Source organism: Argiope bruennichi, chromosome 5 (genome assembly GCF_947563725.1).
Source record: "Argiope bruennichi chromosome 5, qqArgBrue1.1, whole genome shotgun sequence".
NCBI lineage: Eukaryota > Metazoa > Arthropoda > Arachnida > Araneae > Araneidae > Argiope > Argiope bruennichi.
This window is the reverse complement of record NC_079155.1, coordinates 98,359,307-98,431,395: the sequence shown is the minus strand read 5'-3', so window position 1 is coordinate 98,431,395 and position 72,089 is coordinate 98,359,307. Positions and strand designations below refer to the sequence as shown.

Here is a 72,089-nt window from a genome sequence, read left to right as displayed (position 1 = left end):
TATTTTTCGAACATGGAGATTCGTCAAAATCACGAGTTCGAATTTTCTGTCGATTACTATACTTTCTCTATATTACGTATACAATAAAGCAAAAAGAGGAAAGAAAAAGGAAAACGCACATTTCCCTGGGCTTTGGATTCGTACTTGATTTGTAGAAGCTTTAGAATGTTATAAAGAAATTATTTGCAAAATGAAATCATTGCTCTATGGAGGACTTTGCAACCGTCTGCATGGTTCAAGGCTCATATAGGGATTAAAAATATGAGTTGGTTGATTCTCTGGCTAAACAAGCATCAACGAAAAACACCATTATTTATCTTGGGCCATCACCTGCATCTAGGGTCAATTTGAAGAGACTGATAAATAATTACACAGTTGATAGAACAATACATCACTTGAAGTAAGAATGATATTTTTAAGTTTTTATTGACCGCCAGTTTGTCGATTTCTTGCTGAATCAAATAATCATGGAGATTTCCTGTTCCACGAAGACAATTGCTTCGAAAAATCAAATCAAAATTCCCTATGAGGTATTAATCAGGGTATTGCATCTTACCAAGGTATTACAAGGTACTGAAACTTGAACTTATCAAATTTAATGCATTCATAAGCATTGCCAATTAATACTGACAATTCTTACAGATTCGACAAATTCTGAAATCTGCTTTTCTTTTAAAAAGTAATAAAATATATTTTCTTAAAGTTCAGCATAGGTTCAATGAATCATCATAGTTTTATTATAATTATTTAGTTCATGAAGGTAAACTTTTTCTTTTTTTTGTGGGAAATAAAGCAATTAGAACTATTTTTCAACGCTATACAACTTTTACAACTCTCTCTGGTGTATATTTAACACTATATACATTTTTGTGACATATTTAATATTATAATTCTTAGCCTCAATTGAATTTCATAACTTTTAAAATCTAACGGCACACTTCTTTAAAATTCAAACCAACCACCAAATAATTTAATATTTAAAGAACCTGCTCCAGAAAAATAACTTGACTCTTCTATAATCGTGTAATTGTGTCAGGATATAAACTGCTTATAAGCGAATTTAATGCAATAAAAGAAACTAAAAGCCATTTTGGAAAAAAGTATTAAATGAACAAGCACAAGATTAAAATTGAGTAAAAAAAGAGATAGAAATAATAAATCGGCTTATAGAATTGAGTGTACCAATAGAAATAAGCCCTTTCCTATTTCCGAATCTAGCTACCCGTTCATCCCCCAGAACATATTGGGAATGGCCCTTCGTATATGCTTTCGTAAGATAGGTTTTATCCCAACAGTGTACGCTTAAGTAAATCCCCTGTACCAATAAGTCGGCCAAGTGGTAATTTTCCGCTTTGTAGCCCCCTGCAATAACTGTGTTCCACTCAACGAAAACATTCTTCAGAGAGTCCAAATCGCATCAGAGAGGAAGTTGAAGCATTTGAACGTCGGAGAAATATTTTCTGTTCTATTTTCACCAATGGATGATCGTACAATATTTGGAATCGGCTTTGCACTGTTTCTTTTTTTGGGATACATTTTAGGGAATTTTCCTTATGCCATATGGATATCTCACAGTAGTTTAGAGGAGCTCTATAGTATACAAAAAATATTCAGTTTCTTTCTTTCTCGAATTTAGATACAAACTATGACTTTTATTCAGATAATGGCATTGAGGTTTATTGGAAGATAAATGTGATTTAAGTGATATAAAATGCTAGCTGCTTTTGGCAACCGACATTTTGACACTGTTATTGACTTTTAGGATGTTAAGTTATTAACCCTTAACTGGGGACGTGCGGTCTGTGAGACCACTGGCGATGGATTTTCTGTCACCCCTATTCTATTTTTAGCTCAATTGAATGGATTGACCCTGTAGCTTCCTGTTTTGTGACCTTCAATACACGTGCACTTTTTCAACCGATTTCAGCAGATGTTTTTTTTAAAAATAATTCAGTTATTTTTTCGAGCGCGGTCTCTCAGACCGCATCCCTCTGTTAGTGTCCCAGTGATAGACAAGGCTTAGCAGATGGCGCTAAAACTTGGGCCCCGAAATATCATTCAGTTTACTGATCCTATTATGAAGCAGTGCTCCAGACACTTTTAAATGAAGCAGAAAGTGATTTTAGTGATAAGGATAATCGTACAGAAGAGTTTTTCGATGAAAGTTCGCATTCAACTGATTTTGATATGCATGTTCAAACATAATTAATTTTTCTAGTGATAATGTATTTTGAAAAATTTATAAAATATATTAATATACCAAGGGATATATATATACAGAATTTATAGATTGATTTTTATACTAGTTCTTTATATGTTTAAAATGCCCTAGAAAACCGATACTAGCCGATAAAAAAAGGGCCAATTTTACCTATTGTCTTTTTTTTTTATTTTTCATATAATTGTTGAATTTTACATTATATTGTCTTCTATATACCCTCATATACTGTAAAAATAAATATGATTTAAAAAGTAAAAAGTAATATGCTTTTTCAAGAATATTATTTATTGTAACATGTAATTTGAGAAGAGAATGTATGTTCCAAAGCATTTACTTTTTTCAATGATAATATATTTTGAAAAATTTCTAAAACTTATCTATATACCAAGAAAAATATCTGCAAAATATATTGGCAGTTTTTCATACTAATACATTTATTAGAAAAGTTAATTTGAATGTAAATAAAATGCGGTCTCGTAGACCGCACCTCCGCAGTGAAGTCCTAAAATTTCACCTCTCCAGTTAAGGGTTAAACTCTAGTACCACATAAATACTGTACAATATTGTATGACATTGAACAATATTCCTTATATTGTGCAATATTGTGAAATAATGATTAATATCATTTAATGTTACTCGATATTCTACAATATTGTACAGCTGGCAGTGCTATCTGGGATATGGAATTCATTATTTTTTAAATTTTACTTTTTATAAGACTGAGAGATATGACTTTAATTAAATTAATCTGCTATAAATTACTGTGGATGCAAATTAAAAAGTGTATATGCTACGAAGTAAAAGCGGAAGTGAAATTCCTACTTCGGAGATAATGCCCAAACAAAGCAATTATTTTAAATACTAATTTTAACATTGGTAAAAGCATGCAATTTAGTGTACTGATGGATGAATTTGGATTAATAACTATATTAATTAAAATTGCATTCATCATAACTTTAAAAGAAAACCGTGTTCCAAATTATATTTTAAAAATAAAGAAAGCATTTTACAGAAAGGAAACTATCATTAAAAAGGTAAAATTGTAATTTTAAGATAATGCAAAAAACATTTTTTGAGATAATAATTTTGGAAAGTATCAGCATCAGTTTCCATAAGCAAGTGATAGCGATTATTCATCTCGTAATGGTTATTTCATGCTGTCTGACGCATATTTATATAATCTTAAATTCGTTTAGATATATTTCTCTCTGGCTGAATAAAGTTTTTGTTGACAGGGCGAGTCCTCTCTTGAGACTTTCTATTAATATTTTGTAGCTTTATTTATTACTAAGCAAAGCTCGAATGAAATAAAACAGCTATAAAATTGCTCAAAGAATACTCTGAAGAGTTCGTATGAGGATTTGTTTACATTTGACTGTTACCTTTTCGACAATAAGTAATAAGAGCGGTTTCTTTGCCGCGTACATTAGCGTTTTATATATATAAATATTTTTAAATTGCTATATTATCATTTTTCTTAAAATAATCCTAAATCTGGACTTCAAAAATTCCATGTGATGTAATGCGTTTTCAGGAATCCAAAAAATAATTTTCTCGTTGGAATGTTGATCGCAGAGTGAGCTCTCTAGTCACTTAAACTAAGCGTTATTACAGTTTTCTGTTCGGCGATTTGTTGTATACTTGCATTATTAATGTCTATAAGTGCTGATCTCTATGTACTACATCTCAACAATTTTGTTATTTATGAACCATGTTTACTGGTATATTCGTGGAGTAAAGCATCATTTTTATTATACAGCTTATTGAAACTTTTACAGTATTCTATATTTTAAATAAAGATTTATTTTTAACTTTAACACCTTTATTATTGGATTTGGAGGGAAATGATACCCACCCTGCACCACAAATCTTAAATGCTCTACATCAAGAAGAAGATCGCCAATCATTTATCTATATTAAATCATCAACATCTCTTGCATTTTCTTTAAAACGTATACTAAACAAAGCATGTTATATTATTATTTATATTTTATAAAAATTAAATGAGGCAAATCTTAATTTTCCTGAAACAAAATGCTTTAAAACAGTAATTTAAAACTCTTTTTCTTCTCTTTTACAATTCACCAAAACAAGGATTTTTGGCTTAATAGTCGACTTACAGATATTCTGGAAATCTTATAAGTTTCGAAAATTTATTTTCAAAAAGGAAACGAATGAAATTTTTATGTACGAAAAGATATATCTAGAAAGTTACAGCACAAGTATTCTAGAATAGAATATGGTCTTCAAAATTCAATCGAGAAACATGGAACGACACACACGCTAAGAAAAAAAATCAATTCATTTCCGGTCCGTCAAAAAAGTCAAATACATTGAAAAAAAAGAATTTAAAAACATGACCAAAGCGGTAGTTTCTTTAAGAAAACATTGATGAAAATACAAAGAAGTGTAAACTGGTTGCAGGAAATCCGCGTCGTGTCAGTTACTTAAGTTTTAGGAAATCACTGTAACCGCTTCCATTTCCCCCTCAGTGGATCGGGAAATCCGGACACCAGGCTTTATTGTATTTTTTTCCTCCTGAATTTCAAACTTACGCACTTTCTTTACTTTTTTATGATCTTTTTAAATTTTTCTTTCCCCATTTCGAATGTAAAGAATTTAGTTTTTTTTTTTTTTTTTAGTGGCATCAAGTTTTCAGTTTGCTTTGACGTGGAAATTTGCATTAAGACTAAAACTAAAGACATAATTGAGTAAGTTTCTACTCAGATCGTTTTAAATTATTGAGGTATGTGTCTTTTGCAGCGGAAATTACTTATTTTTATTGCGATATCTTCCTTTTTTTTTCCCTTACTTAATTATATAAGTCAAGTTTTGACATAAAATGTGAAATGTATACTTAAGGATACAATAAAAAAATTCCATTATTCTTTTCTGAAAAGAAGGGTATATTTTGCAAGTTAACCGTTTTTCTTAACTGTAAGAGCACTTTAATTTCCATAAAGATGTTGGTTATTAACCACATTAAAGTTTTTTTAAAACGTTGGAAAATCAATATACATTTTGAAATACCAAATTTGTAGATTCCCATGTAATTTTAAACTAACAACCTTTCATAGGAAAGAAATTTTTTTCTGTGCTCGATTGTAAGTGGACGCCATAACTACAAAATATTAAAAACTTTGATGGACAATACTTGGTTCATAGTTTTAACATCTAAATCTTATATCCGTATAAAAAGTAGACCACATCCGTAACGGGCTACCTTTTAGTCTGTAGGTACATATACATGTAAACACCATTACTAAAAATTATGACGATAGATTCAATTAAATGAAATTAGGTATGGGAATTTGTTATTCAAATTGCAATTCTGTGTCAATTTTCAGTTGATTAAAGAGTAGTAATCCAAAATACACAATTGGTTTCCTTCTCTGTAATGTGGATCATGAAACGTTCATATATTGGATTCGAAAAACAAATATTTGAGTATTCGCGGCATTAATGACTTTGGGAAAATGTCTGACTTTTTTTATGCAAATTTTTGGATGCTTTCTAGAAAACTACCCGTTTTCTTAAACTTTAAAATATAGCTTGCAGAGCTTCTTAAATTCTTAAAACTAAAATAATACTCCAAGCAATTTAGAATTCCATCGGCTTGTTTATTCTTTCAACATAACAGAGTATCTTACAAACATTGCCAGATTCCAGAAGGTTTACAACTGATCATCAGCTATTATACAAAAAATAAACGAAATAATATTAACAAAATATGTTTATCAAAGAAAAAATCGTTTGTTTTTACTTTTTAATAATATTTTAACAAAATAAAAATAGTAGCAGTTATAAAATGCCTGAAAAGGAATCGTCTGCTAAATGTCCATTCACAGATTTAGATTATAATATTTACCGAACAACGATAAATTCAATTAAAGGAAATTTGGTATGGGATTTGGTTATTCAAATTGCAATTCTGTGTCAAATTTTCAGTTTATTAAAAAATAGTAATGTAAAATACGCAATTGGTTTCCTTCTCCGTAATGTGAATCCTGAAACACTCATATAGTGGATTCTAAAAACAAAAATTTCAGCATTCGCGGCATTAATGACTTTGGAAAATTTTCTGACTTTTTTTATGCAAATAAAGAGTGGTTAACACTTTATTAAGGAACATAAGAAAAGTCACGTAAAAAAATAAAAACATAAATTTCACCTGCTCATTTAAATAGAATTTAATGAATAAATCTTTACATAATCAATATCTGTGTAAATAATTATTCAGGATCCACCGTACAAACTGGTGGGGGAAATAAGAAATACAAAAATAGGCCAAATTCATGTAGGAAATCATATCCGGTAACGCCAACCGGATTAGCTAGGCCCCGCTGTAGTTCTGACTGATTGCGCGGAAATTTCAGCAATTCATGAATACTGAGTTGTTAAAATACCTATTTCATGACTAGATATACTTAAAAGATTTTTTCCAAACCATTCATCAGCATTGTGTAGTTCATTTAACAGAGAATAGTGAAAATTTCGAACAACTGTTGTGGAACTATCTGCCCACGAACTATCTACTTATAAAGTTCCGCCAAATGAATATCTTCCTCTTTTATTTATTAGCCATTTATACTTGTTTGTCTATCCAAAAGCTGGCTGCCGTTTTTAAATTTTACGTACTGAAGTGATTCTGGTACATTTTGTACATTTTTGGCCCGTTTAATAGTTAGTGCACTAAATTTTGAATGACCTTTTTGATAATTTTTTAAGGAATTCTGTAGATATTAAAATAAATTCGCATTTGAAAAATCTTTTTAATGAATCTTAAAATTTTCTTTTTCATTTACCGAAATTCGATAAATAATTTATATATTTTAAGTATGTATAAAGAAAATTCCTAAAATTTAGTATTCCATTTCTAAAAATTTTAATAAGATTTCTAAGAAAAAGAATGATTTATGCTTTGAATGGAAAATGGGTATCTATTGTAAACAAGAGGAAATATTTATGAATCATTCATTAACTACCAGAATTTGATATTAGATCATACGGATTCTTCTTTTTTAACATTTTTCCCATATGAAATGTGAAAAAACGAGTTTTCTTTTTTTCAGTCTCTTTCATTCTTGCCACAAAGTTTCCATTTACCTAAGAATTGAAATTTAATATTAAATATGAAACTAAAAATATGATTTAAAGAGTTTGCTCTAAGACCGTTCTAAGCTTTTTAATTTCTCGTTTATGAAGCACGAAAAGAAAAAGTATTGCAATCGTTAAAAAATTCGAACTCGAGATTTTGATGAATCTTCATGTTTCAGGTTTCCCTGAATTGGAAAAACACATTTTTGAAATTATGTCTGTCTGTCTTTGAACATGATAATCCAAAAACGCTTCGAGTTGAACGGTCGAAATTTGATATGTGAACTTTATTCTGAATTTGTAGATATTTATCAAAATTTGAAGGAAATCAATTAAAGTAAAGGCTGTTTGTCAGCCTGTTTGTTTATGAGAGAACGCAGTAACTACAAAATGTAAATAACTAGATAAATAAAATTTGGTGTACAGATTTATGATCTATAAATGTAAATTCCTAGCAAAATCGCCAAAGTGGCGAAATTTTTTCTTGACGTTCTTTGGTCGCCGCTAAAACTGACAAGTACCCAGATTTTAAGACAATCTAAGTGATTTAAACCTTGAACAGGAACTACTTTCATAAAATCATCTCATATTAAACCGTATTTTATTATATCCTTTTAATCTAGAATTAGAACATTTTAAAGGTAATTCGGCCACCTAGCATTTTTTTTTTTTTTTTTTTTTTTTTACAAATAATTGGTTTATTTTTTTATTTAACTATCTCCACCGGTCTTTTCGCGAGCTTTCTAATAATCAGCTAGCTGGAATGATTTGAAAATTTCCTTCGTACTCCCTTTCTTATACACCATCTCTCAGTTTAAAAATTCTGTTGCAAGAACGGTATGAGAACTCAGATTTTTATTTTTAGAAACTCCCACAAAACAGCACACGCATTTTGGACATATTTTTTGCTAACCAACCGAAATCAACATTTGACATTGAATTAAAACAACAATAATAAGATTGCGTACTACACTTATTGAAGTCATTGCGTTTTTTGAATTAACATATTTACATACATACAAACCGAGAAACAATCAACTCATTGGTGGATTTTTTATGAAATATGATGCGGTTCTACAATTAAGATATCAAAACATGTTTCATTAATCTATTTATTTACATTTTGTAACCATCCTGTTAACTTACTGTAAGATAAATATACTTCCATAAAATGAATTTAGGGCCGCGGAGGCCTGGTAGTAAGGTCTTGGCTTCGGAACCGGATTGTTTCAGGTTCGTGACCCGATTCCACAGAACAGTCGTGTAAGGGGGTCTGTTGCACGTTAAATCCGTCCAGACCAAACGTCCTCCGGCTATGGTGGTGTGGTGTGGAGAGGGGGATGCCAGCTCTGGTGTCATCCTCGTCATCTAACCGCGGTTCAGAATTATGAGGTCCGTCCCAAAATAGACCTAGTGTTGCTTAAAACGGGACGTTAATATAACCAAACCAATCAGAATGAATTTATTGCAAAATTTGAGAGAAACCTATAAACTTGCTGTAAAGAATTATACACCATACTAAATTTTGTTTTCATAACTCAAAGCAATTTTGAGTTCGTAAACAAAAAGATTTAATTCCATAAAATGTTTTACAGACGCAGATGAATCTGAAATAGGGAGATGTATCAAAGTCTTCTCAATTACATCACTTTTTCTTTGTAAACTTCTTAAATAATGAGAAAACAAAAAAGTGTTCGCATATGGGACATCATAATATTGCAGTTTTAAATAAAACTTATTTCAAACTTACATTGTGTCATCTCTAACCACATTTCCTTTTAAATCGTCATAAATTCCACCTAACTAAATTTTTTTCCTTTGTAAATCAGCTTCTGTATAAGATTTCGAAGTCAATTCTGTTTCGATGATAAATGAGGCGAAGAAGTTCTTGTCAAGATTTCTCCGGAATGTATTGAAAGTTGTGGACTTGGTTTTCTTATTGCAAGTGATAAATGCCAGGAACATCTGCTTTTTCAATAAGGCTCCGCGAATGAGTTCTCAGGCGGTGTCCCTTTAAAAGAGCCGATGAATCATCCGCTAATATTTCTCTCTCTATGCTTATTTTGGATGATTCATTGTGGCTGTCGAAAAAAGATGTTGACTTTTTATAAACATTAGCAAAACATCTGAATTAAATGATTGGAGAAATATACATTGACTTATTTTTGAGGTGTTTTGTTTTTTAATAAGGATTTGGAAGTTAAGCTTTTATGTTACATGTTAGCTAATACCTTAACTAATTTTACTGTACGCCGCATTTTTACACTTTTAAACAACAATGAAGTCATTCATAAGTATTATGATTCAGCACAAAAATAGTGTGGGCTACCAAATGTTTCAAGTATACCATGGATTTTCATCTGAATTAAAACGAAGGTATCTAATTAGAAGTATCTAATTAGTTGAAGGTATATGATTAGAAACAGATAAAATAAAACAATTAAAACCTCAAAGCATTCCTTTAAAACAAAGATTCTACCGCAGAAGTGAAAAATGGCTTCTCCATTTATTTATTTTTTCAACTTTTTCCTGTATCATCTTCATTTTCCATCGGAAGATAACAAATGTTGGGCCGGCGTCCTGGCATAGGGGTAGCGCGTCTTCCCCCTGATCTGGGCGTCCCGGGTTCGAGTCCCGGTTTGGGCATGGTTGTTCTTCTGTTGTTCTATCTGTGAGATGTGTGAATGTGCCCTCCTGTAAAAAGGGGTTGTGCAAGCGAATGAGTGATGCGTGAGTGGCAAAGTCGTACTCTTGGCCCTAGTTGGCGCTGCTATAAAAAATAAGAGACGTTCCCCCTCAGGCTTAAATCGCTGTCTTCGTAACAGCGGGCTTGTCAGTGGCAAGTGCCATAAGAAACAAACAAACAAATGTTGGAACCTCTCATGGGGCTCTTAATTTTTTTCTCTTTCACTATAAGAATTAAAATGTTAAATCAAAAATAAGGTGACGCAATAACAAAGGGCGTAAAAACTATTTGAAAATGTTTAGCAAATGTATTCATACTATGCATGGGGCTTAGCTTTGTTATATTATATCAATATTTGAAGCAACACGAGAACTTTTTCGCTGTGGATTTCCCAAGTTTGAACCTTAGCCAAATATTAAGGATGATACTTGAACAGTCATACTCACATAGACTTTCCTAAACGTTCAAACCTACCGTGCGGTGAACAATTGATCTTCCATATCAGTTATAAACTGGACTTCGTTGTGATAGACTACTGACATGATGGAAATGAGCTTCAAACCAGGAACCTAAAACCCCAAATCCAGTAACTTAACTCAATCTGCAGGCACATTATAAACTGAATGGCTCAACAGCACAATATCTGAAACATTCCTTATACAGAAGGAAAATATTAGAATATAATGTGTTTTAGGCTGCCTTCAGAAGTCTCGTTAGTATAAACAGATTACATACATAAATATAATATAGATTTTTACTTTCAGGACTACCACAAGTTAATATATTTTATTTTATAATTAATTTCATTAGTATATTTTACAACAATGTAAACAAGTTACATATATAATTATAATGTAGATTTTTAATTTCAGAACAATCGCATATGAGAACCTTTATTCTCTTTCCTCATAAAATAATGAAAGGCTTGCCAATAGATAATTAATTTTTAGTTTCTTGTATTCGAAAGGAAAAAGAAAACTGAAAATATATTTCGGACGCTCTTACATTTAACCAAAAACCAAAACCAAAATTAAATTAAATTAACCAAATTAAAACCAAAATTTTGCATTCTGTAGGTATAAAGCATTTTGGTTCTACCGAGCATTCGAATATAATAATCGCTTTGGCTTGGATCCAAAGTGATCAACAAGAGGTGCCTACTCTAATTGAATTTTTGAATCATCGTATTCGCATACGAAAGAATTTAACGAAATACTAAACATTTCATGCAAAATTTTATTTTTAAAAAAATCTACAATTTTTGTGTAAATATCGAGTAAGAAATTCCATTTCATCTGTTCCACTGTTTATTATTGTGTTTAAACTGGCAGAGAGTATTTCATAAATAATTTTGCTGGTCTAGGGGAAATCTAAAACAAAGAAATTTTCCAAAAATTTAGGAGTTTGAATACTCCGATTATAAGAAACTAAAAATTAATAATCTTCTGACAAGCTTTTCATTATTTTGAGAGGGAAATTTGCTTAAATTTGAAATAAGAATTAAAATTGCTAAAAATAATGCTTCAGGTTTCTATTGTTATTGATTTTAAGATGAGTAATAATTTTAAAGCTTTGAAAGAGCGTAGCGTATTTTTTATAAATTTTGAATTATATTTATTGATTAAAAAAAACTCGTTCAAACGCCTTATTATGAATCTTACATGGAATAATATGGCTTATATATGTTCTTCATTCTGCTTTCGTTTTGATAACAGAGAACAAATATTTACATCGTGTTGATATTAGGATATTTTAATAAAGTCAGTTCAAGCTGTTTTCGAAAATATTTTTATAATACTACTATAGAATATATTTGAATAGTACTGCAGAAAATGTTTGCATAGCGCTGCTGTGATGAACAATTTTTACTTCATATAAGAAAACAGATACGTATATTCATGCATTTATTCTGTTAATAGTTTCCAACAAACGATAAAAAAATTTCTTTCAAAAGAGTGTAATTTAAATCGTCTGCTTTATGGCTCAATTTCATAATTTTTATATTTACTTACATAAACTTAAAAGGTGTTATGAAAATCCTTATTTCGGCTTGAAAAATTCTCCTCTTCTTCATATAAACAGTATAACAATGAAAAAGCAACCTCTGTCATTCCTTTAAAATGCCTATGATTTAAAATTTTAGTGGAAAACGATTTAAGAGTTCAGTGTCTAAATTAAAATTTTCTGTGTAAATTTAAATATTTAGAAACATTTTTAAGCTTTAATTTTTGAAAAATCTAGGAAAGTTTAATATTTATCTATTATATTTAACCACTAACATGTCAATCATTATTTATACAAATTAAGAAAACGGATCGGTAATTGGCAAATCATTTGTCAACAAATATAAAATGTTCACATTAAATAACTTCTTAATGTTCTTAGTTTATAAATTGACAGATAAACAATGAAATTATATAACAATATGATTAGATTTGGCTTTGCTGTGGCAAATGTGCAGTAATTATTGTGTGCATGAAATTTGTTTGAATTGTTAAATGTGCATGAAATTTGTTTGAATTGTTAAATGTGCATGAAATTTGTTACTATTCTCAGGTTATGTGTAGTAAAAGAAGTTTTGAATTGGATATAAAGATAAATAATTCAACAAAAATAAATTCAAATATATCTTTCCTGAACGGTTTTAAAAACTGAAATTTACTAGAGAAAATTTCGGACAGCAATGTGCCGACTATGTATTTTATGACACACAGTTGTATTGCTGAATTGGTTGCAATAGCATATTCATTTATCTAGTAATTCGGAATATTCACCATAAAATAAAATCTCCAATCAAGTAATGAAGACCTAAACCATCGAAAAGAAATTATTTTGTTTATCTTGCAGATGTTTTATTTCTATTTGGTCTAGTATAAATAGACGTAGATTGTTTCCCTGGTTAAATCCCAATGGTAAATGACTCATGTTTCGTTAGGAGGAAAAATTAAGAAATTCACCATCAACAAACCCATCAGCTGCTACCTACTCATTCTTCAAATGCTCATTAGTTTACTAGTATTTAAATAATACTGGATGAGAACATATAGAGAGTATCAAAACATTAACCTTCATCCTGCGATCCATGTTCTTTAAGTCGTTTAATGTTGTTTAGAGGAAAAAATTTCAAAATCCGTGAACAAGATACCCATCAGCTGTGTCATACTCATTATTCAAATGCTCATTACTCTACTAGTATTTAAATAGTACTGGAGCCGGCGTCCTGGCATAGGAGTAGCGCGTCTTCCCCGTGATCTGGGCGTCCCGGTTTCGAGTCCCGGTTTGGGCATGGTTGTTCTATGTGTGAATGTACTCTCCTGTAAAAAGCAGTTGTGTAAGCTAATGAGTTATGCGTGAGTAGCAAAGTCGTATTCTTGGCCCTAGTTGGCGCTACTATAAAAACAAGAGACGCTCCCCCTCCGGCTTAAATCGTTGTCTTCGTAACATCGGGCTTGTCCGTGGCAAGTGCCATAAGAAGCAACAACAACAACAAATAGTACTGTTGTACTCTCTATATGTATGGATCATAACATATAGAGAGTGTCAAATCATTAACCTTCATCCTGCGATCCATGTTTCTTAAGTCATTTAATGTCGTTTAGAGGAAAAAATTTGAAATCCATTAGCAACAAGTCCAACAGCTGCAACCTACTCATTGCCCAAATGCGCATTAGTTTACTAATATTTAAACAATCCTGGATGGGAGAATATAGACCGTACTGAGCCATTGGCCTTCATCCTCTAATCCAGATTCCTATGTTTTCTATGCTTTAATCAGCTCAGACTTACCATAAAAATGGGTATTTGGTTTATTTATCTACCCTTATCTAAACATTTTCAATTTTATCAGTCTGTATCTAAATGCCATTGCAAAACTTCTTTTTGTTAATTTCTGTTCCCAATATTTCCAAGTCTCTCTAAAGTAAGCTGAATAATTTTATCACCTAAATTTTCTTTCTTTAAAGCTTTAAAAGTGCATGTGCATTAACACTGCACATTTAATTCCATTACGGAATTCCATTACTTATGTTTCGTTTAGAGAAAAAAAAATTAAAAATCCGCCAGCAACAAACCCATCAGCTGCGATCTACTGATTGCTCAAATGCTCGTGATCCCAGCACAATACACCTCTTGGCGTCTTTTTGAATTCTCGCCAAACGAGTGGTGATAACGTCGCCAATGTGGCAACCTAAACGGATTTTTTTTTATTATTATATTTATTTTATTTTATTTATTATTATTTCTGGCCTTCAAGTATCGTTTTTTAATTGAAAAATAATAATAACAAATATTCAATTAGTAGTCAACTTGGCGAGATTTCAAATAAGTCGCCAAGAGGTGGGCCCATCTAGGATTTTACCCAAATGCTCATTAATTTACTAGTATTTAAATAGTATTGGATGAGAACATATAGAGTACATCGGACCATTATCCTTCATCTTCTGATTCATGTTCCTAATCAGTGCTCTAATCTACTCAGACTACCAGCGTTTTATATATATTTATTTACCCTTATTTAAAATTTTTCAATTTTATCAGTCTTTATCTAAATGTCATCGCAAAACATATTTTTGTTCGTTTGTGATCTCAATATTTCCAAGGCGTTCTAAATTAATCTGAATAAATTTATTGCTTAAATTTTCTTACCATAAAGCTTAAAGAGTTCAAGCGCGTTAACTTTGTCCATTTAATTCCATTACGGAAGATAGCAAAATGTTATCTTGAATCCCCTTATCTTCACATTAATTTGATAAGACAGAATTTCTTAAGTAGATTAAGTCTCTCTAATTTTGCTAACGGCATGAATTCTTGAGAGAAAATCATCTGTGATGAAGCAATTTGATGATTGGGGTTTGAGCAAAGAACCAAGTTGGGCCGTTGCATCATCATAAAATCCCTATCGAACATACAGTAGTGACACTGTAGCTCAATAAATCAAACATTTATGGGATTTTTTCTCCTTCGTAATATTTTATGAAGAGAAAGCAGACATTATTTTTCCTCGCAGGCACTCTTTAACGTAACTCTGAACAAAATAATAATAAAAAAGTATGCAACTCTCATAAAGGATTAAAGCTCCGTCTATTCCATTCTAAAATATATTTCGATTCATTTAAAAAAAAAGCTACATTTCTGAATCTATAAAATAGAAATGGATTGATTTATTATGATTTATTTCTTATGCGTTCTCTAGTACATTCTGAATTATGCCAGTTCTGCAAGATACAAATAAATAGTTGAATTAAAATTTAGATTAATATTAATGACGAAATTTTATTTCCTTGTGTTGCTGTTTTCTCGAATTTGCATTGAATGAAACTTTGACATTTAATTAACTAATGGCATTTAATTGATATTGCATGAAGAAAATATAAAACATCTACATGCAATTTTTGTCTCCATTTCCCTTCAATAATTGCATAAAAATTTATATCTCATTGATAAATTAATTAGAATTTATTAATAATATTATAAATAATTTTGGCTTTTGAGATAAATTTATTATATTATATTATATTAAAAAGAGTTCTTCAGAATGATTTAACAAATTTAAAATATTTATTTCTAAATAGCGGGATTGGTCTCCCGAAAACTTTCTTGCACACTCTATTAAAGACGTTATCTCAGAGAATACCTTGCATGGCATTGACGTACAATAATTACGAAATATTTACTTTTGGCGTGAAGTTAGCATTTTTATTGAATACATCATGTCATCTTGGCGAGTTTTTTTTTTTTTTTTTTTAGTCTGTTAATCCCTGCCTTGCGGTTAATAGCATCCAGAAATTTGCATTTTAATCACGTTTCCCCAAATGAATAGAACAAAAATTCGACAAAAAATTATACTTGTAATCACAAAAATTGTCAACTGTGATATATATATTTCGTCTTTGAACTATCGCGCTTCCATGTTTTTAAAAGTAAAGACCGACAGACGGTCAACCTCTAGTTGAATTTAACTGAAAATTTGATAGATGTCCACACTATAGATGCTAAATCTGTGTACCGAATTTAGTCTATCTAAATCTTTTGGTTTTATAGTTATGATCTTAAATTATACTCAAATAGAAGGACAGACAGATCTCCTCAGAACGGATTTCGCCCAGAATTTCATAGAAATCTACAAATTTAGTATTATAACCGTATACCGAATTTCACCCGTCTAGCTGAAAGCGTTTTTGAGTTATTTTTATCATAGACAGATAGACATTTTCTAAAAATGTGTTTTTCGAACTCAGGGAGGCCTAATATATTGAGATTCTTCAAAATCTCGAGTTCGAATTTTTTTGGCGATTACTATATCTTCTTTATGCCACGGATACGACAAAATAAAAAACGATGATAGATAGAAAGAATATAATAATTCACTGGATAGAGAAAATTTTAATTTTTAATTTTTATTTTTTACAGTCGGATGGCTCCAGTAAAAGCAGTGATGCTCTTTTTATAACGAGAATATGGCAACATGTAATGTATGTTACAATATGCAAAGATTGAATCGATTGTTGCATTGCAGCAAACATTTAGGTACCAGTTCAACGAAGACCCTCTTCGTAAAAAGTAAATTTTAAAAAATTCTAAGAAATTCATAAAAGATTGTTGCTTATGCGAAGTGAAAAGCACTAGTTGTCCCCCACGTCAGAGAGAACTGTAAAGAGTGACTCAACTTTTTAGAACATAATCATAAAAATCTACTAGCAGATGATACAAAAAATTTCCAATGGTATTTCGTAACCAACTTTATGGAAAGTGTTCAAAACATATACAAATCACTCTTCAATATTGAATTGTAACTGTGGCAGTGAATTGAATGAATAAAATCGCAAAAATCGGACTTCTGATTCAGCGTTTATCACATATTTATTTAATGGAGCTCATGATGAAAGATAAAATAAAACTTTAAACATTTCTTCATCCAGAAATGTATGGTATGTGCCACTATATATTGTTGTTCATTATAAATAAATATTTTTAAAATATCCCTTCTTTTTAAATAGTTCAGTATATATATATATATATATATATATATATATATATATATATATATATATATATATATATATATATATAGAGAGAGAGAGAGAGAGAGAGAGAGAGAGAGAGAGAGATAAATTCATTCATAATGGCATAATGGTTTGATTGTCATGATATTAAATATTTAAAAATTCATATATATATATATATATATATATATATATATATATATATAAATTCTAATTTCAATTTAATTAATTTTCAATATTTAATCTTAATTTAGCCCATAGTAACTTCATTCTAAAAATATTCTCTTATTTCGTGATCCAATTCCACTTTTGGTTTAATTAATTCCTCTGTAAAACTAATGCGCCATCAATACTAAGTGTCAAATGAAAGTGAGACTTCCATTGCCTTTGTCAAAGGTCAACATGTGTATCCCATCGGTACGTGGCCGGAAATCCTATGTTATATAAGACTAGTGATCATTTGTTTCGCGCTTTTTCTTACTTATGCTTTTGTGTCGCGCTGTGGCGGACATGCCTTGTCAGTGTCTCTGCTTGTAAATAATTATGCTTTCCCGAGATAAAGAGAAATTAAAAATGCAACTTGTCGTCTATGAATCGAACACAGTCTCATAAACCCGTTCCGTACCCATTTGATCACCGAAAGGTTTGATGGGTATGTTACGGGAATTTTATTAAATACCAGAATACTTGCAGAGTAAAAAAACAAAATATACAAGTACAGAATTTGCAGACATACAAGAAATGATAATAATATGAAACCGTTTCCAACGACTTTCTACTTTAAAATATTACAGAAAAATTATCTGGAGTAATAACGGCAGGAAGATATTATGTATAAAAAAACACATGAATTATGTGATTATTGCACTTGTTATCATAACACAGTAGATGAGAATACAATTGTTTAAAAAATCTAATATAAAATAATTCGGTTGATGTTTACAAAGAAATTATGTATTTGAAAGACATTTATGAATCCATATGAACTTGAAGACAGTGGTGCAAAACATTTTTTTTTTTAATTAAAGAATATTAGTATATATAAAATATTCTCTCGTTTTTCCAGATCAGAAACAAAATGCGTATAAAGTTTTCAAATTAATCGAAGAAAATAAAGTATTTTTTTTATCTTCTGTCTTAATTAAGAGCCTAAAGTTTTTTTAAAATATTTTTCCTGTAAATTTTCTTAAATTTTGAATAGCTACTAGAAAAAAACTTACTTTTATTGGAAAAGAGGTAAAAAGAAATAATGGATTATAAGATTAGTATTCACACTTTCAAATTCATTGCACAAAAAATATATATAAATATTTTTTATTCTAAAGTGTTAGAAAAATTCTTCTCGCAAAACAGTATTTTTTTATGCTTTCGTTACTATTACATCTAATTTACAAAATTCTATTATATCTTATTTGAAAAAAAGGCGAGAATACTTTTATTCTATTCCATTTATTTGCAGATGATATGGGGAGAGTTGGATATTTTTGTTTGTTTTTCTTGCATTACAGGATTAAAACTCAAATCTTTCGAATCTATTGGAAAAATTTTACATTTGTAATAAACATTGTAAAAAGTTTCTAGAAAAATTGTACCTTCTGGTTATAGATTAGTTACTGCTATATCTAATTTACAAAATTCTACCATAGTGCATCTAATAAAAAGAAGAGAAACGAGGAGAATTTTTGTAGTTTACATATTTCCCGGAAAAGTAACACAGAAAATGGAAAAGCTCTCATAAAGGTAAAAAAAAAAGCTTCATTTTAAAAGAAAAAGGAAGGGAAGATTTAGAAGCGAATACCTAATATGCATTTTTTTTTTCTATCAGCGAGTGAAAGGTATGATTTCTTCCGCCATTCTGTGAAAATTCTCAGCTGTTGGAATGGAAGAAACCAAACTAAGTGCTCTTAGCGGAACATTTCACCTTTGCTAATGAAAGGCGATTTATTTTTATCGTTTGGCCTTCCGACGGCGGGAAAAAGTGCAAGGAGGAATATTGTCGGCTGATAACACAAAGCTATTGACGAAGCCATATTATATATATATATATATATATATATAGCCTCGAATTTTCCATTTTTTTAAAGAATCCAACGGAGCAAAAGGCGTTTCTCTCTCTCTCTCTCTCTCTCTTTTTTTTTTTTTTTTTTTGAGCCAAAGAATAAATTTTCTGCTATCAAAAGCAAAAAAATAAAAGATTCAGGATCGATAAATCCGCCTGAATCGGTCTACCATTTTCCCCCTTGCTTATTTATTTATTTATTTGTTTACTTTTTTTGGCAACTGGGCAGCTACAAAATCTAAAGATTGAAATATTTTCCGGAACTACCCGAAAAATTTACGATGATGTGAAAAGAAAAGTGGAAGAAAAGTAATAAAAAACGAAATCTCGGAAAAGGAAACAAAAAATAAACCCTGAAATTTTAGTAATGTGCAAACATAAAAAATGCACGAAGAAAATGTGAAAGGCTTCCAGCATATGTCCGAAATAGAACTGAAAGCAGTTCCAAGGGAATGTTTAATATTCCATTGAAAAATTGCTGAATAAAAAGAAATTTATTAAATAATGTCAGTAATGCTCACGTGATAACATCAAATGCGCCGGTGCAATTTAGTTTAGGATCCATTTAGGGGTCTAACAGTAGTAAAAAGATTATGACATTAATACTATAAATGCCAGCAGCCGTAGCATGAGTCATAAGACTTCCCGTTACGAAAAAAATTTCTAGAAGTAGAAGAGACAGGACAGGACAGTCAACTATCTTTCTTTCCTTTTTTTTTTAAGTATAAATATGTATGAAGAATCGATGGCAATATTATGTAAACGATGTAAATGTTTGTAAATTAAAAAATAAATTAATTTTATAAAAATGCATTGTAATAATTAGACTTTATTAAACTAGCCGGCTTTAAGGTATTTGCATAGCAGATCGACATAGGAAAAATACATCTTTTCCTAATTTTTCTATCACCTCTTTTAAAATCTGTGCTGTTTTTTAAAAAAGTGATATGTTTTCAACTAATGCAAAAAAAAAATTTGTTGAAATCAAACAGGTTTTTCGAAATATAAGTATAGAAAAAAAGAACTGTTCGGAATTCAAGTTTTATGTATTCTAATGAATATTTTTGTAGCTTGAGTAATATGCTTGTAAAATGTTCGATAAACATTCCTCTGATTTATCGTAAAATTCAATTTAAAATTTCACTTTCAAAGCATTTAAATGGCGTAGTTAATAATATTTTATTTCATTTCAGTCAATAAAGTACTTCTGAAAAAAATAATGATGTCTAAGTGTTATACAATACTTCTGTTCTATAAATCCTATTCAGCAAAATATTCTCTTAATTTTTAGATAAAAAAAATTTTTAATTAAAAAAAAATACATTTCAGTCTTTAACGATCATCTCTGACTTAGATATGAAGCTTTAAAGTATTATTATTTTAAAATAACCAACAATTTTAATATTTTAATATTCAGCTTTGTAGGAACTATGGTCGATAATTGGTTATTTTCTCCTAATTTCATATATGGGAGCTGCTTTCCTGGAAGACTTTAAAAGAGAAAGTGGACCACATTTGACATTCCTTTTGGAAAAAAAAAACTATGGAAATCTCCAGAAGGCAGTTTTAAAAGAGGGAGCATTAGGTGACAAAACTCACAAATATGTATTAATTTATGAATAATATTGATTAAAAATGCTGCGAGATGATAAAAACCATAGCTTTTTTTCACCGATTGATATCTGTCTAATGATAGTTTGACAAACTAAGCTCATGGATTTGAAAATTCATAATACTCTTAACTATTTAAACAGCTGGAGTCGTTTCCCTAAAGCTTTTATGCTTACTCTCTAATAAATTTTTGTTGGCATTGGCGTTCAATACTTATAAAATATTAACTTTTGGCGTGAATTTAGCATTTTTACTAAATATGGCGTGTGATCTTGGCGAGTTTTTCGACGATGAATCTCTGGCATGTGGTTAATAGTATACTAAAATCGAATTTGTGTTTTAGACGTGTTTTTTTTAACTGATCGAAACAAAAATTAGATACAAAACTGCACTTGTATTCACAAATTCTAATTCCAAATTTGATATGTTTAAGGCATTGCGTTTTTGAATTAGCGTGTTTATTTTTTTCTAAAAGTACAGACTAAACAGACAGTCAATCCCTTGTTGAATTGTGCTCAAACTTTTACAATGTTTACACTACAGATGTTAAATCTGTGCACTGAATCTTATCTGTCAAGTTCTCTTCGTTTTGCAGTTAACGTGTTGATTTATATTCGATCAACCGAACTTCCTCTGAGCAGATTTTACTCAAAATTTTACAGGAATCTGCGAATTTTCTATAAATACCGTATACTAAATTTTAACAGTCTAGTTGAAATCGTTTTTGAGTTATCTTTGTCACAGACAGATAGACAGACGAACATTTTCCACAAATGTGTTTTTTGAACTCGGGGGGGGGGTCTAAAATGTGGAGATTTGTCAAAATCTCGGGTTTAAATTTTTGACGATTACTTACTTTCTCGATACTAAGTTTACTAGAAAGTAACAAGTAATATATGAAAAAAATGTAAGTCATTTCCTACTTAGGTTAACAAAAAAATATTATTTTAATTACTTTTTATTAAATAATTACAATTTATATAAATATGTATATACATATGGCAGAATTACAATATTAAGTGGCAAAATAGGGCTTGGCGACCATTTGGCGATACGGTGACGGATTTGGCGACTGTGGCGACCAAATAGAAATTACTGAACAAATTTAATTAATTAATTTATATATGAAAAAAAACTGTATTAAGATCAAGTGTTAAAAGTAAGATCAAGTGTTAAAGTACTACAAATTTAAAAAAAAATGTATTTGAACTTCAGCGGATGAATAAAAAGTATTTTATTAACGTTTGAAAATTTTAACAAGATATAAAGAGAGAGTGTGAGCTAATAGTAGGAATTGAAAAAAGGAAAACAAAACCATTTTCTTTTCTAACAAATTTGTAAATGCAATTTCATCACCAAATAATGTGCAAAATAATGTTTTTTCATTCAGTTTAAACATAAATTAATATGTTCTTTTCTGGTCTTTTTTAAAATTCTTTCTTCAATGCCTTCACATGATATGCATTTAACTACAGACTACAAAAATTAAAATTCTGTATGATTCTTTGAACCATCCGGACTCATTTTTTTCGAAAGAAAAATATTTCAGAAATTAGCGACAGCTTCTTTGTAATTTTACACGAAAGGAAGTTTTAAAATGTCATTATTACAAAAAAGGGAAGAAAACAGATCTGAAATTTGAATAGTTACATGAATGTGTTATTTTATTTTCAATTGATTGCAATAAAAAAAATGGAAACAAAAACTACTTTAACAAAATAAGTATTGGCTACATTTTCATATAAATAATTTGGCAAAAATGTTTTTTTTTGTCTCCATCTCTTAAGCGCATAACTTGATAAATAAATAAATAATAAGTGTAATAAATAAGCGCATGTTACTGTGCTTTGTCTCTTAATCGAGTTAAATTACCATTAATAAAATGACTCTAAAATTATTCAAAATTACTTTTACCATTGATAAATTCTGATAGATTCCGTAAAATCTGATTTTTTTTTTTTTGAAATACATTTTGAAATTTTTAAACAAAGAGATCACTTCTATGCCATTTTAAAATTTTTGAAAAAGAAAGAAGAAACAAATATATATCCAAGGTTGACAATTTGATTATTTTTTTATCTCCTTTTGATATCCAAAATTTAATAAAATCTTTCTGAATGTTATAATATTAAATAAATGTGTTCCAAAGAAAGACTTCGAATGTGCCCCTCCCTTCCCAATAGAAAGCACTAATAATGCTTTTTATATTTTCCTGATGCTTTCAGGGAGTTGACGCAATGGCGTAAATACACCAATAGAAGTAATATCCACGAAACTTTCTCATATAATGCCTAATAAAAGTGTATTCGCTTCCGTTCACTTAAAAATTCTTGCTCAAGGCTGTGAACGCTACTAGTGCTCACCTCTTTATTTTCAAAATCCCGAAAAGAAGCGGGCTTCTATCTCCTTATCAAAGAATGGGACATGCTTTCTATGGAAATGGTTGTGCCGTGGCCGGTGACGGCCCCTTAAAACTGAACCATAGTTCCCTTCAAAGTTATCCCAGTGTTCCCATAATTGAAATTCATCCGTATGAACTTCCGGGGTTGATTAAGTAATCTTTTGAGGTTATACTTTCGATGCTAAATCTCTGCACCAAATTTCATCCATTTAGCTCTTTACATTTTGTATTTGGCGTTTTTGTACTTGTACAGATAGACAAACTTCCTGTGATTGCATTTTATTCGACATTTAATAGAAATCAACAAATTTTGTGTAAAGGTCACATACTAAATTGCATCCGTATTTCTTAGTATTCTTGAATTACTGCGCCTCACAGATATAGCGATGATCAGCCAACTATAATTCCAAAAATGTGTTATTTATTATGATACTAGCCAGCTATAATTCCAAAAATGTGTTGTTTGTTATTTTACAGCCAGCTGTAATTTTAAAAATGTCTTATGTTATGTTGTTCGTTGAAATTAGCAGCAGACTGTATATGTAATATAGGGTTTATTGCATCGCTATAAAAATACACCACTTGATAAGCATCATACATTCATTGGGATATGAGTATGTTTAATATCTTAACAGCACACCACATCACACACCACACCACTTTTCTAGAGCTCATGCGGCCCTTGTCCGGTTTAGTATAGATACAGGTGGAATATATCAAAAAAGAAAAAAAATCAGTAGCAAACCGCCATACAAATAGACAAAAATACGATAACAAATAAAATTGACAATAATAATTAAAATGAATAATGCCTGAATAATTAAAAGTTGAAGTATTTATATACAAATGAGACACTGCAGAAGAATTAAAGATGTGCTATGAATAAAATGTGGGAATTATTAAAACATTGCCTTAAAAAAATAAGAAACTGAAAGTATATAAGAAATTACTTTGTTACGATTTAGCACTTTTACCATTTACTCTGCCCAATCGGCCGTGCAAATTCTATACTGGTGGGTCAATTTCTGTTTCAAACAATGAGTGCAGGATATAAACCGAGGACATAACTCATTTTAGATCATACATTCCTCTTTTGAAACAAAATTCGAGCTGTCAGTAAATAATTTGCATGACCGGTCAGGTCGGATTAATAGTGTAAGAGTTAAACAGATGAATAAAAAAATCTGTTTGGCGGGTTGCAAGCGAGATATTAAAGCTTGGTGCCATCATGTGTTTTCCGAATTTGAGATCCTGATTATTTCCATGTATCAAATAATTAAGATATAGAGTTCGAATTTCTTTTTCATTTTTTTTTTTATTTCACATACAAGAAAGTAAAAAGATGATGTAACATTTTCTTTGAAAAAGAATGACAACTAACAAGTAATTAATAAAATGATTAAAAATCTAATATATTATTTCTTACCTATAAATGAAATGCTAGTGTTTAAATTCTAAAACATGTTTTTTTCATCTTCTTCATAATACGAAAAGGAAAATTAAGAATGCATTTTTTAGAAACATCTCTTCTCTTTAAAAGATTCTATTCAAAAATGAATAATGAAGTAATATTTTGGCGAAAAAAAGTCATATTGAGCTTTTTTGTTTTGAATAATGTTCCATATACAGATGGATAAATAAAAAGGCAGAAATTATTTCACGAATTTTAGAAGGAGGATGTTGATACTGAAAGGCAAATCATTTGATAATTACAATGCTCATGTATTTTCGAGAAAATAAATAAAAATCAAGATGATGTAAATAAGTGTAGCGGGTTGTGTGTGCTTAATCCAAGGAAATATGCTTTCTTGTCTTTTTCTTATTTATTTTCACACACACACACATACAATAACACACATGGACGATGATCACACATATATAAGGAAAACACATAATATATATATTTAAATGTAGAAAATGCCGCTAACAAAGAGCGAACGAATAATGCCTTTTGCCGCTAAAGGAGAGCGAACGGTGCCTGCTTGCACCGGTTTCAACCAACCATCAAGTTAAAAGTGTATATGTTACCGTTAAAGTATATAATGCAGTTATTTCATAGAATACCTAGTTATTCCATGAAATAACTGATCGTGTCCGTTAAAGTGTGCAATATGTTATTAATTTGACACTTTAACTAGTTATTCTATGAAATAACTAGGTATTCTATAAATTAACTAATGAGAGACAGTTAAAGTGTAAAATAAACAATTTATCTAAAATGAAATTAAACTAATGATAGACAATTAAAATGAAAAGGAAGCAATTTATCTAATTTATGCAGCGTATAAATGGTATTTAAGGAAACGTGCCATAAAATCATTTGTTACAACAAGGATTACTAAAATGACACTTGGAATGACAAAGAATATTATTTCTGAAACAAAAACATTTTTTGTTGACACACTGGGTTTTACACGAACATTTTTTAAATCCCTGACCCTAAACTTTGAGCTGTAGTTCATAAATGCAGTAGGGGTGGAAGGTAAATGTATTTGTCGTGCGAGATAATAAAATAATTAAATGAAAACAAAAATTACAAATAATAAAATCACATAAACAATAAGTGCTATAAATAACAGTCCCTGTTAAAAATGAAACTAAATAATTATAAATTTGTTTGAATAGTTTACTTTTTAAAATAACAACAGCACTAATATCAAAACATCAATGACTATATCTCTAAATAAAATGTCATGCCTATCTCATATGTTATGCTAAACTGCTTAAGTCAGCAACTAGCATTTTAAAATGAAGTTTTTGGAAACTAGTTACTTTACTTCAAAAAGATATTTCAACGTTTCAACCAAAGTTTCCAAATGTAAATCTTATTTGCTCGTCAACTACTGTGAAACTTGAAAGTACCATTTAGTTAATGCAAATGATTGCTCGTATATCTTGGTAAAGTTACTTTTTCTTGTGGCAGTCCAGTGCGCTTTAGTGTAAATAAAATATCAACTACTTTCATTTTAATACCTTTTGTAAGTTTTAAAAAAAATATCTTGAATTTTTTTCCAGCTTTTTCCCTTGAGGTTTTAAAGAGACTTTTAAGACATTTTTTCTTCAAGTTTAAAGAAAAATACGTTATTTATTCATTTTTTTTTATTTGCATCTGTTTTTCTAAGAAACTTCTCTGACTTTTTAAACTCATCAAGATAGAAGACGTGTTTTTTTCTTTGAAAGTTTCTAACTATATACTGACCAATAAAAAAACGACAGAAATGTGATAACAAAGCTTATATATATATATTTTTTTATTTCTATTTTTATTAGTTACTAGTATACCCCCTAGAGAGCATAGTGAAGAAAATTTTGTCAGGAAAAAAAGGATGCTAACTTTACATTAGAAAAAAAAAAAGATTTTTTTAAAACTTGGCTTTAACCACTCTTCGATAAGTTTAACTTAATAAAAAACAATTCTACGAAAAGAAAATAATTTGATAATCATTCCATTTATTAACAGTGCATTTTAACTTTTAAATGTGTTCATTCTAGTTTAATAATTATGAGAATTAAAAGTAATAGGGAGAAGTTTTATTGTAAAGAAAAATTATTTAATTCAAATTAAATGAACCAAAACTGCAATTTGATAACTGTTTATTGATTTTTCGCCTGATGATAATATTGTACCACAAACAATTTAGAACAAGATTCAATTAAAAAATAGAAAATATTCATCTTGTCACTAAGAATACATTTTAAAAAAATTGTTACCAATTAAAAAAAAAAAAAAATTCCTTGCTACACTGATGCCACAATTGAAAAGCAAGATTTTTAAAATTCTTAATGAATGTTGTATATATGTCAGGTCAATAACTCCTGCCCTTGGCAATAAAAATGGAACTCCTTAAACATGTGAGAATTATGGCTTGATTCCTTTTAAGAACAGAGATTTGGCGATCCTTTAAGGAAACTCCAGGCTTTATTGAGAGATTGTAAAAGGAGCAGAGTTAATATAAGAAATAATTTTCCCTTTTGAATGTTAAACGCTCATACTAAGCTTTTCAATTTCATATAAATATAAAAAAAGAAAAAAAAAACAATAATAATTCAAAATTTAACATTTTTCATGTTTTTCTTCGCAGCAGCTGTTTGGATTGGTGACTTGAATTTTTTCATTAGTATTTTACAAATATTTCTTGATTGGACTATCTTTCGACTAAATTAAGATTGAGATAGGACATTAAATTAAATGCTTAAACTACTTCTTATTGTAATTTTATTTGAGAATTAATTTCAGGAAAAAATGATTTTCTTTAAAAGTGGATAAATTCAGACTGAACGAAGTTTTATTGGAGGAATATGCACAAAATCAGAGAACAGATCTCCCGAAATTTTTCTGGCATAACCTAAATAAGATGGATGTTATTTTGCCTTCCAGCCTATGGACCCTGAGCAAACCGTGAAAGCTGGAACTGCTCAGATATTTATTTTCAGAGACCTGCATATGAACATTTTATGCTGTATAGAAGAAAAAGAAAACCAAATACTCACTTTGAAAGTTCTTGTCTATCGGTCTTCCCACTGGGGGGGGGGGGCACCTCGCAATGGGGATGAGATGATTCTGGCATGGTGGTTGGATCTCGCCACCCTGGAGGGTGCATAAATAGATGGGGTTCTGGCTCCTACCATTGACGACGGGGCGTACTTCCTTAGGGAGAGGTTGTACCTTGGCCGGTAATGACCCTTAGGACTCAACTACAGTTCCTGCCAGTGTTGCTGTTGCACCGGTCCGGTCATTGAGTATTTATTATCTGTGTGCCTTCGGGCAGATCGGAGAGTCAGTGATATGATATGTCTATCGGTGTGTGAACAAGTTAATACAAAAATGATTTGGACTAGATGGTTAAATTTGTTCTTATTGAATGAAGACCAAATGTGTGGATATGTATCAAATTTTGAACGAAACCTATTTAAAAACATCTGGCTGTTTGAGTATAAATGTATATCGATAACTACAAAAAACTAGGAGTTAGGACAATAAAATTTGCTAACCAAATTTAGCATCTAAAATATAAATATATGCTTACTAACTTTTGAATCAAATCTGTCAAGTGGTTGATTGTCTGTCGATTTGTACTTTCGCATGCACGTAAACACAATAACTCATAATTTATGGCTACAACTATAATTTTGTGTCCAGTTATGGTGTCAATCAGCCGGCAAAAATGTGTATAAAATATATATTCTCGCTATAGACTCTGTAAAAATGCTAGATTCAGGCTAAAGATCTATAATTCTATTGTTCGCCAATGCCGTGAAAAATGGCCGCGGCCTTACCAATCTACAATTTTATGAGGAGGAAACAACATTGGAGAATATGCAATAAAGTTTCGGGGAGACCACTGCTGGAGGTTTTAATACAATTTTATTAATTCTGTAAAATATGAAAATATTTTACAAAATTTCTGGAATATTGAAGAAAAAACGTATATTAACAAAATCATTATAATTATTTTCATATTGACATAATTATTTATAAAAGTTTTAGTTTTAAACATTTTTTTATTAATTTCGTACTTTAAAATTCAACTTAAATTATAAAAATTTGATTAAATGGTGAATAAATGAAATGTATAAAAATTGCTTCCAAACATATTTTACAATTGCATATTGTTACTAAATTTCCGGCGTTTGTTTGGATAGTGGGAGTTATATGGTGTGGAGAACGCTCAATTAGCAGGCGGCAGTAGAAAATAAAACAACGACGTTTATTTACACGAAGACACACAGGACAGCACAAGGACGACAACTATATACAGCATAGAGAAGGCAGTTATCTTCAAGCCGAGACGTGCAAACAGCAGCATACAACGAGACTCTATAGCAGACAGTAGCGCACAGCTCAATTCAGCACTAGCTTGACTCCATCGCTGCTCTGTCAATCTCTGGAAGACCCGGAAGACCCGCTCTTCACTGTCGACTCCGACTACTCTACTACTCCGGCAGCTGCAGACTGCCTCCTTTTATAGGTTTCAGAAGGCGGGGCTAGAAGCCTCTCAACCAATCAGCAACGTTCGAGGCGTATCTCGGTTCCTAATGGACGGATCGGGAAAATTCTCGTAGTTTCGGGTATAATCTACTTTGGTGTCAAAGTCGCCAAATTCGTCGCCAAGTTCTGGGACCTCCGACGCGACACCCGGACTCTGTCCAATACAGATGACTGTAAAACGGTCTTTCTGATGATGGAACCAACTAGGCTGGGAAGCAGCATCACAAATTCGTAACAATATATTTAAATATTAAAAGTGGGAAAAAATAAAAGAAAGAAAAGAAAACCACTACAAATGGGCGAAATAATATTTTTTTTCGCATTATAAACATCAGAAAAAAGAGAAAAAATATTAATTATTTGCAAATATAAATAAATTATTAACGTCTAAATTAAATAACGTCTAATTCCTAGCCATTATTTTGCTGAGAATTAAAAAATCAAGTATTGTTATGTTGATTGTTTCACACGAGAAATTATCTAAAATAAGAATTTTTTTTAAATTTTTTTTTTTTTAATTTTGACAAAAGATTCAATGGAGATTTGAACATCTAGTCCAAAATATCATAGCATAATAATGTTTCAGATTTCATTCATCTATTTGGCAGTTATATTTTAATTATAGAGCAACAATAACGTATATCTTTTTACTTTATCGTATATGTAGTATAGAGAAAGCATAAAAGTTTTCAAGAAATTCGAACTTGTGATTTTAACGTTTTAGATCATTCTGAGTTCGAGAAACACATTTTTGGAAATAACCTTTCTTAGTACTACTACCAAGTACTTAGTACTTTTTGAGTCCTTTCTACCCAAAAAAATAATTACACTGGAATCTCCCATAAGTAGTATAATTCGTTCCAAAATCTTACTCGTAATAATACCTGTTATGCGAAGCAATCTTTTGAATAGGGTTTCGTGCAAAATAGAAAAATGTCTCCAATTGCGAAAAAAAAAAAAAAAAAAAAAAAAAACCTTAAACATATTTATAACTCAATAATCTATTTTTTTTTATTTAATAAGAATATTATCTTAAGACTTTTACCTTTTATTACGCTTCAACATTTGGCAAAAATGAGACACATTTTTGTTAAACAAATTTGTAGGGATTGCAGCTATTGCATGATTAGAGTGTTGCTTTTCAAAGCATAATGCAATAATTTCTCATCTTTTATTTCACTGCAAAGTTGTTACTCGATTGCATCTGTTATTCTTGCTTTTCGGACCAATTCCCACCGCTTTTATGCTACGACACAGAATGCAGCTTCATAAGTTCTTTGGTAATTCTGGCTATGCTTTTCCATAAACTGTTCACTTCTAGCCCCATAATCTTAGTCAGAGACAAAATCTCGTAGATTAAGTCCTTATAAACAATTGGCCAAACCCTTCTCAGTCGCATTCGACAACGCTATCCCGCCGAAATTTCTTCCATATAGATGTAAAAATTCTCTTCATACAAATGCTCAATATATACATACAAGCCAATCTAGCAATCACAGTCTCTTCTCGCCACTCGTTCTGTGAAACTTCGCTCATTTAATGTCTTTTTTTTAAATTTATTTATTTTGCTTTGCTCGTTATTTGAGGTGCTCTTTAAGTAAGGTTTCACTATACGCTTCATTTTTTTTTTTTTTTTTTTTTTTTTTTAATTTAGTTCTAACGGTTTGTTGAACATTTTCCATGCTGCATCGCCCAATTTCGTAGATCTATGCTTATGTTTATTTATTACTGATATTATGATGTTAAAAAAATGCGTTGTAATAACATACTCAAATGATTCTATAAGCTTTTATTCTTTCCTTTTCTTTCTTTTTCTAAAGAGGGGGGGGGACAGAATGTTGAAATTGTTTTAGATTTTTTTCATCGAATAAATTTTTAATGTATTAGATTTTGTTTAAAGAAATTTGCATAGATATTTGAAATAAAAAATATAATTATGCAATAAAATGAAGCATTATTAAAATAAATTATCAACGTATGTCTATGGCAAATGGATTTAAAAATGGATAATTACATGTTTTAGAAATAAATTGCAAAACATATAGCTAAATGCGAAATGAAATATAAATTGACTTGTTTTGTTGCTTTTCCCATCTATCTATAAAACATTATACCCCTCAGTACAAAAAGATAAAACATTACTCATATCAACGAACTATTTTTTTTTTTAAGTCTGAAAGATGGAAAAATTTTCGGCTAGATATATTCATAAAATCTTTATTACTCTATTGAGGAGAAAATTCATTCGGATGTAACTTAAAAAGAAAAAAGAGAGAGAAATAGAGAATTATTCATCAAACAGTAATTCACTGTTTTAAATCTAGCGGGAAAAGAAGCATGGATCATGTGGCAATCACGTGTATGCTAACGTCATTTATCATTAAATTTTCAACTGACTTTCTTCGTGGCGTCATCTGCTGGTTCGTTTGAAAACTAATAGAAATAAAATTTGAAATCATTCTTTTTCAGACTTACATTGCGATTATGTGCATTTATTTAAGAAAAAAAATTATTATGTAGCAATTTCAATTACGATTGTATGTTAAACTTTCTATTTGTATAAAAAAAACATTTTATAATTCTGCTTTTTTTAAATGTAACGGAAATTTGAAATTATAATAATTATTATATTGTACATACTTTTTACTACATATTACATATCAAACATTTTAACAGATTTTCTATCTAGATATAAGTTTATTGAATTAGTGGATAGAGTTTATTCCATTAACTAAATTATAAAACTTAATAATTTTGGTGATTTCAGAATCGGTTTAATTCAGATAAACCAAACTTATAGTCCTTTGTGTTTTGAAGAATTATTGTTTCGACGAAGGAATATTCAAAAAATACAATGCACAATTCAAAATAAATAAATAAATAAAACAACTAGGAGAAGAAAATGGCACGCAAACATTGTAGGAATTCAGAGAAAACTTCTCGTTTTAATATTTACTAATAGATGGCGCAATTTCTTTTAAATAAATACATGTACATTTTATCTCAACTGCTACCGTATGTGAAAAGTAAATTACCACTCCCGTTTCCATTCAGGTTTCTATATTTGTCTTCTTAGAAGAAAGCGTCTGTGCTGACAGTTATTTGCCGGTTCCCCGATTTCTGTTACAACATATTGCAGCTCAAGTTTCAGTTACAAGTATTTCAATTTTTCCGAAAGTAAGTAGTTGTCAATCGCATACTTATTTAAATTAGGCCATCATTACTTTTAAAAATTCATTAATGTAAATAACATACATTTGCTCCTGTTTATATGTACCGGTATAATTTTAAAGCATAACATGGCTTATAATTGTAAAGCATAATATGATTTATAATTGACAAAGTAAGGCTGTGGCTGTTATTTTATTTCAGTAATGAAGGAAGAATCATATTTATCCCTTTTTATGAGGTAATTTCTGTTTCTTTTGCCTGCATTATGAAGTATGTAATAAAGATTCTAGAATTTTCTGTGCAAACAAAAAAAAAAATGAATATTATCAATTATGTATTTATTTGTCAATTCAATTGTCTTGCATATTTTAGTTTCCTACTTCGCTCTAAATTTAAAATAGTTGGATCTTCCCTGGTATTCCTTTCTATACTAGTACATTTCTATTGATTTCTTTTGATTATATAATAACCATACAGTATTATATATCTAAAGATCCCCACCTCCCTAAAGATCTCCCACCTTTTTTTTCAAAATCAAAGGAATTTCATCCTTGCTTTGAACTTTTATAAAATAATTTATTTTATTTAAATGTTATTTTGTATTGACTATCTTATACAAAAATATTTATTAATAAAAGCAATTAAAATTTTAAAAGATCACTTTTAATCACTTTTAAGTTTGAAATGAGTTAGACATTTAATTTTCGTCCAAATCAAAAATATGTTAAAAGGTTTATTTGAAGGTGTTAACTTTCGTTGTATATATGTATTAAGAAAATTTAAGATTTGTACTTTGTATATAAGTGCTCCTGTTTTACCATACAAAATATAATATATAAGATTTTTCAATAAAAATGAAAATTTTTTGATCAATCTATACAAAAAAAAATAGTGTTCTTTTGTGAAAGGATTTTAGAAATTTGTTTAAATAATTTTTAATTGTGTTGCAATATTAAAATTTTCAGGAAAATATGGCCACATTCAGGATACTAAAACTTAAAGATGGTTGGATGTCTTGTACTATTATAGAAAATAAAACATAATTTAATTAAGGAAGGGAAACATTGAATTAATTTTTTTTTGGGGGGGGGGAGTGTACTAAGCATAATTTTTTCTTTTTTTGTTTGCAGATTTGGTGTACTGAAACGGAATTTGTAAATAATTTTTGTTCCATCTTTAATTTTGGCTCTCTAATGCTATAATATGCAGTAAATGGTTTTTACTTCATATTATAGCATTAAAAGTTTTTAATTTGATTCACTATTCTTTTATGACATTCATGAAATCAGTACTTTTTATTTATATTTTAATAAATTCCTATTGGCACAAACTAATATATATCCTAAAGCTCCTGTTTAATATTCTGAATATCAAATATTATCATGAAAATAATATAACAGTGTTGTGAAACATTTTCTGTTGGAAGAGGTATTATATGAGCATTATTATGTTATTGCTAAAGCAGAATTTTATCTTCTGTATAGGAACATGATGAGTTCCCTTCCTTTTTTCTAGAAGTATTCATAATTAAGAGAATAGTGATAAGTATACACTGAAAAGTTTCTGTGATTGAAATACTTTATTTTCTTCTTTTGAGACTTTAGTAATGATCTTCACTTAAGAATTTTCATTATAGGGGCAAGCAAATCCACCTAAGATCTTCAATATGTATAAGTCTGGTGATAGTAAAATTTTTATCGGTATTATCAGACGCTTTCTTTATAATTTCATGTGAAAGTTTGGACTCCTGCTCAAATGATATTTTGATAATAATGATATATTTTAATATAATTTAAAGTTGGCTTTAAATTATATCTTGAAATATTCCTTGTGGGGCTTTTAATTGGATTTTAAATATAGACATCTGCCTAAAATTCCTTTCTGTTTCTTCTTAATGATTTGTTATAACACTTTAGGTGAAAACTCTCATTCAAATATTTTTGCCTTTTTTAAAGATATTCAAACTTTACATCAGATTTAGTTGTATCTTTTTAAGAATGCTTTAATTTTTAACATGAAAACCGTAACTAACAGATGTTTGGTGCAGAATGACCAAATCTGGTCCTTGTCCCATAAAATCAAACCAAACCAATCACTAATTAAGTCTAAATGTTCTCCAATGTTTCATTTAATGATTTTATATAGGAGTAAGCATTTACTCTAAATAATTTCTTTGGAAGTTTGCTGAAATGGAATTTGTATTGTGAATACTTTTTTATCATAATTTTTTCTTTATAATTATTCTTTATGCATTTTTGTAATATTTTTTTTCTTTGCTCTTTTGTTTAACATATTATTGGCATCTTTTCACTTAAAAATTTGTTGTTGTCAGATAATTTATTTTTAAACACTATAATTTTTACAGAATATATATATATATATATACTGTTTATGGCAGGATGAAATTTGTCATTACATATTACGGTCAAGAACTTATTTTAACTGTTATTTTATTTTTAAACTGCTTCTCAGAAGAACTAATGTTCTCTCTTAATTTGTTATTCATGATAATTTGATTTGAGTTTAAAATTTTATTATTCTATTGAGAGATTTAGAAGTCTGTTGTTGAGTTCTGTATCTTGAAATAATAATTGTGGTGCTTTAATATTGTTGTTACTTATGGCACCTGTCATAGACAATCCCACTGATGAAATCAGGAATTTAAGCCGAGTTTATGCAGTAGCTTCTGAGGGTAAAGGCCTCTGAGTATTCGAGGGCAGAAGTCTGACTTCTAGCTCATATGAAGGTGACACTCACATACTCGCTTGCACAACCCTTTTTTACTGGGGGGGGGGGGCTCTTTCACACACGTCACAGATAGAACACAGGAAAGAGAACAATCGTGCCCAAACCAGGGCACGGGAACCTGGGACGCCCAAATCACAGGGAAGACATGTTATCCCTATGCCAGGATGCCGGCCTAGTGCTTTAATAGATTTGACATTTACTCTAAACTAGCATTTAACATTTGTTAACTATGAGAGATTGTTTTATTTTGCATTTTATTCTCTTAATTAAATCTAAATGAGAAAATGTTTTTGAGTATATGGTTTTGGTTATATGTTTTATAGTATACAGAAACTATGAAATATATTTGGGAAAATTTGAGTATAAATAATTTTTTTTTTTTTTTTTTTGATGATTTTTCTATAAAATGATGTTTGAAAGTTTTAAGTGACTTTTTAGTGTGTTTATATTATTATATCAATTTTTCATGAAAAATTTCCAAATTAAATTCATTTAATCCATTAGATACTATATGTTATTTTCTACCTCATTTTTATAAATATTGGAGAAAAAATATGACCAGTTTTTCTTTTAAAAATTTATTGAAAACCATTGCAGTAATATAATCTTCGAAAAATGAAGTTTTTAAATATAGGAGCAAAATAGTAGACTTAATTTGCATTGAAAATTAGCCTTTACACAATTAAATTCAAGATTTTTTGATTAAAGAATACTGAATGCCATTGCATAATGAATTGTAGGAATCTGAAGTTTTAACATTTCCTTTACTCCGTAAGTATTCGTCGCCATCTATTTTTGGATACTATTGTTTTTTTATAGTTGTAGACAAGAATACGTAGGGCAGTGACTCTCAACCTGTTGGACGCGCTCCCTGACGAAAAGCAAAAACTTGTGGTGAGAAGAAAAAAAGAGATTCTGGATTAACTAGTTCTTGTGAAACGGGAGAGGGGGGAGGAGTTAATAGAGATCATTCTGTTACTACATGGCTTATACATTGCCTTTTAAAATATATACATATTAAGATTATTTCTTTCTGTTTCAAGTACTCTGCAGGGAAAAAAAAAAAAAAAAAAAAACAATAATTATTGCTAAAACTTTTTCCCCTATTATTCATAGTTTTTTTTTTTGTGTATGAAATTTTCAGTATTTTGCTATATTTTTAAATATGAAGATTATTTCATGATTATTGTTGAAAAAAAAAATAACGAAAACGCACTAGCTTAAAAACGAAGTTTTGCAATATTGAATAGAATTTATTGCAACAGCTGGAAAAGGCTGGTGGTGAACTTTGAACCAATTTGAGTTATCTTGAACCATCCAAACTAAGAATGAACTCGAAACAGATTTTTTTTTAATAATAGATCGTGAGTACTTTTATCACATTCATATATATAACATGACATTTATTGAAGTATCTAGTTCCTTTGAAATCAGCTCCCATATGATGAAAGCATTAAAAGCAATTGTTGCAAAACCATGTTTTCGCGATCCTTTTGTTTCTTAATATTTTGTGCAATCTGTTTCATTTTCGACTAAGATTACTTAAACGATGAGTTGCTGCTGAACAGGAGTTTGATAGAAACTTAGAGAACGACCCTTCCCCCTATCCCATACATCTGATACCTATAATAAGGATTATTTTATCAGTTATATATGAATAAATAGAAATCTGGCGTCGTTGTCGGTATTTGTAATCTTTAATGCTAGTTAAAAAAAATGATAGAATAATTCACCTTGTTACTAAATTTTATCGAAAATAATCAATAATTTATTAGCTTCTCATCTCTGTTCTTATTTCTGTGCATTGCTGAAGGCACGAAAAACCAAATATGTTCCGCTCTATTTTATATTTAAATATAAAAAATTGGGCATAGATAGGAAAAATTAAACATGAGTGATCGAAATTAGTTGTTTTTAATTTTCATTTTTTCACTCAAAAATTGTGTTAAAGAGTATTTCAATCTTTCTTACTGTTGTAGAATAAATGGTTGTATTCAATTTTTTGAACTGTTTAATTGTTTTTCGTTTACATAAGAAAAAAATTAAAAAGAAGCTGGGATGATTTATTGGTGGAAATTGTATTTTCTAAAACACGTCTTTGTTAAAAGATATCGTTAAGATAAAAATGATTGAACTTTTCGGATTAGTCGGTATAAACTGCCCTGTAGCAGTATGCTGTATTTATTACATTATCAGTAAAATGCATAAATTAAAAAAAATGAATCGTATTTAATTATCAGAAAATTAATTGTTCTTACATACGTCATAAAAGAATTTATCTCTTGAAATATGATCAATGTGATTCTTGAGCTTTTAGGGAACAGGATAAAGGTAAAGCAAAATGTATAAATCATGCTTCTTTTGCCTATTTTCTTTTCAAAATAACAATTGTGTCATTCCTATTTTATAACCTTTCTCTCTCTTCCTAACTAGTTTACCGAAATGAAATTCTTTAGCTTGAAAATGTCAAATGTGGTTATGATATGAAGTTAAATATTTTCTAGAATCGTCTTGTGGCAGACTAAGATAGATATAATCTGCACTGTCAGGATCAAGGTCGATTTAGAAGGAATTCTGACCTTGATTTGTTTATTCTAAGAAATCAGTGTTTCGTTATTTAATCAGCTGTAACACGTTGTGGAGTGGTGTTTTAGTCATGAAATCATGCTTTGTCATCATTGAGCTCATTATATAATTTCTTTCTTTTCAAATTCATTGATAGTTCGAGGTTTTTATAATACTGTTGAAGCAGATGTACTATTTTGATTACTATTGAAGCAGATGTCCTAAAACAAATGTTATTGTCTAGTGACATTAGACATAGTATAATACACTTAAGATTTTCATCATCAGTGGCATTTGATTTATTTCCATATTATTTATCGTCTTGCATAATAATTTATTTTTTCGTATTTAAATTAGTCTGTTAATGATTTTGGGAATATAAATCCGATAATAAAAATAGGAAATGGTATGTATTATTATAATCATCAAAACGTCTACATATCAGGTATCTAACTTAGATTCTCAGAAAAGACATCATATATATTTAAATATATTTTTTTAAATAAAAGGCTTTATTCAAAAAAAAAACAAAAAAAAATCGGAAAGACTTGAAATGAGGAGATGTATTGAAATCTGAAGATCGACCAGTACAGTAGTAATATATGAAGGAAAATGCTATTTTAATAAAAATATTTCTGTAGCTTGTAAATTATCGACAGTAATTTACATGTAAATATGGCTAATAATCTACATATTTATAAGTGTTAGCAAAACCAGAGATCCGATTATCCAATATTTCTTCCTCATCTCTATATCTGCAACTAAAGAAACTTTCTCGCTGTATGTGTGTGTGTCTGTATAGCGCACTACAGGCCAGGTTATTTGACTTTGAACTACCGAATAAAACCTTTATTGAAGAATATGCAAAAAAAAAAAAAAAAAAATGTGAATCTATTGCCTCTGGTTCCTCTTCCGATATGATTAATGGTTCCAAATGTAGATCGGCATATTACATTTGTGCCGTTTCTCATGAACGTGGATTTTCTTTTCTTTTTTTTTTGTTTTAAAATTTCCACATCTGATTGAATCAATATCGAAGGAAAATCTTTGTCCGTTATATCTGAAACTTGATTTTTCCCCCCATCTTTTTATCATAGTACGATTATATTAGATAGAGTGCGGTGTTCTAACTGGTTACTGACTTTCATAATCAATATTTTATCATATTTGTTTGAAGCATTTGCTTGAGTGACAGGTATTCTTATTATTTGGTATATTATTTTTGAATTGATATATAATTCTTTTTATGTGCGTGTTCTTGTTTTCATGGAGTGATTAAAATATGAGATGCTTCAGCAAGAAGTGAATGGATATTGCAGTTACCCATTCACTTCCTGTATCTGTATCTGTATCTGTTGGACTGAGAAGAAAAAAATTGTTTCGCGGATTTTAAACATTCATCGGATTTTTTATTTATTTATTGTAAATATTGCTATATAAGAAGTTAACTTTTTTGATTTTGATATTATTTTCTATGAAATGTTGTTTCCCAGTTTCCAAAGAATTCGTTTAGGCCCAATTAAAATTCCTCCATTTTTCCACCACGCCATCTCATTTTGCATCTATTTCATTATTATTTATTTTTATTCTGCATTTGATTATTTTATTTAATTTTTATTTTAACTTTTTCATGCAAAATATTAATTTTCGTTTCAAAATGCAGTGTTTACTAACGTTGATTTCAGGGTTTTTAAGCATTCATTATTTTTAAATAAATTTTTTTGCAATATATTTTTAATGAATTTCTTTATCATGACGAAAGACTTTGTACCATCAGGCATGCATTTTTTTTTCTAATCATCATTTCTATTTCCTGTCAAATCTGTATGTATATGTATATTCTTTATATTTAAATGAATAGCGTCTATCATATTATTATGACTTCTAGGTCTGAAAGATTTCACAATCGACCATTAGATGCATTCCCTCTTTAATTGATTTCTCTGTTTTTTGATGCTTCATTTTCTCGGTATCTCTTTTAGGTAATTTTTTTAATTTGATTAAATATTTCTTTTCTTTTACTTTCTCTTTTTTATTTTTTTGTAAAATAGTAATATGTATTATTTTCTTCTAATAGATATAATAAACTTTCGAAAATGTTTTTTTTACATGGAAATTAGTTTATAACATTAATTGTTCTTTTTTTTTTTTTCTTTCCCCAAATGATAACTAAACCTTATTTATATGTTTATCAAGAGATTTCGTAAAACGATTTATAATTCAGGAGACATATAGTCGAAATTTTAATGAGCTTTTAGTACAAATTTGTTGTTATTAATGTAAATTATTTTAGTTCTAAAATTAAAATTAATGTTGAAATTAATAACTATGTTTTTAAATTAAACATGAATCATGAAAGAATGAGAAATCTTTCCATTATTGCATATTTTGAAAGCTATTAAATTTTTCTTATTTTATACAATATATGTGTATACTGTAGTCGTATTGATGATAAAAAAAAGGCATCTTAAACCATCATTTAATATTCTAATAATGAATACAGAATGCAGCATTATGAATCCAATTAAGTTTATTAAATGTTTTTCACTAGTGTTCTGTTTAACTGAATGAGTTCCAAGTTTTTCAATGAAGTCAATTGCCTCATTAAAAGCATTTGGGACGATTTCTTTGCCTTGTTCTTCCTCATCGCTTAAATTAGCTCATACAAGTTGTTTTCCATTGAATCATCGAATCTAATAATCATGCCAATAATAACTGAAATCATGTTATAATTCGGTATCGGTGTCGCAGTTCATATAATTTGCGAAAGTGACCTGCATTCCAGATCTTTCATTCTTCTTTTCATTCATAACAGAAATTTTGCATCTAATAAACAAGATACTTTACCACTATAATGGTTATAAATGAATAAGGACTGTTATTATGTTCTGATGATGTAGAAATGAGAAGTGTATAAGTAGCATTTTGCTGTTATTTTCTCGTATACGAAGAATACAAAGAAAGAGTTTTGTAACTGTCACTAGTTTCGAAACAGGAGGTTTTGATGAATCGGCAAATTTTATATTATCATGAGTCTAAAAAGTGTATTTATAGAGTGTAAAAGTGTAAAGTCTTTCTCTCTCTCTATATATATATAAATATCAATGCGTATATATGAACACAGTAACTCAAAAAGAAAACGAACTGGTCGAAAAAAAATATTAGCATTTGATGTGTACGCCAAAATTCTAGATTTAAAGCAGATTTGGATGAATTCTGTCAACAAGAAAAAGATACACACCGTGCAGCAAAAAATTATTATTTTAAAAAGTAGGATTATTTCATTTTTTTTATTAAAGTCACGCATATATTTTTCAGAACATTTTCTCTGGTGTTACTCTTCGAATATATTATTCCTTTCTGTTATTTTGAAAATGTATTAATTGTGGAATGATTAAACCAAATATAGCGATTACTACTTTGTGGATTTGACATTCATTAACTCATTTGTCATTAAAATGCGTGCCATTTGACTTCTCTTCAGTGTAGTCGAAGGTAATTAAAGTAGGTTTTGTCTAGTTCGCCCGTTTTTTGTTCTCATAAGTACGCAAGCATTGTCGGTATACTTGTCGTCTTATGAAATAAGAATTAAATTAAACTAAATTAATTGAACAACTACTCCTGTAATATTCACTTGTAAGATTGCCGTATAATGGATAGTTTGTTGGTTTAAGGGTAACTTTATTTTTTATAATGCATTATAACAGAAGTAATGCTATATTCGGGTTAAAAATACAATATGACTGATAATCTCTGAGAATTAATAATGACCAATAATAGCAATCAAAAGAATGATGAATAAAATAATTAGTTGGGAAGTTTGATATTTACTTTGTTTACTGCATGAGAGCTGTTTATCTATTCTCAACTAATTATTCCAACTCTTTGACACTTTGAATTGAAACACATTTTTTTTCTTCTACGTGACATCATTGTTTTTACAAATATAAGAGAAATTATTTTATAATGATCACTCATAGAATCCATCTCAGTACTTCTTTCCACTCTTCATCATGTATCTCCTATTATTTGCGAATAAAAGCACACCACTTCAACATTTTTTTGTCCCTTTTTTAAATATTTATTTGGCCTTTTTCTTATTTGATGTTTGCATAGATCTTTTAACTGAAAACTACCATTTTCTCCTAAGAAGTGAATTGCACTTCCTAAAACTTAAAAAGAATATTACGAATTTAATTACGAGTGTATGATGAAAGTTCTTGTTTTGGAATTCAGGGCTTGTTTTTCTGGGATGAAGTTGCTTATACTTTCATGAAAACTGAAAACATTGTATCGTTTAGAAAGGTTTCCTTTCAGAGTTTATCGGAAAAGTGTGTTTCGAATTGTTTGAATGTCTGTTACTTATCTTGCAAGTTCATATGAAAATGCCAAAGAGTTTTCTTAATATTCTGGATGTTTTGTTTATTGAGATAAAAAACTTCTGAAAAGACATCTGGTCTTATCGCAGTATCATTCGAGGGCAAAACAAAAGTAATCTACCTGCAGAACCTAAAGATATGCTACATCACTAATGCACTTAAAGCAGTGCGTACCGAGGTAAAGTGACGCATGGGACATTAAATGGATTTATCACCACAGTTATCATTAATGCTTTAACACTAGTTAAATAGCACATAAAATGTGGTATAACTACCAGTATATAGATATATGAATTTGAAAAATAATTTAAATACCATATTACCATGGTGCTTCTAGGATATCATATTTTATATTTCTTACCATGGTGCCCTTAAGATTTCCGATCATTGCATAAAATTTATTAAATTTTTCTACTTTTCTTTTTTTCGGTGCGTTATAATACAAGAATAAATAAATAAATAAAATAATATATAATATGCGTTTTCACCTGATTTCCTTAATATCAGAATTTTATCTATGCATTAAGAATTTCATGGTCATAACCAAGGATTAAGGGCTTAATCTTATTTAATAAAGCATTTGTTTTTTAAGTTAATCAGAATAGCTGCTAATTATTGAGTAATGTGGGGTTATATTAAAAGATTAGCTTTATTCTTGTATTATACTATATAAAATAAATGGTAATGCATAAGCAAAGCAAAATGTGCAAGTAAATTATTTAAAAGTTCATTTCAAATATATATATATATTTCTTCCTAAATCTTAGCGGCAAAAAGGATTTATACATGCTGGTAATTTTGTGCAGTTAATAAGTTAGCAATTATATGCATGTTATTATGAAGTAGTATTATATTTCTATCAGATTCATGCACTTATAAATCTACTGACACTTCGAAAGAATTGCAACATTGAGATATACGAATCAGCGAATTCTTATTGGATTCGTGCTTATAAATACAACTGGAAATTAGAATGATGGGAAACCGAATTATAATAATTATCAGAATGGGTTTGGTTCAGATAAACCTGTTGAAAATCACGAATGCTGAAACGCATTAACATTAGTGTAGCGAAAAAGTTTGGAGAGAAAATGGCATCGACTGATGTTTGATTACCATTATTTTTGTACATACACAAACCACGATGATATTTAAGGGTTAATAAGGCTTTGTAAAGAATCTTCATTTTATTAACGCAAATAACTGTTTTTAATATCTGTAAAATTTTGCTTTTACAATATTTGGATTATAGAATGTGCTATCACAGTATTTTACAAACAAGAAAAATGTAAAGCAAAATAATAATAATTATCATTCAAATTATTTGTATTTCATATATTATTTTAGTTATAAGAAAGGATCGTTTATGGAGTTTTAAAAATTGATACGTTTCGATGCGGGGGGGGGGCATTGAATATAATAAATTGCAATTATGATTGTTTCGTTTTGTAATCTTATGAATATATAGAACGAATGTTTCATTGTAATGATCTAAACATTGTTATATCATTTAAATTATTATTTTAAAACATGCAATAAATATATTTTAATTACTGTATTTCTTTTTTTTAAGAAAGACCCAGAAATCTTAATTATAATTATATTGCTTGTCACCCAAAACATATAAATGTAGATTCTATTTTTTATTTGCCCCCCCCCCCTCCCTTTAAAAAAAAAATCCGTATAACATGTTTGGAATCGTTCCCATTGAACATTTTAAACCGACTACTTGTGAAGAATTTTCGTAAATTCTTTGGAGTTAAATGTTTTTTCTCTCTAGATATTCGCTGGCGGTTGAGTATCTAGCGACCTTCGAAATGCGTAAGATGTTTACTTTATCTAAAGTAAATAAACTACGTGTAAGAGTTAGAAAGTGTTTTAACTTGGATAAGATTTCTAGGGAGCACTTTGCCGGCTACTAAAATGATAAGAAAGCACTGTCGTTGGTATAGCAGTAGCTGCTGGACGTATTCTCTCAGCTTGCTTTAAACAGCATTGGAAACTTGTGTTGTTTGATAAATTCAAACAGGTTTGGCTTCATTTATGCATAATTATTAGTCTTATACTTATAGCCGGTTTTAAATCTCTGTCATAATTGATTAATGGTTTTCTGACGACAAGCAGTTGCAAAATTCATTTATATATATGCATAACGAAATTCTTTTAAAAAAATAAAATCCTTCCTGCTACATATATAATATTTTGTGTGAAACCAGGCATATTTTTTTATTGTTATAGTTGATACCCACATTGATGTAATAAATACTCAGGGCACATTATTTTTAAAAAAAATTATTGTTCATTTTGTGTTATGGCCGAACATTTTTATCTATATTGAAACTTGTAGGCTACATGTTATATGTTGGACATTTTCCATGTATCTGTATCATTTTTCTCTTCTTATTGCTACATTTTGGTGAGAAGTCTATTTTTCCGGCGAAACAGCTTATCATCAAAGACGCCTAATTTTAAAAATATAACAGCTGCTCTCAGAATTATAAACTGCAATTTATAGAATATATCCTAATTGAATTTTTTTAATAACATTGAAAAATTGTATAACGATGTTACTTGGTAAAAGGTTTTTGCCGTTTTCTCATTTAATGGAATTTATTTCTTGTATGCTTTTCAAAGAAACGCACGTGTGCAAGAAATCCCCCCCCCTTTTTAAATTTGTGGATTGGTAGAAAATTGAAATTAAGAACTTTTCTTTAAATTTAACCTAATAATTTACATATGGGTTGTAAAGCAGTTATTACATTTTAAACAGAAACATTTTTAAAAAATAATTTCTTTGATTCTATTAATTCTGAAATAATATTTCATTTCTATCCCTGCAATAAGTTGATATTTTCTTGCAGTCCATCGTTCTGGTTGGATTTGTTTTAAATCTTTTCTTTTAATGCATGGTTTAAAAAGGATATCGTGCATTCGATTCTTCGCAGAAATTGGCGCCAAATTTTTACCGAACGCCCGATTTTAGTTCAATATAATTCGCGTATTTGAATCGTTGTTCTCTTTTCCGTAGATGCATTTTTAGTTTTTCACTTGTTAAAAATGCTGTTCGCAAGAATAGTTTATTTCAGTCCTTTAAAAATAGCATCCAGTATTAAAAATTTCAGATTGTGGAATCCTAAACAGTAAGATATGATAATTTTTAAATTTTGTGATATATTGCATTATTGTTTCTTTATTTTAATTTGATGAGAATTTATAATCTTAATATTACTGTCATGCCTTGCTTATTCATTGTAGATTTATCGGTAAGTAAATGTAGAATAAAGCCTTTTACAGAATTGTTATGGTGTAGTATTTGCCGTTTTGAGAATGTTATCTTCTTAGAATTTATAACCTGATTGTTATTAGTTATATTTCGAAAACACTTCTTTTTCTGTAACATGCTGATTATAAGAAATTAACGATTATTTTTTGAAAAATATGATCTAAGATGTCTTTCTAAATATTTTTATTGTTTATTTATTTATTTCGTAAATGAAGCATGCAGTTTTCAAATATATTCTTTTTATTCAATTTAGAATGACGAAGGTTCCTAACGTTAAGCTTAGTGATGGAAAGGAAATGCCAATCATTGGGCTAGGTACTTGGAAGGTAATTTATATTTTCCCCCAAATTTTATGCATTGCAGTATTTATTATTTTCCAAATAATTATTTTTCTGTATAATCATTAAAATAAACTTTTTTATATTATCTAATTCAGTCAAAACCTGGTGAAGTTTTGAATGCTGTGAAGGTTGCAATTGATGTTGGATATCGCCATATTGATTGTGCTTTGGCATATCAAAATGAAAATGAAGTTGGCCAAGCCATAAAGGAAAAGATTGCAGATGGAACTATTAAAAGAGAAGATATTTTTGTGACCAGCAAGGTAAAATCTATACTTATAATAAAGCTCAATGTGTGTGTGTTTGTGTGTGTGTGTGCGTGTGTGTTGGCGCTCTACAGGCCAGACCATTCAACTTACAGCTACCAAATTTGGCACGTGTATACCTTGGAGGCCGGGAATGTGCACCTGGGGGTTATTTTTTCGAGTTTTTAATTAGAATTTTATTTATTTAAATATTAAGCGAAATTTTGGCGTGTTTCTGCTATAACTTCCGAAAATATTACCGCACAAAAAAGATTTTTACATGAAGTTCAAGATCAAAAATTTATCTTTTAAATGATACTAATGTTTTAACCTTAAAATTAAATTTCTATTTTTAATGAATTTTTAAATAAATATTTTAACTATATTTTTCAACAAATTTTTTCTTGCAAAATAAAATTTAAATTTACGCTGCACGAGCACGTTTCGCATTCATGGGAAAAAATTAGCTTTTTTCAAAGTGTTGCCATCACATTGATTAAAGCTCCAATTAAAAATAAATTAAATCTTTTTGGAAATGAAATCTTCAAAAATATAATTTTCGTCACGTGTGAATGAAACAAATATGAAATATTATTTTTTCTAAAAAATAAATTCAAGAAAAATTATTTTTTGATCTTTTACACTCTCTACATTATTAATCCAATAAATCAGTTTTATTTTAAGGCAAGTTTTGTTTAATATTCAAATAAGGGCCATACAGCTAATTTGTAAACCTTTTGTAAGACACAGATATGCTAAAATGGTCTAAATGGGAATGATTATATTTTATGTAACTTGATTCAATAAATGCTCTAATAAATGCGAATTTTTGATTTTACATAAAGCTTCTGCTGTGGAAATCACGATTAACAAAATGTTATTGAAACACTAATATTTTAAATAAAAAGAGTTAATTTCCAATCAACTAAATCAATCACTTAAACTGACTGATTAATGAAAATTTGAATATCACTATTCAATAAAAAAAAGGATAATTTTAGATTTTCCATCGATCGTTTCAAAGAAAATACGCCAATCAGCGCCCAGGTTTCTCAAGATTAATTGGCCTAAAATTATGAAAATGTTGAGTTTTTCTAAATTTTTAATATTCAAAACTTCGTAAATAAGTCTTAGTTGATCATGGAAAATAGAAACATTCATTCATTTATTTAAAATTTTGTGTGTCCAGAATATTTCTCAGAATATGATACCTTACTGCATTAAATTTAGACTTCATAATTTTTGAAATATATTTATAGGCCTGAACAAAATATTATTATTGATTTCATTTCAATTCTTTTGAAAGCAAAACTAAAAACTGAATTTCATGCTGAATCTGAGAAATTTTTGTTGAATTTTTCTTTAGATATTACATAAATTATGAAAAATATTTTGTAGTTCACATAAGACTTAAATACCGAGCGATTCTGTTTGCAATACTCATATTCAATAATAATAATAATAAATAAATAACAATAAAGATGATAAATAAAATAAAACGCTTTGTTTTATTAAAAATTATCTTTATATGAATTGCAATTTCACCATTTCCACTTTAAATTAAAGTTGAAGTTTTACCGGAAATGACAACAAATTAGCAAATTATATATAGTAAATTGAAAGAACATACCAAACTAAACAACAGTATAAGTTTGGTATGACTATCAAAATTTGAAGATTAAAAATGTTTTGTTTGAGAATCTATTAAGAGACCAGTTACTTTAAATATTTAATTGAAAATTGTAGCGAGAGATAATACTGGCGAACCAGCAGGTTTACTAGCCAAAGGCGGCTAGTAATCAAATAAAAATAAACATTTTATATATTCTTATGTGTCTTGTGAATTGTACTTTATAACAATATTGCATAATTTCTTTCCATAGCTTTGGAATACATATCATAGAAAAGAGAAAGTACCTGAATGCTGCAACTTATCCTTGAAAGCATTAGGCTTAGACTATTTAGATTTATATCTCATCCATTGGCCTATTGCATATAAGGTACCTTTCATAACATTTTTTAATGTCATGTAAATGAATTTTAGATTTAACTAGTTAAAAATATATAATTGATATATTGTACTATAGTTTTTAAACAGAACTATGGATACCTTCTTTTTGGAAATTATCTTTACCAGGAGTGAAATATCGTAACACATAGTGAAGTTATATAAATATTTATATTAAAATGACTATACCCTTTTTTTTGTATTTTTCTTTGAATTTTCTGATAAAGAACAGTGCAAAATTGAAATATCTGTCTGGGGTATTTTAAAATGTTTACCTATTATTGTGATTTTTATTTTTAATTAATCAATTTTGAATAAAAGATTTTTAGTGGGCATTTAATTTTAATGATGCCAAAATTAATAATTATAAAAGAGTTATTCTTACTTGTATTTAAAATGATAAAAGTGTATAATTTATTGTCATTTTAATCTAATTGCTTTTATTCATCTGTTTATTTTGAAGACTGTAGTTGTTTCAATCATGCATGCATTTTAAAGGTAGAACTAAATTAATTTACATTTATTTAACAATGAAATCAACTAGTTTTGGAAGCATTTTAAAAATTATACAAATGAATTGAAATGTTGATGTAATTAATTTGAGACTTTGATTTAATAAGATTTGTTACAGATGATTACAGATAACAGATAAAGTTTGTTGCATATGATTAATTTTTGAAATTTTTGATCAACATTATAAGCTGTTAACACTTAAAATTCCTTCTCTTATAATAATTTGTGCCTTCTTTTATTATGAACAGCAGAAAGTTGATTTTCTAGTATGTGTGCAATAGAAATATATTACCAATGCAAAAGTAATTTCTAAGAAATCTAATTTAGTTTCGATTACTAATATTTGTTATTATAATTCCATAAATATTTATTTGCAGGAAGGCACTGAACTTTTCCCCAAGAATGAAAAGGGAGAGATGCTGTGTGAGAATATTGACTTTAAAGAAACATGGAAGGTTATTAATTGTTTCCCTCTTTCTAAAAATGTGCATATATATTGAAACTTATTTATTTAGTCAATTTTATTTAAGTATTTTACTCCACAAAGATCTAAAAAAAATACTAAACTTTTTAAAATTTTTAGTAAATAAAATGTGTGGAAATATTCATTATGTTGAGGTGTTTTCTTTATGCAGTACTAAGTGTTTGCATAGATTTATTTAATAAAAGTAAAAAATTTGTTCTGCCATTTATAATGATCTCATTAATTGATTCTTAAATAATTATAAGTAATAAATAATCAATTGGTGGTCTGAAATCAGCAGCCTAATTTTGCTGTGTGATTGCCTTTAAATAGAAAGATGTTTGTGTTGCTAAAAAGTTTTTTTTTTTTTTCCCTGCCTTTTACACGAAATTGATATTAATTCCCAATGATTTTTTTAAAAAAATAAGATGACTTATGATATTTTTAGCATATAATTTTGACATAATTTCTGAAGGTATTTTTATTTATCAATTTTTGGCCTGACAATACAGTTTTACTGAACCCTTATTAGCTAGCTACCTTATAGCTACATAAATTATTCAGGTTTGGGAGAGGGTAAGTAAATTGTTTTAAAACTAAATTTTGAAGTCCTGCACCAACCATAATTTATGTCTGACCTATTGAAGATAAATTTATTCCTATTTAAAGATGTAACATTATACAGCTTCAAAATGTTAGCAACAGGTTAACAACATGTTGAGGTATATAAAGAAATGTTTAATCCAATAATATTTTTATTGAAATGCTATATATTTAAAAATGAAAATATGTTTGTTATTATGTAGAATATTGGAAAAGCTATAAAGCCAAACATTATGATGGAATAAAGTTTTTCCTGAGAAATGTTGATGTTTAATAATTTTTAAATACTAATTATTTGAACATTTTAATAAGTTTGGTGAGAAAACTTTTTTTCCAACTCTGCTTTTTTATTTATTTATTTTTATTATCTACTTTGTTATTAAAAGAAAATCCATATTTTTAAGTATCTATTCAAAACTCTTAATGGAATAAGAACATAAGCATTTTAAAGTTTTCAAATTAGATATAATAATTTGTAAAAACTATTTCATTTAGCTTGTTGCATTGTTATAATGTATTAATATGGAGTCTTAAATATGACAAAAATAGATGCTCTTATTTGAAAGCGATATTGGTTTATGAATGTAACCAGGGAAGATTGTATTCCGTAATTCTGCAGATTTTGCTTTTTGGAATCTGGAATTCCTGGATTTTTTTTTTTTTTTTTTTTTTTTTTTTTTTTTCCCACTAGCTTACTTACTCCCTTGAATTTTGTCAATGTTATGTTTAAGATTTTGTTATGAATATCAAATATTACAATTCAAGCAATTTAAGTTGCTACCCAAAAAAGAAAAAAAATTGAATTTTTTTAGCAAAACTTTGTGTTAGCCCCACCCCGAGAACAACACCCATTTAGCGAATGTTTCACATACTTGGGGGCAGGACCTTAGTATAATTCTCTCTGGAATAAAAAGGTTTTTTTGTCCCAGATTTTTTCAAAAAAATTGTTTTAGTTAAAAACTTTTTAAAAATTATTTTAAAATTAATTTTTATTCTATTTATTAGGATAAATGTTTTCAGGATGAATATATTTCTTAAATTTATATAAGAAATCACGGCAAAGCTAATTTATTGGAGAAAGAAATTAAATTCATTTCCAAAGAGATACATTAAATAAATATTTGCATGCTGAAAAAAATGCCTAAGTAAATATTTCCATCAAGTATGAATGTTTGAAGTCTGCTCTACATTTTGAAGCAACAACTTTCATTGCTTCGAAGTTGATACTTAATTTGCTTGATATAATTATAATTATTGAAAAGTTATTCGAAAAAAATTATCAAATAATTGTTCAGTTTTCTGAAAACAGGAGTTGAAAATACTGAAGCTATAAACTTTTAAATTGAAATATTCAGACTAAATGAAGATGCAAAAATGATTTATATAATCTTAGCCAAACTGATTAAATTTCCTTTACTTTTATTCACGAATGCATTATTTGAAAGCCCATTTAATTATTTAGTTAGTATTATCATAAATGATGAAATTCTTAGAAAAATAAATAGTATGTATGTTTTGCAGACCATAAAATATAAATTATTTTCTTTGAACAAAAGTGCTTGCAGAATTTTGTGGTCTAAAATTTCTGCAAAATGTCAAGATTTTAAGAAAAATTTAATAAATGTTCTATTCATGCTATCTTGCCAAAATTTCTTATTTCCCATGAACTTTTATTTCAGTTCTTCCCCATTATTTGTTAATATGAATACAGCAATAAGTATTTAGATTCTAATGGAGTATTTAAATTTTTAGGTATAAAGTAATCTCAATCAAACTGAACTTTTATTTATTATATAGAGAAAATTTAACTAAGCAATTTTTAAAATGTCCTTACACCTTAAAAGCGACCTAAATTTAATGATTTTAAAGATATTGAATATATTTTGAAATGTTTCAATTAATTATGCTCATATTCGAACTTTTTCTTTGCTAAATAAAATTTTTTGAAAATAGGAATATTACAAATTTTTTTAAATATTGCTTATTAGTGAAATATTCATCAGTTTTCACTTAAAAATATTTGTTTTTGTTGTCTAAATATTTGTTCTAATAAAATTGTTTAATATGCATGATGTATATGCATCATATAAGTATTTTGAATTATTTAAAATTATGTCAGATGTACTTTTTACTAGTTTTCCGGATTTTTGATATAAAGTCATAATTATCTCTGGAATTTTTCCTGATTATGCAGAAAAATTGTTTGTGAAGACTCTTTATTGCCACTTGCATGATTCTGATTTCATTCTGTTAATTTCAAGGAATGCCAATTTTTATGTCAACTATTTTAAAATTCATGTTGAAGGAATAGTAAAATGATTAAAGAATAATATTTTGATTTTATTTTTATCAATAGAGTAAAAAGGCAGAAAAAATATTCTGAAATTCAGTCATATAAGGTGTATTCTGATTGCATTTACATCTGCAGACAAATAATTTTAATTAAAAAAAATTATGAACTAAATATTAATGAAAATTACCTGAAGCTCATAATCAGATACAATTAAGTTATAAGATGTATTTTGAAGAATATGGAACTCTTTTTCATTATAAGAGAAACAAAATTGAAGGAAAAATTGTTTCAACCTATGGGAAGGTATTGTAACATAAAATTAATATGACAGTTCATCCAACTAATTACAAACTAAGCACCAGATTTGATCTGAGCATTTTAATGTTATTTTTTTTCTTGTAATTGCTGCCCCAGTAATTCCCTAGTGTAAAATTATTTTCTTTGGTTTTTTGATAAGATTAATTTCAAAATGATGTATTGTTTCAAATTATTGCAGTAATAATAGAAAGGGCATTAATATTAAGCTTAGAAATATGATTTTTTCTAAAGATTTTGTAACTTACTCTGAATGTCAATTAGAAATTTCAACAAAAACAGAAAGGATCTTGACATTGAGTTTTGTATTGTTTTGAAAAAATAATGTCTACAGCTGTAAGTAAAATTTTTATTAATTAGTAATATTTTGAATACATTTTTTTTCTTAAAAAGAAAATCTTGAAGTGTTGACTTTTCTTATCCATATTTTGCATTTTGGATAAATTCTTTTTATATTTCTTTTATAGGGCATGGAGGAAGTTTATGAAAAAGGCCTTGTGAAATCCATTGGTTTATCTAATTTTAACAGTGAACAAATTAAGACCATTCTGTCAATTTGTAAAATCAAGCCTACTGTGTTGCAGGTACATTTTCTATCAACTTATAATGAAAATTATGTGTATTTTAAATAAAAACTGCTTATATATTTTCTGATGGAACTGATGCTTTTATTTGTAGTAGAGCGACTAATTTTGTTGCTTTTGTATTTGTGGCAAAAGAAATATTGTGCAAAAGGAGGGGGAGGAGGCATTATAATTATATATAATTTTGTGCAGTACAATATACTACAAAGTGCAGTAACACATTACATAACACAATATATATAATTTGTAGCATAATGCAATGCCAAGGAATACATAAGTTATAAAATAAATTTTTAACTAAGTTTGCATTGTTGGTTTCAAGAAACAAATAATGTCTTTGTTTTGTATGTGCCATTTTTAAATAAATCATGCTTAAATAAATGAGCCACTTTTTTTATATATTAATTGCAATTTTGTCATGGACACTAGCTGTTTCTGTGCTTTTTATTTTATGCTAATATTCTGTGATGATTAATTTATTGCAAATATTGGAAACTGTTTATAGATATTATATTTGCATATTATAGTTTTGTATTTGCAATTATAATTATATTTGCAGAATATTAGTATAGTTGCTTTGAATAATATTTATTTTCAATAAATCTGGATGTATCTTGTAAAGAACTTGTCTGTGGGGTTATAAAATGGATTCTTTTTTTTTTATCAGCCTAAATAAAATATATTCTTTATACTGCATAAATAAAATATATTCTTTATACTGCATAAATAAAATATATTCTTTATACTGCACAAATAAAATGTATTCTTTATACTGCATATATAAAATATTCTTTATACTGTATAAATAAAATATTCTTTATACTGCATAAATAAAATGTATTCTTTATACTGCATAAATAAAATATATATAACTAATGTTGTAAGAAGAAATGCTATACCAGACATTGAAGATAATTTGAATTGCAGTAGGTAGTCTCAAAGATTTATGGATTTACATATTTTTATAATGGTTTTATGGATATTTTTAATATTAATGAAAAGCATTAGAAACTAACATTTTTAAAATTGTCCTTCCATATCCTAGTCTTAAATTATAGCTGTTGCCTCTTAATTAAAGCTTTATGCTTTTGTTCTAGCTATTCTACTTCTAATCTGTAACTTCATTATCATTCTTCCTAGAAGTTATCAAGAGTCAGTTTTATTAACTGATACTCTTTGAGAAACATCAGTTTTAAAATTTCCATTTCTGATGCACAGACTTTTTTGTGCAAAGCGAAAGTCATATTATCAATTAAGTGAAATGATATAACTTGTATTGTAGATTTCTTTTTCAAGTGTAGATTTGACCTAGCACTACTTACAATCAAACTTTTTATGTGTTGCACTGAGCAAAGTACTACCATTGAATTTTTCTACATAAACTGTGTGAATTGTGTTGATATTTTGCTACCCATGATTTATGCCAATTCCTCCTGCAAATAAGAAGTTAACATTATAAACCAGGTTTAATTTCATATTAAGACTAGAATCTGTTTAAATCTCCTGTCTTTCATAGTTTAGTGCTACAGATAATCCTTCATTTATCCAAAGAGTATCAGTCAGAAATAATAGATCTAAGAAGCAATGTTGAGCCATTTATTAATAGTTCATTCCATAGGTAAAACTGAATTTTGAAAACCAGAGTATTGATGAATATTTGGTATTAATATTTTGAGAGAAAATATTTACTTAATTGCTTTATTACATTTATTTCTATCAAATTTTTACTTTTTTATTATAAATAATAAAAAAATTGTATTATTAATTAAATAAATTAATGGGAATTTCATTTATCAGAATAGATTTCATGAACATTGCTTTACTATTCTTTTTGATGTTATTAAAATGCTTATTCTTTATTTTCACTGTAGGTGGAATGTCATCCATACCTTAATCAAAATAAATTAATTGAATTTTGCAAAAGTCACAATATTGCAGTGACAGCTTACAGCCCTCTTGGTTCTCCTGATAGACCATGGTAAAGTTGCATTGTTGTTTTAATCTTGATATAACTGTTATTGAAGCTCATTCACATTTAAAAAGAATTTTATTGATAATTTCACAAAAATTGTTTCGTGTCAATTTTCAGTACATACATGATAGCAATTATCTGCCCAAAATAAATATATATTAAATTCATTTAATATTTTTAATTTCTGAAGGAATATCTGAATTTCCAGAAAGACATTTTGTGTTCTGAATATAAGAATACATTTATTTAAAGTTTTTAATTTGATTATGTATTTGATTTTCTGGTTCAATAAGCATATTTATTGTCTTTGGTTTGATTGATTTAAATGTGTTTATAAGTACTATCATTTTAAAACTAAAATTACCAAGATTCGTATTTTGTATTTTATTAATTAATCAAATTTTAATAATTCTTTGATCATAGATTTCTACTAATTTAACCTAACCTTTAATTCCTGTATTGATCCAAGAAAATTAGATTCAATAGTTATTTTATAACAAATTGAAAAAAGCATTGTCTCATTTAATGACAATAGGGCATATCAAAGTAAATAAATGTGGTTATATACATTTCTGCTTTAAGTTTGTTCTAAGTAAAGCATTAATACCAAATTCTTCAAAATATCTGAAATATGATCCATCAAAAACAAATACTATTGACATCTTTGTATGAAATTTAGGAAAATATAAAAACTTAAGCAAATTGTGAAAAATGGCACAAATATATTTAATATTTTCTCATGGACAAGCTGATATAAAAAGGGCTTTTTGTCTTGTCGAGAAAAATCAGCCCTTCAGAGTTGAAAATTTAAAAGAACAATCTTTTATAGTCTTTAACCTAACCTTTAATTCCTGTATTGATCCAAGAAAATTAGATTCAATAGTTATTTTATAACAAATTGAAAAAAGCATTGTCTCATTTAATGACAATAGGGCATATCAAAGTAAATAAATGTGGTTATATACATTTCTGCTTTAAGTTTGTTCTAAGTAAAGCATTAATACCAAATTCTTCAAAATATCTGATATAAAAATATATAATTATAATTGGTAATATATAAATTAAAAATATATATAAGGTATATAATATATAAGGTATATATATAAGGTAAAAAATAAAAATATATAATTGGTTATTTGAAATATTTTGAAAATTCAAATAGCCTTGAAATCCCAAAGGAAATATGATTGTCGGTTGCAAAAGAGCAAGATAAAAATGGAACTAATATTGTCTGGAGCAAGACAAAAATATTTGTTTTATCTTCAAGATAGAAAGATATTGAAAGAAGAATTAATTCACCCCCCCCCCTCCAAAAAAAGGTAAATGCATTTTTCATGACTTAAATTAACTTTAAAAAAATAAGAAGAAAAAATACAAATGTTAATTAAAGAATTGGGAGAGAAAAAAAATTATGTAAAATTAGCAGAGGAAGCTAATTATATAAACTGACTAATGACATAAAATATGTCTTATCAATTGGATTATATTTGCCACTCAGCTAAAGGGGGAAGATGAGGTTTAGAAAGTATTGAGGGAAATTTAAATTTAAAGAAAATTGAAGAAAGAAAAAATTAAGAGTAAAAGAAACTTTTTTTTCTTCTTGTTATGATGTTTCCTGTACCTAATACATTTCTGCATATTCAAACATAAAAAGTTTTCTGATTCATTAAAAAGAAAAAAAATTCTAATGTTATGAAAAGTAGAATTGTGATAAAAACATGAATAATGTTCATTCTTTTTAAAGGTTATTCATGATTCAATAAATTTTTGCAATTCCAATATATATTTTTCTTTAGAGCTTTATTTAGTTATTTTTAAAGACAACATCGATGTATTGTAATTTAGATGAAAATTTCTTGTTCAACTACTTTTGTATCAAATTTAATAAATTAATTGTTAGTAGTATATCAAATCATTATATTTCAAATTGCTTTAAAAGTAGGGAAAGTAGCCTTAAAAAAATTCTTAAATTTTTTTTCACAAAAAGAGTGGGAACCTGTTTTTTGAAGATTACACTAGCCATCACTTATCTTGTAAATCTTCTTGTGAGATATTGGTGCTTCAGCTGGTGGTGAAAAATAATGTTCAGTGTGCAGTTTGAGACAAATCTTGGGATTGGCTTTGAACCTGCCATCTCATCTGAAAGTAGCTCATGTGCGGAATTTCTTAGGAGATATACAGTTCTCTTGTACTATCATGATTGTTATATAATTGTAAAGAAAGTGAACAAAAGTGAAAACAATTAGTACCTCTGGAAGTTTCTCCTGAGTAATATAGAGAAGCAGCATGCTTTGCACTTCTTGAAAAAGGGTCTCAGAAATCGGTAAATTTTTCCTTGGCATATATTGCATCTCATAACTGTCACATCAATTTATGAATATGAAAAAGATGTCAAGGAAAACTGCTATCTAATATTTTGTGCATGAAAATGGGAACTGATGGTTTATGATCAGTATCAATATTAATCATAAGACCAATAACATAGTAGTGTGACTTTCCTTATCCCCAGACTGCTGTTAGCACTTTCTCTGTTTGACTTAATCTTTTTCAGTTGCAAAATGTATTCTTGAAGCATAGTTAATGAGGCATTTATAATTATCTTAATTTCGATAAAGCAAAGCTCCTATGCCATAAGATGATGCATCAATACTCAAATAAATTGGCATCTTGGAATCATGAAGAGTTAACACCAGAAACTTACATAAATTTGCCTTAATTCGTGTGAATATCTTTTCTTGAACAAGATAGCAAATCTAGTTTGTATTTACTTTCAGCATTGTGTATAATATTTTTACCTTATCAAGCAAATTATATACAGTTATTAAAAAAAAGTATATAATTCCCAGGAAATGCTTTGAGTCCTGTGAAGAATTGTTGATTATGCCATTCTTTTGATTGGTACTAGTTTTTGGGGTGGGGGAGGGAATTTGCTTGTCCTACTAGCAGGAATGGTGTCTCCTAAAATTGTTATGTCCCCTCCCTAAATTGTTATTTTTCAACATTTAGGTTCCACCCAGAATCTTGAAAATTTTGTAAAACTTTTGATGGCTTTGATAAAACTTTTGCTCTGTCTTCCCATATATTACAAATTTGTCAATGTTTTTAATTACTCCTATTAAATTTTTGAAATCATTCTCTAATTCCTTTCTGAAATGCTTCAAGGACAAAGTCCATTCTAATTGGAAGTTGTTTAAATTTAAATTGCTCAAACTGAATAAAGAATATTGTTTGTGCAGAAGACTCAAGGTGCAGTATTATTTGTCGAAAATTTACAGCATCAATGGGACCTGATATTATAGCATTGCTGATTTCTGTTGGGGTATAATCTATGGATGTCATTGGATAAATCTTGTATTTGGTATTTTTATTTAAAGATCAACAACATTGGAGGATGTCACTCGGGAACTTTATCTACTAATTCTATAACATCTGGTGTAACCATTTCGTTCATCTTTGTTTCATATGCAGTTTTCAAAAGATTAGATGCTCTTCTCAGAACTAATATTGTATTATATTAGGATTGGCATTTTCCTTTAATTTTTTGTAATGTTTCTCAATTTTTTCCAATCTTCAAGAAGAATTTCGAATTTTAATCAAATTTTCAATTCTAATGCCAATTTTAGATCAAATGTTTGATTTTATTTCATTTACTCAAGCAATATTAATTTTTTAGAAGCAGCATGGCTCAGAAAAAAATACATTTAAGTTTGAAACAATGAAATATTTCCTATGAGATGCTTTTTATAATAATGAAGCTTATTGTCAAATTGTCTGAGTACCATTAATATTTTTCTCATCTGTTGCTAAAATTTTCTTTTTAGCTTCTGTTGCTTCTTATTTTCTTAAAAATACTGAATATCTTCTGTGACATCACAGTGATACCAAAACCAGTTTCATTTTTTAATTGAAATAACTTGTTATGAGTCAGAACATTAACTTGCCATTTGTCTTTAGAGAAAGAATGTATTAATTTTCATAGCTCTGTGAGAATATTCACTTTGATGTGTATACTTTGAAATAGTGACCTTTCTTGCCACATATATTACAAGGTGCATTGTTCTTTTGGATATACTTTAGTATTTCCATATTATTTGACATAGGTTTCTGTTTACATGAATTTGTTGTTCGGAGTAGATATTTTGTTGCCTCTTGTGTGTGTGTTGTAAGTTTTGGCAAATTCTTGTTGTCAATTTATTTACAGAATTTGGCTTCTTATTCTCATAATTTTGAGACAAATGGTGCTGTTTTTTAATTATTTGAACTTGTTTAGTAATATTAGTTGTTTTTTTTCAGCATATGTTCCATTGCCAACTACAATTTTTCCAATACTCATATGTCACCTATCGCAAAATATTCCAACCTGAAATTTTTGTGGAAAGTTATGTCAATTGTGTGCTAAATTATAGAATTCTATAATATATTCTTTTACTGCTACATTTTCTAGCATTCACAATGTTGAATTTATAGTAATTATAAATTACTTGTGGGGTTAAGATAAAATAACTTTCAAATTTGGCTTTACTGTTTTTGTAAGAATCAATTTCTGTTTAATTCAAATCAAAAGTGCCAAGTATCCAAGCAAATATACAAGATAAATTCACCTACCTACCGTGTTCTAGTGTTGTTGTTGAAACTAGATGCATCTTTGAATCTTGATAGTTATTTAATACAATTTTCACTTTCATCCAAAACTATTAAATGGGCATCACCATTTAATTAATCTTTATTAATTAATTTAAAATTTATCTTTCAAGAAATTATTTCTCCTTTCCCATGTTTAAGGTTTATTTTAATGAGAAATTGTTGTGTGAATTTTTTTTATAACTGCCACCATGTTTACTGGTAGATTTTTGTTCAATTTAAACAATATACATAGTTAAACTTCAAGTGAATTGAGATGCATAGTGAAAATGCAAGTACAGTGTTTGCAGCCATTTTGATTCACAGCAAGAAAGAAAATTTATGTATAATCATTTATACACTGTGTAATGCTTCTTTTAATTTTTTTCTTGAATTTGAAGTGCAAATATTTTAAATTTTTTAGAATTTTTGTATTTCAGTCTGACATTTTAGAAAATTATGTTCTTTGCATTTTTGTCTTGGAACTTTGAATGACAAGCATTTTCATAAACTTCTTATTGATTTATTTGAATTGTATCACATGAATTATAAGTTAAAAATTTGTACTTATTTGGTCTTACTATTCATTAATTTATTAGCTATAATTCAACTGTTGACTTTAGTATTGTTAGAATTATGGAATAATCACCTGTAGTTTGTAAAAATTTTTAGACATTTGAGATGAGGGGTATAGGTTAAACATTTAAATTATTCTTGTCATTTTTGTTTTACATTTGCAATTTTTGTTATCCTGTATGTCATTTCATCAATGGGTGCTTCATCAAAAATTGAAACACACATTTTATGTTGCTTTGTTTATGCTGGAGGGTGGATTGAGAATATATAAATTTTAGAAAAAACACTAGTATTAGCTTTTTAAGACAAAATTATTATTTGAGCATTTTTTAAAAATTTTCTTCAAAAATAGAACCAAGGAGGAGTATTTCGGTAAAAGTGGTAATTTTAATATCTATACTGTATCTGTTTGTTATAAATTTAATATTGAAATAATTCAGTTATAAGAATATTTATGAAGGGGAATAATAAAAAGAGAATTATACATGGTTACTGAAGAAAGGTTGTTGCAATAAAAGTATTAGCTTCATTTTATTAACCTTTTTCCAGCTAAAGATTTGGAATTAATTTTTTTTTCCCTGATATTCAGAATGTAGCTATAAACTGAAAGCATACAATTCATTTAATTAATAAGACAGATCTAACCATTATATTGCACAACATTACCTAAACATTATACTAAATTTCTTGGGGACTTGCAAGGAGAGGGGAAATGGACTTTAAAGTCACCTTGTTGGAGTATAATTATATGTATAAAATCATGTGATTTTTTTAAAGCCAAGTTCTAAGTTAACTAACTTTCTTTGGAAGACAAATATGTATATTATAAAGATAAAAATTTCATAAAATCCAAAATCAGATAATTGATTAAAATTATATGAAACCGAATTTGTATTGTGGTTTTATGAAATCTTAAAACTTTCATGTCAACTTAACCATTTTTTTCTTGCCCACTGTTCTTTTTTTTTTACCCCTTGCTTTACTGGAAATTCTAATGGTAATTAATTAATAAGTTTATAATTCTTACTTAATTCTAGTTAGAACTTATATTTTAATTAATTTTTTTTGTTTATTTTGTAACTTTTTTAATCAAATCAAGATCTTCTGTCAAGCTGGCATTTTTTATTTGCTTTTTGGGTGGATTTTAGTGTGAAATTCTATTGTCTATGCTAAAATTATGCCACCATTAGTTTTGCAATTCTGCAAATTCATTCATTGTGAGTATTTTCTATATAAATAGACAATTTGATATGAAAACCAAAGATTGGATGCAAAAACCCAATTACTAAGTTCATTTCTAAGCTTGATGCTATATTCTGTGCGACTACTTTACATTGTTTCTTAGTTCTAAATAATGTATGTTTAAAGTTTTTTTTTATTTCTGAAATTTGTGTGATTCTAAAATGGAAAATATTTAAAGCTAAAGTGAAAGGAAAAAGGAAAAGGATCCTTATAACTTTTAAATGGTATTACTATGTTACAAAAGCAAGTTGTTTACTGCTTTTTGATAGTGCATCCTTTTGGAGCAATCTCTGGGATGTCTAGCTGAAAGATTTTATTGCATCATAAGAACTGTACAAAACAATTATATATGATAAATATTGGTGCAGAATTTTAACCTGCTTAAATCCCCCCCCCCTTTTACAGTAAATTTTACTATAAGTTCAATGCATAAATGCAGAAGCTTTTCTATAGAGCTAGAATCCTTTGTAAGCTAAATATAGGAACCAAATAAATATAGTTATCATTAATTCATTACTTGATATTCTGAATAATTACATTGCTTTCCTGGATTTCAATAAGTACTTTTTTTATTTTAAAGAAATTCAAGATGACATTTCGTTTTATTTGTTAGTCAGATTGCACATGAAAATATTATCTTTGATTTAATATATATATGCCTATTTAACAATGATAGTTGATGAGAATGAAATGATGGTCTTTCTTTCAACAAATAGCAAAATTTAAATATTGATGTTCATTTTAAATGTGTTATGGTTCAATTCCTTTAATCCACTCTGAATCTTGTCAAAAAAAAAAAGATTGCAAATATGTTCCACAGTAATAAAATCATTTTGGAATAGATTTGTGAAAGTGCTCAATCATAAAATTGCATGGTTTTCATTACATTGTTCAAAGTAAAAATGAAATTTCTTTAATAGCTTTAATTGTTATGCATGAAGTTATTTTTTTATACTAAAAGTGTTATTAATCATTAAAACAAATGCAGTAAATATTATATTTTTCTTATTTGCATGTGAAGGGAAATATCAAATACAAATAAGTGGTTCCATGCTCTTGTTGTATTTTAAATGCATGAAACACTTCATTTATTAATTCAAAATAGGGATTAGCTATTGGGTTTATAAGGAATCTTCATTAGTTATAAATATTTAGTTTTGTTGTTGACTTAAAACTTGGCAGTGTGAAATTTTAAATTTTGTCTAACTGGAAAAATGCATCTTTGTTATATCTTTAATCCATGGGGAGCTTGTAATTTTAATGCTTTCATTATGCTAATGTCAATAAGTTCACATTTTTATTTTGACAGGTTTTTGCAATTTATTTTTATTTTTTTAATTTTTTGTTCTTATTTTTATTTCATTTTAATAAATTCTTCATAAGCTCTTGCATTTTTATTTTCCAAGAATTATTACCAAATTCATTAATTATATTTGTAATTTTTATTTTTATTGCAACAAAAATTACCAGTTTATTTTATTAGGATTACAGTCCAGAAAAGAATGAAATTCAAAAACTGGAGACTGTATTCTTAATTACCTGATAGATATGTGCAATAACGTAATACATATACTGTGTATTCCAATGGAAAATTGCAATTTCCTGCAATGTGTTAGTTTGACCAGTAAATAGGTTTAAATATGTAATTTTTTTAAGGGTGAAGCCTGATGAACCTTCTGTTTTGGCTGACCCCCGAATTAAAGAGATTGCTGAGAAGCGCAACAAAAGTCCTGCTCAAGTATGTTCTTTTATCTTTTCCCTGACTGCATGAAATTCATTTTGTATGTTTCTAAATCAATGTAATTATTTTATTGTAACATGTCTTAGATTTTTTTTCCTCTCATGCTGTGTTTCACAACTTGTGAAGATAATTTTAAAACATTATTATTTTAATACTTTCTAATATGTTGAATTATGTTTGTCCTGCTTTGGAGTTATAATATCAGAAGAAATAAAAAATAAATGACTCCAATTTTTAAAATATTTTTTGTTCTTAATGTAACTTTTTATAGTCTTGTAATTTGAGATTGAGTATTATTAAATTAAAACAATCTATTTTAATGGATGTTTTTTGCTCTGATAGGTTTTATTTATTGTTTAAAAATGTATTTATTTTTATATTTGTTAATCAAGTTTATTTTTATTCTTGCAGATTTTGCTGAGATTCAATGTTCAACGTGGAGTAATTGTTATTCCTAAAAGTGTAACAGAAGAAAGAATTCGAAACAACTTTGAGGTATCTTTAATTTTTTTTTATAAAAAAACATGTGAAATTAATTGCCATATTTAAATAGCTCTATTTTATCAAAAAAATTCAATGATAAATTCATGTTTAATGAATGAATTTAATTTTTTTAATGTATTTGAAAATATATAAATCTTTGGTTGATTATTTTTGATGCAATTCTCTGATTTAATCAATCTATATAATGATTTTGCCTCAAAGTATTATATTAAATATTTTATGAAATTCCTTTTTAGATTTTTGACTTTGAACTTACACCTGAAGAAATGGATCTTATCAACAGCTTCACAGAAAACTATCGCTATTGTCATCTAAACTGGTAATTTTCATTATTTTGTTTTAAAATTCAATTTGTTAATTTGTTAGTTAATTTTTCTAATAGTTGTTACATTGATAGAGTTAAAAATAAGTTGACTTCAAGGCTATCTTTTTTTTTTTTTTTTAAATAAAATATTGCTTTCCACAAATGTTTTTATTGCTAGACAATATTTGAAAAACAAAATTTGTTTTTTATTGTAAAATGATGTGCTTTCTGTGTACTGTTTTCGATTAATTGCATTGACCTTTTTCTTATTTTATCATATATGTCTAATAAATTTGACTTATTCACACCTTTATAATTTTTTTTTATCATTTAAATTCAAAGATAAAAGGTTTGAGCTGCTTGGGCTTTTGATTTTTTTCCATTTCTTAGCATCTAATTTTATAATTTTTGATTTGCTGTCTCATTTGAATATCTCAAGTCTCAAAGAAGTGCTAAGTTATTTTTTTTTCTACAAAACTTTCCATTTCAAATATTGTAATAGCCTAGAATGCATCCCAAGTTTTCTTTGCTTTGAACCTTCTATGTTTAAGTTTGTACACATATCTGTATAAAATAATGAAGCAGTTATTTATATCTCATCATTACTTAACTTTTCCCTTTATAATTTGTATAATGATGGGAATAAAAATTAGTAAGGGTGGATAGAATGCTTTTTATGGCCTATTTTAAACCGATTTAGTTAAATTGTTCTTTTCATGATTGCATCTAAGTTTATCATAATGTATATTTGGATTCAAGAAATATTACTATTTATTTCATCATACTGAAAACAATTAAACCTTCATGCACAACTTCTTTAGTAGTTAACCACATTAGGAATCTAGAAAATGTTGTTTATCTCAAACTACCAAGTCATTTTGTAAGTTTACAATTGTATTTCATTAAAGTCGAATGACATGATTTTTATATTAATTTTTAAAAACTTAATTGCCAATCCTTTTATTATGAATTAGTTTTATCGTGTAACTTTGTACTTTGCCCTTTTTAAGTGTTTTATTCTTATGACATGTCATGTAGGACTAAAGAAAAATATGGGTGCAATAAAAGCTTTTGGTGCTCTTCAAGTAGTTTGAATTATTACATGAATATTACATGTACTTCATAGGTCAGGATTATTACATTACTTTGAGAACTGGGATAATCAGAAGAACACTGGGAATTTAAAAATCATATGTAAAACTGGGAAAATGCATGGATTTTACTTAAAAACTAAGAAAGTACTGAAAATTTCATTTTTTTTTAAATCTAAATTAAAAAAAGCTGATCTTAAACATTGCAAGGTCATAATCACAGTTTTAAAAATTAAACAACACAAATTGCAGAATCTCATCCCTTTTTTATTATGATTATTATTCACTTCCTTTTCTTCTGTATAGATCAGTCCAATTTCCAAGACTAGGAAGGGAGAAAAAAAATCCAATATTGGAATAGTGACTACAACTACGTGAATGCTAATGGAGCTATTGAAACTAAATAGACACTTTTTAGCATTTTTGTATATATATTTGTGAAGAATATGACAAAAAAGTATTTTAAAACAAACACTTTGCTATTTTAAAAGTTGTTTCTTGTTTAAACTCATGTTTACTGGAAAATGCATTATTGTGTGAAAAGTGAATGGATAATTTGTTTGTTTATTTTAAAGCATAAAATTTCAATACTTGTTCAGAATGTGCAACTATCCAATTTAAAATTTTCCTGAAAAAATTTTTAAAAATGAATACAAAGAAAAGCTTTGATTCATTTAATGAAGAAATTTGTTTAGATTATTTTTATTCTAATGTTTTGAGTTCCAAAGAATCTTCTCATTTTGGAGAAGTCATAAAAATAATTCGTCTATTTTCACATGGTATTGTGACTAAAAAGTGGATTTAGCTTCAACAAGGATATGTCTGTTGAAATATGGAAAGAAAATTATTTAATTGGTATAAGAAAAACGTATAATATCACTGAAATTTTATGGAGGTGTCTTAAATCCTCCATTTACTGCAATATGCAAAGTTAGTGCATATAAGATATTATGAAACTTTGATAAAAGCAGAAAAAAGATTCAAGGGGGGGGGAACAGAGAAAATCCAATAAATGTAAAATACCTTTACAAATGAAATTGTTTCAATGGGGGGGGGAATGAAATTGATGACTGAAAAAGCTGCAGAAGTTGTAGAAGTTGATGCTCAAATTTGAAAAGAAAAAAAAAAAAAAAATTGTAATGTTTTTGGTTAAATTGTTTAGTAATCATTAAATAATTTGTGGAATGAATAGCAAGAATTTTATTTTGTATCTTATTTCTTTTCTTTCATTTTGCATGACATTTAATTAGAGAGTATAATCAATGCCTTTTTTCCTCTGAACATGTGAATTTGCCTTGCAAAATTTTAGACAATAATAATAATAAAATTTCTTTTTATAATTATAAACATTCATTTAACATATTATTATTTCAGAATATATTAAATTGTTGCTTAATTCCTTTTGCTTTTTCTACAGATAAAAATTAGGAGAATGTTATTCTGCTGTTGTATAACTTGCATATTTGTGTGCTTTCTCTTATACCTCTTATATATGCAATGAAAACACATTTTTTCCCCTTCTGAGTGGCAACCTTGTATATGTTAGTAATTATTTCTCTGCAAATGAGAGTAAAAGAGAAATGGTATTTTGTAACAAGTTTTAGTAAAATCCTGTAACTATTTTGTTATGTCAGTAAATTATTTTTCACAAGATTTATTTCTAACTAAATAAAGAAATCAAATCATATTTGTTTTATATATATATACAATATATATAAATAATAAAAGATAAAGAAAGATAAAAAGTTTTATAAATATATATATAAAAGATCCAAGATTTTTTATATAATCTTTTTTTTTTTTTTTTTTTTTTTTTTTTTTCAGGCTGAAAAAGGATCCAAACTTTCCCTTCAATATTGAGTATTGATCTCTTCATATGGTGGCCATTTATGGAGTGATATTGCACTAATATCCTTCAAAAAGTTTTGCATTGATTATAATAAAAAAAATTTTTTGAGAACTTTCATGTCTGCAATTGCTGAAAAAGTATATCTATTCATTTATCTATTGCTACTTGTGAAACAAAATCTTAAAATATTCTGCATTGATGGGGATTTCGGTGTAAAAATATCTGGCTCTTCTTAGCCTGTAGAAAATAAGGCTTACTTCTATACAAATAGGATTACTATTCTTTTCTTTTCATTGAGCGACCAATGCATAACTCATGGTTAAATCAGAAATTGTAAATAAGGTGTGTTTTTTTTCTAATTATTTATATGTAAAATAAAATAAAATATTAAACTCATTCAAAGAGAAACTCTCTATATGTCCATTAAAACTATGTATTCAGCAACAGAAATCTTTTGTCGAAACTTCATATTATTTCTTCTTTTATAAAATATGCATTTTAATCTTATTCTTCAAATAATTTAGAACCATTAAAAACATTTAAAATCTCAGCATAATGTTTGGTTAAAAATGGGTATATATGTTATTTAAATTTTTATTTTAAATTTTGTTGCAAATTCACAATTTTATTTATAATGCAAAGCAGAAATAAACATAATTTAATTAAAAATGTATTGGGTTTAAATTTCAAAAATGTGTGTTTTGTTTTTCAAAATGGTGCTCTATAAGCATTATTTGGTAAATATAGTAAAAGTTGTGTATTCTTTGAAGACCTCATGTAGCTGCAAAAATGAAGCTTTATGTTTTGCTGGATAAAATTATTAATTATCATCCATTAATAAAAGTTAACATTATTTTACTACTCTTAGGAAATTCAGCTTAGACTATTATGGGACCTTCTGTAAATTTTCACTGATATTTTCTGTTATTTTTATTATGACTTGTCATATCTTATTCCATGTTCATCATTTAAATTTAATCTGACAAGGTGATTAAACTCAACTCCAGTGTCCATGACATGCGCTGTCGTGTTTAATGAAGTTTGGCATTTGTGCGGTGAAATGCTAGTTTTAGCTTAGTTTTTGTTCTCTTTCATTTCTTATTTGGAGATTTTTGGACAACTCACATTTCATTTTAAAGAATTCAACTTGAAGACATTCGAGTAATAAACATGGCATTTTTTTTTTCTCTCCACATAAGCAAGTAGAGCATTTTTATTACTCAGAAAATTTCACTGGTATAGATCAAAATTTATTCCTCCTCGCAAATCTTATGGAATATTTCACTAGTATAGAATTCAGACTGTGTATTTTACCAAAAACTAAAGGCTAAAATGCTACCTACCTATTGTTCTGCAAGTGGAGCACATTTTTAAAAACTTAATTTAAATTCAAATTTATTTCAAAAACTTTTTACTTTTCAATGAACGGAAATAATTTGTAATCTTTCACTAGAATAAACAACATGCATGTAGAAAGATGCAAATTAAAAATCAAATGATTAAAAAAAAAAAAAAAAAAAAAAGATCTGGTTAAAATGTCTAGAAGAAAGAAAATACTATTTCAAATTAATACTAATTGGAAAATTCTCTCACTTTTAATTTGTATTTTGTAATGTGATGATTTGTGTTAGAATTAAAGAAAAGGACAAAAGCTAATTGCAGCAGTGATTACATTTTTAGCATTAAATACATTTATCCAAACAAAAAGTGCCACAATTTAGACTTTTATAAACTTAATATTTTATAATTTGCCCCTTCTGTGAAAAATAAGAGACTCCAATGTTAGTATTGATGATTTTTAGGTATAAAATAATATTATTCGATCAAAAATATAATTCTGAATTTTATACCATTAAATTTTTATTCTTGTAGTCTAGGGATGTTAATATTTTAAAACTTATTAATGCACATTTTCTTATTAATTTTTTAATAATAATAATAATAATTGAAATATAAATTAAGACTTAATAATTGAGACAAAATATCTTCAAATTTTATTTCTGTCTGCTTTTTCTAAAAGTCGTCCTGTATGAAATCGTGGAATAACATTTAAAGAATGTAACTATTTTTCTGTCTGCGAATTCGCATAAGTAAAAAAAAAAAAAAAAAAAAAAAAAAGTATTTTAGAATTATTTTTCGATGACCCGTCACTGCCCCCCCCCGACTATCTCAGACTCCTGAAAAAAAGAAAAATGATGTTGATATTGATCGAAAATTTTTACCAAGAATTTCCTTCATTGTAATCTATACTTGAGTGGCATTACAAGAATTTTGTCCAAATATAAATTCAAAATATTTTTCTTAATATAAATTTAGGCTTTATAAAGACAATTTACTCTTGACTAAATGAAAATATCTTGATATTCGACAGTTCATTGTTTTAAGACTTTTCAATGCCTGTAACTTTCATATTTAATCTTTTATTCTCAGTTTAATGGTTTCTTAATTTAAAAGCGAAAAACATTACAACTTTTTTACACCTCACCCTTTTATTTGGTTTAATAATCGAAAGCAGATATAATGGCACGGTTTGGATGGTCAACCCAATTACTTAGGTCAATGAAATTGCTACTTGGTGATTTTTCCATGTCAAAGTAGAATTCAGTTGGATTACTAAATTTATACTTATTTTATAACAATTTGATTTATGTCTTCATAATTTCTATATTAATACTATTCGAGAGTTAAACATGACTTCATACCAAGTAATTTTAAATCTTGGTCAAATGAAGAGAATTATAACTAAACGATATATTTCATGTCAGTGCTTGCAGATTTTACATCTGATTAGGATTTATATCCAGGTCCATGGACAGATATTCTTACTGCCCAAATTTCACTGATTTTAATGGGAATAGTAAATTTGCCATTCTTCGAACCTCTTGGATTGTCTAGCAGATAAGAACATTTCTAAAAACTATTTTTGTGGATCCCACTTGAAGAATATGATGAATAATTTTTGAATTCATAACAAAATAGCAATACATTAATCCGTAGTATTCATCGATCAGAATCAAATGGCATCAGAATGTATACGCGACAGTCTCTTATTTTTGGATATGTCTACGAAAATTGTCCGGTGGCTATACTTTGAAATAAATCCACAACCTGGATAATGAAAAGCAACCCGTTATTCAAAGGAAAACTTGAAGTACGGGTAACAAAATCAAAAGCGAGATATACGCAAAGAACATCACTTACAGAAACAGATGGGAAAACAGTATTAGCATTCATTGTGCAGTTAGTGAGCTATCTCTCTAAATAATTGCTTTCTCCTGTGAACGCTGTAACTTTTATAGTCTTCCAACAGGTATCTTATGGAATTTTCAGGAAGAATCTCCGTATCTTAACTTTCAGTCGAAGGAATAATTGCCTTTATTTTGAAGGATCTATTTATGGTATCTCGTGTTTGATGTTAATGGGTACAGGAACTAATGTAACTTTTTTAAGAGCAAGCTACTGAGATATTGAAGCAATAACTTATTTATATTGCTCCTAACATTTTAATAAAAACTATTACCGGCTAAAAATGGATACATTAAATGAATGTGGATCTAAATCATTCCAACTCGGGTTCTTATAATCGATCTATGTAACCTCCACCTGGATTTTCTTACGCTACGAGTCGAAATCTGAAGATCCAACTAGAAAATTCCATACCCTGTTAGGAGATTATAAAAGGCAAATCGGATTTATCTGCAAGACTTATAGAGTCAATTCACGTGAATGTCACAACCGCATGGTAATTAAATGCTTTTGTCATTTAATGTCTTTCTGATCGATTTTTAATGCTTTTTCGTGATAAATCGCATTCTTTATCCTCTTGAAAGATGTAATATAGCTTGAGTTTCAACTTTGCATTTGATATTTATCGTATGAATGACTTTATTTATGAATTGACTACATTGAAAATTAGGGTAAAAGTAAAATTATGAACATAAAAACAGTTTAAAACTTTCACATATAATTTATTGCAAAATTTTCGACTACTATTTTACTTTAATTTGATTATAAATTATATCATTTTATATAGACAGAAATTTGCTTCAGTTACGAAATACTAGACACATTATCAATTTGCGTATATAAAATCCATTAAAATAACCTGATTTCGGAAGTTGAAAGATGACATTTCAATCAAAATAAGGGCCATCACCGTCAAATATCGCTGCAAGTCGCGGAGAAAGTGCTACAGAGATTAACGATATATTTTCAGATGTAATCAATTTATGAGTAAGCCTGTCACTTTTCATAAAAGTTTGACTTCAAATAATATTGCTCCAGATCGAAGACTAAGCATGGCAGCTCTTCGATCATCTTTTGCATTTGTTTTGATTTCAAAGAAATATGAAGGTAAATCTTCACTTTTAGTATACTGTATAATATAATTCATATGTTCAGAATGGTGACAGTAGACACACGATTCTATTTAAACAGTATATAATTAAAAGAATTTAACTGATTTTTAGTAATATTTGTTAGAAACTGACCTTTTACTAATTACTAGCCGCCTTTGGCGACCAGCTGGTTCGCCAATCTTAATGCTCGTTAAAATTTTAATAATTAAATATTTTATGTAATTCCTGCTTTAATAGCTTCTTCATTAAAATATTTCCAAACTTCAAATTTTGATAGTCATATAATTCACTCATGATATTATAAGCGCCTTCAGTCATAACGTAATATGTATCTCTCTAATTTTCTGTTAGCTCCCGTAGAGTTTATGCTTTAAATTAATGTGGAAATGATTAATTTGCAATTAATATAATAATATTTTTTACTGAAACAAAGCATTTTTTTTTTAATAATATGATTACTGAAAACAGAGTCACTGAGAATTTAAATCTTATGGACACTAAAGAATATATTTCTTAATTTATGTAATATCTCAAGAATTTGTCAACAAAATTTTCTCAGTTCATTATGAGCAGATCAATTAATTAACAATATTTGATTTTAAATGCCTCAAACACTAAGAAAATAAACAGAATCGTTTAAAATATTCGGTCGAAAACAGGTTTAAAAAACAATGTACTTAAAACTATAAGCATATACAAAAAATATATGACTAACATAAATACAATTTAATTACAAAAGCATAAAACTAACCAAAAAATAATTTAAATCAAGTCCGCATCCGTTGAAAATAGTTATCAACAAACAGAATACAATGCGCATGCGTAAATTTTCAACGCCAGTTATGGTAACGCAAATGCGTGAATTTTCTACGCCAGTTGGGGTAACGCTACGCAGATTAGAAATTTTTAATTTCCTTTTTTCTGTTTTATTTTAATTCAAAAGTACTTATGAAGGAATCTGAAAGATCGATTAATTAATAAAATTTAATTTTAAGTGCATCAAACGTAAGAAAATAAACAGAATCGTTTGAAATAATCGGCCGAAAACATATTAAACCTATCCTCTTTAGCGTGGGAAAAAAACTGAAGCCTTACTCATTTGGCGGTGAGGAAGTTAAGATTTTTTATTCGGGAAAGTTAGTTTTTAATTAATAATTAAAATTCTAATTAAAAATTCATAAAAATGGACCCCAGGGGCACATTCCTGACCTCTAAGGTATGCATGTGCCAAATTTGTTAGCTGTAGGTCGAACGAT

The 72,089-nt window shown here is 28.1% G+C and overlaps 1 protein-coding gene across 4 annotated transcripts; it reads left to right on the top strand.

Annotated features, from left to right (window-relative positions):
- Positions 1–32,082: 32,082 nt before the first annotated feature.
- On the top strand, positions 32,083–66,586 carry LOC129968751 (aldo-keto reductase family 1 member B1-like). Of its 4 annotated transcripts, none has more exons than XM_056082967.1 (11): positions 32,083–32,242; positions 45,465–45,537; positions 45,648–45,815; positions 47,681–47,797; positions 48,696–48,773; positions 52,460–52,576; positions 54,448–54,554; positions 62,643–62,724; positions 63,139–63,222; positions 63,468–63,550; positions 66,451–66,586. In XM_056082967.1, the coding sequence occupies exons 2-11, from the start codon at positions 45,466–45,468 to the stop codon at positions 66,491–66,493; spliced, it is 951 nt and encodes a 316-aa protein (XP_055938942.1). In that variant the 5' UTR covers positions 32,083–32,242; position 45,465; the 3' UTR covers positions 66,494–66,586. The 4 variants fall into 4 exon arrangements, with proteins under 4 accessions (XP_055938942.1, XP_055938938.1, XP_055938939.1 ...); XM_056082963.1 differs by lacking the exon at positions 32,083–32,242 and adding an exon at positions 32,425–32,474; XM_056082964.1 differs by lacking the exon at positions 32,083–32,242 and adding an exon at positions 39,488–39,531.
- The last annotated feature ends 5,503 nt before the right edge of the window (positions 66,587–72,089 follow it).

Coding starts and splice junctions, on each gene's coding strand:
- LOC129968751 (XM_056082963.1), top strand. CDS start 32,440: ATGAAGGAAGAATCATATTTATCCCTTTTTATGAG. Junction 62,725..63,138: donor GCAACAAAAGTCCTGCTCAA/GTATGTTCTTTT, acceptor TTATTCTTGCAG/ATTTTGCTGAGATTCAATGT. Junction 63,551..66,450: donor CGCTATTGTCATCTAAACTG/GTAATTTTCATT, acceptor TTTTTTTTTCAG/GCTGAAAAAGGATCCAAACT.